Source organism: Zingiber officinale, chromosome 6B (assembly GCF_018446385.1).
Source record: "Zingiber officinale cultivar Zhangliang chromosome 6B, Zo_v1.1, whole genome shotgun sequence".
NCBI lineage: Eukaryota > Viridiplantae > Streptophyta > Magnoliopsida > Zingiberales > Zingiberaceae > Zingiber > Zingiber officinale.
The window spans coordinates 35332281-35404369 of NC_055996.1; the positions used below are offsets into that span (position 1 = coordinate 35332281).

At 37.0% G+C, this 72089-nt stretch overlaps 3 protein-coding genes and 1 non-coding gene across 8 annotated transcripts; 2 read left to right on the forward strand and 2 right to left on the reverse strand.

Moving 5' to 3' along the window:
- Positions 1 to 15991: 15991 nt before the first annotated feature.
- LOC121992352 (RPM1-interacting protein 4-like) lies at positions 15992 to 24045 on the reverse strand. Of its 5 annotated transcripts, none has more exons than XM_042546661.1 (6): positions 23889 to 24045; positions 23666 to 23771; positions 17843 to 18246; positions 17208 to 17248; positions 16944 to 17126; positions 15992 to 16372 (listed from the first exon to the last, which is right to left on the reverse strand). In XM_042546661.1, exons 3-6 carry the CDS (start codon positions 18099 to 18101, stop codon positions 16343 to 16345), a joined length of 513 nt encoding a protein of 170 aa, XP_042402595.1. In that variant the 5' UTR covers positions 18102 to 18246; positions 23666 to 23771; positions 23889 to 24045; the 3' UTR covers positions 15992 to 16342. The 5 variants fall into 5 exon arrangements, with proteins under 5 accessions (XP_042402595.1, XP_042402592.1, XP_042402596.1 ...); XM_042546658.1 differs by having other exon boundaries at positions 17840 to 18246; XM_042546662.1 differs by having other exon boundaries at positions 23666 to 23980.
- A 303-nt stretch (positions 24046 to 24348) lies between these two features.
- Positions 24349 to 26777, forward strand: LOC121992353 (small ubiquitin-related modifier 2-like). Its single transcript, XM_042546664.1, has 3 exons — positions 24349 to 24518; positions 26204 to 26353; positions 26461 to 26777. The coding sequence occupies exons 1-3, from the start codon at positions 24450 to 24452 to the stop codon at positions 26563 to 26565; spliced, it is 324 nt and encodes a 107-aa protein (XP_042402598.1). The 5' UTR covers positions 24349 to 24449; the 3' UTR covers positions 26566 to 26777.
- A 1422-nt stretch (positions 26778 to 28199) lies between these two features.
- LOC121992354 (C-type lectin receptor-like tyrosine-protein kinase At1g52310) lies at positions 28200 to 32776 on the reverse strand. Its single transcript, XM_042546665.1, has 4 exons — positions 32437 to 32776; positions 30704 to 31129; positions 29870 to 30440; positions 28200 to 29019 (listed from the first exon to the last, which is right to left on the reverse strand). Exons 1-4 carry the CDS (start codon positions 32558 to 32560, stop codon positions 28440 to 28442), a joined length of 1701 nt encoding a protein of 566 aa, XP_042402599.1. The 5' UTR covers positions 32561 to 32776; the 3' UTR covers positions 28200 to 28439.
- A 38306-nt stretch (positions 32777 to 71082) lies between these two features.
- On the forward strand, positions 71083 to 71188 carry LOC121993415. Its single transcript, XR_006115264.1, has one exon. It is a non-coding gene; the product is annotated as a small nucleolar RNA R71 (small nucleolar RNA).
- The last annotated feature ends 901 nt before the right edge of the window (positions 71189 to 72089 follow it).

The following is a 72089-nucleotide window of genomic DNA, read 5'->3' on the forward strand; positions in this document are numbered from 1 at the left end:
AGTCTCAATCTAAATGGTTGATCCTTAAGAGGAGTAATTTGTGTCAACCTTTGAGGATGTGAACTTGATTTAAATTGACACATTTAGAAAAGGATAAGAAATGTCAAGTTGGGGTTTTGACATTTTCTTAGAAGGTTAAAGGCGAACCTAAGCCTTAATTGGATTTCATTTACTCTTTGAAAGAGTAAGATGTGCCATACTTTGAGGAATTTATTTAATTTAATTTGACACAAATTTAGAAAGGGAAAAGAAAGGTCAAAATTGGGTTTGGCACTTTCTTGATGAAATTGGGCAATCTAGGATTTAATTTTAAGGTTTAGCTAAGACTTAAGGATACTTAGATAGCATATCTAGGTATATTTTACTTATGCTAAAATGCCATGATTGTTTGCCCATCATATGTCATGACATCATATTTATTTTTGCATTCATGATTATTATGAAAAATACAAAAATACCATGTCATGTCATACATACATCATGTAGCTATAGGAAATTTTCTTTTGAAAATTCTTTCTTTTTTATGTATGTCATAACATCATGCATTATGATAATTTCCTTGTAATTAAGGACAAAAGGCATTCATTAAGAATGGTAAATATCCCAACAAGTGGGATTATACCAAGTGACATCCTAGGTGGATGATCACAAGTTTTCTAATGTCTAGATAGATATGCATGATTCCTTAGTTTAGGGCAAAACCAAGTATACATCTCACAAGAACTATAAGGTGACTTGAATGTGTTTGAATACACATTAGATACTAGTGAGATGTTAGGATGGTGAACAAAACTCAAGATGTTGATTTAGTGCATCTTGTTGAGTTTTAGGTTCATCAAAACACATAGTTATGTGTCTTCCAATCATTGGGAAAGCTAATGTACAAGTCATGTGCATTGAGCTCAAAGAACATGGTTGGATATTGGTTTTGAAAATAATTTTAAAATACTTTTGGAAAACCTTGGTGAAGACTATCTTTTGATAGTAATCATCATTGAATAGTTAGACACAAACTTGAAGAAAATACTAAAGTTTTTACAAGTTTTCAAATTTATGTCAATTTTTGAAAATAAGAACTATTTTCATAGAAAACTATTTTTCCTTGATAAAGTATACCCTAAATAATGTCTATATAAATTTTCATGATTTTTAGAATTTTATAGAATTATTGGGGAGTTTCTGAATATCGCTGAAATTGAATTTCAGGAAATCAGAAACCCAATCGATCAGCCGATCGATTGGGATGGGTTCGATCGATCAGCTGATCGATTGGGAAGTCATTTCCCGCGAACAGAAGGGTATTGAATCGATCAGCCGATCGATTGACCCAGGCTGGATCGATCAGTGGATCGATTCAGAGGGTATTTCTGCGAGCAGTAGCTTGCGGAATCGATCAATGGATCGATTGAAGTGATTTCAATCGATTGAGTCCCAACTTCAATCGATTGGAAAGTATGATTTTGGCCTGAAAAGTCTGATTTCAGCACTTCAAGTCATTTCGAGTCCCAATAACCTTTCTAAACCCCTTGGCATATATTTGTAGACATTTAGGGGGAGTTTTCATGATGAAAACAAGTATGGATTGGTTAAATAAACCAAAGTGAAGTTTAGGATAAGGTTTAGTTTCAATTCTAAATTTTGGAACCTTAAAACTTCAAGTTTTGGTTTTAAAGGGTCATTAATCATTCCTAACCATTTGGAATACATTTGTATACACATAAGGGGAGTTTTCATGATGAAAACCAGCATGGATTGATTAAGGCAGACTTAGGTGAAGTTTATGTTGAGGTTTAGTTTTATTATTGAATTATGAACCTCAAAACTTCGAGTTTTGGTTTTCCTAATTATTTAGGAACCACAAGTCATTGTTGGTGCAATGATAGAAGTTTGATCATGTTTTTAGGGGGAGTTACTCTTTGAAAACATAAAAATCTTGTCAAAGACCTTGGAAGGTGGGTTAAACCTTCATTATGAATTAATACTCAGGGTCGAGTATTGAAGAGCAATGGAAGATTGGTTATCTTCATTGCTAAGATGAAAAATGCTCTGGGATGAGCATTGAGAAGAAAATTACTGCTCAAGGGGGAGCCTTGAATACAATGAATGGGAGTTTCATTGTGGAGTTGATGCATGCTCTAGGATGAGCATTGTGAAGTGAAGTAGAGCTCAAGGGGGAGCTTTGGAGACAATGAAGGGTATGTGATCTTCATTGTGGAGTTAACTCTTATGGAGAAGAGTTTCTTTTTTTTTCAGTTTTTGATGTATGACAAAGGGGGAGAATGGAAGGTTAAGTTAGGCCTTCATCCTAAGAAGGGGGAGTTTGCCCTCTAGGAAAGGGAGAGATGAAGGAAACCTTCATTCATGCCTTGTCATGAAGAGGTTAAGGCTATGGGATTTAGCCTTGTGATTATGAAAAGGTTAAGACTATGAGATTTAGCCTTGGTAAAGTGAAGAGGTTAAGGCTATGGAATTTAGCCTAGGTATAAGGAAGAGATTAAGGCTATGGGATTTAGCCTTGTGATTATGAAAAGGGTAAGGCTATGGGATTTAGTCTAACTTAGTGGAATTGTCAAACATCAAAAAGGGGGAGATTGTTGGGGTAATTTCCTGAGGTCAAGTTTGACTAGTTTGACTAAGCTTGAGTTGAGTCAAGCTTGAGTCAGGGTTTGGGTTTTGATGTTTGACAATATATGGAGATTGCTAGGGCAATCGTCCATTTGACAATATATGGAGATTGCTGGAGCAATCGTCCGATTGTGGAGATGGTCAAGTGATTGACCAGGTTGATGAGAAGAGAAGTCAAGTGGGTCAGTGTTGACCGGAGACTTGACTGGGAAAGTCCTAACTGGAGTTTAGGCATCTGGGAAAGTCCTAACTGGAGGTTAGGCAAGAGAGAAGTCAAGTAGGTCAAGGTTGACAGGAGACTTGACTGGGAAAGTCCTAATTGGATATTAGGCAAAGGTAAGTCCAACGGGAAGGTTGACAAGAGTGAAAATTCAAGTAGGTTAGTGTTGACTAGACTTGGTGGTGAAAGTCCTGATAAGTGAGATCAGGCAATTGGAAAGTCCTAGTATAACTAGGCAAAGGGAAAGTCCTGGTGAGGAGCCAGGCAACTGGAAAGTCCAAGTGTGATCTTGACAAAAGGAAAGTCCTGGTGAGGAACCAGGCAATTGAAAAGTCCAAGTGTGATCTTGGAAAAGCAAGTCCTAGGGTGATTTGGCTAGGAGAACCCGACAACTAGGATGAGGCCGATGGAAGCTTCAGAAGGCAAGGCGTGAAGGATGGGGAGATATCCGAGGGACGTAAGGCTGATGGAGGAGGCTAGAAGGCTAGTTCGAGGTTGGTCGGGAGTAGCCAAATGCTAGGCGTGCAAACCCAATAGGTCACGATTGATCGAGAGTTGGGTTTGGGGAGCTGGACTTGAGTTTGAGTCAAGTCCAGGGCGTTCAATCGATCGGGCGATCGATTGAACAGGAGCCGATCGATTGGGGTGTGTTGCGATTATTGTGATGGCCCAATCGATCGGGCGATCGATTGGGAGCATTATTCGCAAGCACAGAGGCTTTCCAATCGATCAGTCGATTGATTGGGCAAGGGTGTTCTCGCACGATCGCGAGAAGTACAGAATGCTTCTGAATCGATCGGTCGATCGATCCAGATGTTCCCAATCGATCAATCGATCGATTGGGGTACTGTAGCCTCGCATGGACGCGAGAGCACAGAGAGGCGCTGAATCGATCGACCGATCGATTCAGCCAGTCCCAATCGATCGGTCGATCGATTGGGAAGTGACCGTTGCGCAGGTTGCAGGCGATGGACGGCTGGGATTGCTGGATGCTGACGTGGCAATCGATTGGGAATGATTTGGATCGATTGGGAGCACAGTATATAGCCATTGCGGAGCGTTTCCTCCGTAGTTCTTTTGCGAGCTTCATCTGCGATTTTTTTGCGATTCACCGTCGATTTTCTACGAGCTTCTCCGCCAGTTCTTGAAGGCTTTTGGGGTGCATCTCCAAGGTTCAAGAGGCCACGACAAGCAACAAGTAAGCAAGAAGAAGAGTGTATTGAGTTGTATTTTTGTTTCTTCTTGTTGTATTTGTGTTGTGTTGTGTGTGAGTGTTGTACGAGGCTTCTCCGCCTCCGGCTGCGACCGAGAAGGAGGTTTTCATAGTGGAGATAGGCGTGTCGTGTGGATCCTTGGATTAGTCACCTCATCTTGAGGTGGATACCAAGTAAACCCTAGGTGTTAGCATTGTGTGTGTTGTATTTTAGTTTCCGCTGCATATCAAGACAACGCAAACACAAGTGCGCGACGAGACGCTATTCCCCCCCCCCCCCCCCTCTAGCGGACATCAAGGTCCCTACAACTAGGATGGTATTCCGAGTAGCAACCAACAACCACTACCTTGGATTGCCCACCAAGTTGGCTTTAAATACAATAGCAATCAAGTCTAATTCTGACATGTCTATTGGCACTGACTTATCTTTAGTCATGCGCACTTGAGTGACTTTCTTTGGACGTCGGTAGTCTTTGGCCTTGTGATTCGGTTTGCCATAGTTGTGACATGTTCCTTGGAATTTCTTGACCCTCCCTTGGCTCTATTCTTTGCCTAGATACTTTCTTTTCTTATTAGTGTTTAATTCCAGCAGATTTGCCTTTGCAAATGTATGCATTTTTTTTATTATGATTTCTTGCGATTGTCTTTTTCATTCCACAATCTTACAATCAAATGATCAAGTCACATCTCCTTTCTCTTGTGCTTTAGATAATTTTTGAATTCCCTCCATGAAGGTGGAGGTTTCTTGATTATCGGGGCAACTTGAAAGGACTCATTCATTATCATGCCCACAACATGAAGATTATGTAGGATCAACTACAACTCTTGGACTTGAGTTATCACAATTTTGGAATCAATAATCTTGAACTCTAAGAATTTGTCGATGATGAATTTCTTCAGTTCAACATTTTCTATTTTGTACTTCCATTCGAAATATTCTCATAACTCCTTTACAATTGACATTATAGTATACACATTGTATAATGTGTTGTCCAAGCCATTAAGGACATAATTTCAACATAAGAAGTCATTATGCCTTTAGGCATCATATTCCGCCCTCTTTCCGTTATCAGTCTCACCTTGAGATATGGAGGGGGTATCTTCATGTAAGAACCTCGCAAGGTTTAATGTGGTTAAGTAAAATAGTATTTTTTTGCTGCCACATCTTGAAATCGGTACCCGTAAACTTCTTTGGTTTTTCACCAAGCGTTGGTGAAACAGGAGTCGTCGATGATGAATCCATCAAGATTGCATGAAAAGTGCATCTTTAAATTGTTGGGATCTGGTAGTGGTGCAATCTGAGTGCGGGCAAAATAATGGTATAACACTGCTTTAGCGAAGTTAAGGCTAGAGTTAAGTCTTTCTCTTTAAGATGAATTTGCTCCGCACATGGTGCTCACGGTACACGACAATCGTCTCCTAAGATACAATGACTTTTTCTTGCAATAGTAGCACTGTAAATCGCAAGACCTTCGAACCGAAGAAGCTTCTTGAACTCTCCAAATGCAAGTATGCAATACAATACTTGCTTTGAATTGGAATAAATTGAGTGTGTGAAATGAGAATGAAAGGGGTCTTATTTATACTAAGTGAAAAGTTATAAGAACCTCTTGGTTCAATTAGATCTTAACCATCCAATTTGAATTGAATGGTTTAGATTGCATCCCTTCCCAAAGATACAATGTCTCTTCATTTGGATGCCAATCAATAGTTGAGATTGATCCATCCAAAGGGCACTTATGTCTTCTCAAATCGACGATCCAGATTTGTCAATCTTGATCCAACGATTGAGATTTAATATCCCATTCACATTATTTGTCAATCTTGATCCAATGATCTAGATTTAATTTTCCATTCACATTATGTTTCCAACAAAATGCACCGTTAAAAGTCAAAATTTATAACTTTTTTCAAGTAATATTTAAATTTATTTTTGGTCCACTAACATAGCTTTGTTGAGGGTGCCGGATGATGGACTGCTGGCATGTACCTTTGTTATTTTATTATGGACTGTCCCTATTAATTTATGATATGAAATATATGTTATCTTCATTTTAGTCTCAAAAACAAAATGAAAAAAAATCTCCACTATGCTGGTGCAGCAACATTATATTTCAATGGTACTAACGTATTTAATGTTTTCTGGTTGGTTTAATTTACTCCTTGTACATATGTTTTGGAGTCAAATCTAGTTATGTTTGAGCTATCCAAGATTTTTTAGTCTTGGAAAATATAACATGGTCTCTTTTTGTTATACAAAGGAGAGCCTTCTGCAACAACAAAATTGCTGCAGTGTCTTTTTCAATATAATTTTCTTATACACTATGGTTTTGATATTAATGTTCATTTGCAGATTTGTTTAGCATTCCTATTTGCGTACAGGCAATAGTGATGTTTTATTATGGATCTTTTCCTGGACTGGTAAGCTGATTTTTTTCTTGATAGAAAATGCCTATGATTTCCAAATTATACTATATTGTAGCAATATAGAAAAATAAGCTTGGTCAACTTCTGTGTCCTTATGAGGTTCTTGTTAAGCTTTTCCAATGGGAAGAAAGTCACATTTCTCCCAAGGGCCTGCTTAATTGTGGCAATATGTATGAGTCAAAAAATGTTTAAACTATCAATTGTAATTTGAAACACAGGCTATGCAGTTTAGTATTACCCTGACATTTTTGTGGTAAATGTTTCAAAAGCATGCCAAGAGGCAAGGTCATTCCTATGATGTTGTAATCAGATTGAGTTATTCATTTTTTAGCTTCATTTGTTGTTTTGTGTACTTGAAGCAAATTGATCTGGCATGCTCACTACCACAAGAGGGGATAGTATTAAGTATACAAGTATTTAGATTGGTCACTTTTATGACATGTTGAGCTTTTGGTATAAAGTGATTAGCTAATAAACTTTTACAGAAATCAGTTTCTCACTACTTGGACTTCCATTGTAATATCTAAATATCAATTTGAAGTAGATTCTTTCTGGATCACTTTGTTGACACTGTGAACTTTGGTATAAAGTCATTAGCCAATCAACTTTAATAGAAATCAGTTTCTTAGTGACTAACTTGACCTCCATTGTGATATATAGACATCAATTTTGAAGTTTCTTTTATTTGTGACTATTACTAACTTTAACATGGATTCTATATTTTGATTAAATCATTTTTCTATTTGCTGATAACTTCACTTGAATTACCATTTACAATTGGAATCTACTAACATGGATTTCTAGCATGCACCTTATAATATTTATTCTGTGTTCTTTTTCTGTTTTAAATGCAAGAATAACACAAACTTAGAAAATGTCACTATCATGACTGATTAATATCCTATAATAGGGGGCTTAACATGACTTGATAATATGAGATGAAAAACTATTTATGGCATATATTAACTAATTAACAGCATAAAAAAGTAATAGGTTCTGTCTCATTAAGATTTCTTGTTTGTATATTTAGTCTCTAAAGACAAATGCCATGGAAAGAATTATTGATTTTTAACCTGAAGCATGTTGTAATGGCCTAATCTATTCTAGATGTACCACACCTTAATGAATTACTAATTTTTTTCATAATCAATTCTAGAGTTCCATTGGTAATGGCCTAACCAATTTCTTTGGCTCGAATTTACAATTGCTATGCCAATGCTTTTTTGCTATGTCTAACTTCCACAAAACCTGAATGTTTTTACTTATTATTGTGAATGAGAATTGCATAATTCCATAATATCTTCAGTTTTACTCATTCATTAGTTTCTTAGGTTGTGTGAAAGAATGGTGCCTCGTGTGTGAACTTGAGCAATATGCTTTACTGTTGAGTGAAGAAGGTGGTCCTTTGTCTCCCATCAAGATCCTTTCAAACATGACAAATATTGGGTGCCCTACTTGATATATGTTTTTCCTGAGTGAAATAATAGGCAAGTTACAAGACTGAAACTTTTATATGTTTACCCTAGTTGCTATAAGTTTTTTGTCCTATGCAATAGTAGCACTTTTAATCATCTACTTAACTCATGGAGTTGAAGTGAAATGCATTAGTTTTCTTTCAATTGAAATCAATAGAATTTTTTATCTATTGAATTCATTATTTCCTTTGGGAGTTAAATATCAAACCTCAGGTTGAGTATCCTTTATTATTTTCATTCTATTTTTTGTTTGTTTATTCTCTTCACTAGGTCTTGTTGAATAGTATATTTCTTTGTAGAAAGTCCAGTCATTTATTATTTTGAAGCGGAAATTGGGGTTTTGAGAAGATGAAAGCTAAGATGAAAGTCTTGAGAATAATACGAATGTTGGTGGCTAGTGAAATACTGTTGAATACATATCAGATTAAAGCAGTATTGGAACACTGTTGATAGTGAAATCTTTTATTGTTAGTGATTTATTATTTTTTAGATGATTTAGAGAAATTTATGAGCTTTGTAAAATAATAATTAGATAAATAAAAATTATATATATTTTTTTATTGTATTTTATAATTTTTTATTTCTATTAAAGTGATGGATGAATTATTATAATATTTAAATTTTAAATTTGAATTATATATTTTAAATAAATATTAGTGATAATTATATGGTATTTTAACTGCAGCGCACATCACGTGTTGTGAATATTGTTAACTACAGCATGCAGTGCGCGCTACGAATACTATTAATTACAACACGCACAGCGCACTGCAAATGCTCTTAGTCGCAACGTACGGTGCTTGCTGTGAATACTCTTAACTGTAGTATGTGATGCGCGCTACAAATGCTCTTAACTATAGCACGCGGTGCGTACTACAAATGCTCTTAATTGCAGCGCACGGTGCACACTGCAAATGTTCTTAACTGCAACGCACAGTGCACCCTACGAATGCTCTTAACTACAGCGCGTCTTATTGATGTCTTATGACTTTCAACAACTTGTAGTCATACAGCGTGAAATGCACATTGTAGATAGCATAATTTCGTGCTGCGAAAAGCCAAATTTGTTTTAGTGGGTATCTATTGATATTTTTTTTTTGTTTTTTGGAATAGTCACTTTAGGCTATTAGAGGTCATGAGTTTAGAGTTTTTGGATATGACAAGACTTAGGGGTGTGGAAGGAACCAACTGGAATAGATTTGGACTAAATCTGAATATTTTGGGTCCATTAATGTATTTTTTTAATTAGAACTCATTGACGAACCAATTTCTTTGGAATTCTGAAATTTTAGCATAAACAATATCAAGGGAGTTCAAGGAAGCTATTGGTGTTATCGTAGAGTGAATCAGGTATGTTTAAGTCCGAATATACCATCCTGTCAGAAATCAAGAGGGCTAAATTTGTTTAAAGGGGTCACTAAGTTAAGAACTTTTAGGCACATTGAGACATAGGAGAGTGGAAGGAAGGCAATGGACCAAGTTTGTGTTGGACCCCGTGGGTATTTTGATATGATCAACCAAGTTAGTTAGGTCCTGCTTTGCGATTTGATTCCTATGTCTAAGTGTGCAGGAACTTAGGAGCGCAGGAAGTCGAGAGGAAGACGCAGCTAGCGAGAAGGACGACACGGGAAGGGAGACGGCGAGCTCGATGCGTCCGAAGGACGAGAGAGCTGCAGAAGAGTATTCCGGTAGACGAGAAGAACGTGCACGGCGTTCGAGGGACGAGAAGCCTAGACGGAAGCCTGCTCGAGAAAAAGGCCGGGAATTGGGTTCGGGTGAGCCCTATTCCGGCTGGCCGCAATCACCCAAGCTATCGGAGCATCGGAAGCCAAAATGAAGTCAAAAGGAGCTGGAAAGCTAGCTTGAGGTGCCTTCAATGAAGTGATGAAGGCGCATGTGTTCCCTGCCCAGTCTGAGGCGCCTCCATCACCTTGAAGGCGCCTCAGACAGTCCGAGGCCCCTCCAAGGCTGTTTAAGGCGCCTCAGATCCAGCCAAAGTGGTCGTTTGCAATCGGATAGAGTTTTATCCGATCAAACCATTGGAGGCGCCTTCAACACTCGAGATAGACTTTCCAGGAGCTAAATAAAGGCCCCTGGAGTTAGGAAATAAGCATTCAACTCTGTATTAAGTTCCTAGCAACCTTTGAGCATTCTAAGTGTGTAAAAAAGGCCTCTCCACCTATAGTGAAGGAGATATTCTAGTAGAGTTGTTCGAACGTCTTGGATTAACAACCCTCTGGGTTGTAACCAAGTTAAAATTCTATCTCCTCTTTATTTCTATTCTTTCATTTTTATTCATGTTGCATTTTTGAGTTGAAAGTCTTGAGGAGGGTATACTTTCATTTGCAGGCAATTCACCCCCTCTTGCCGGCCCCGCTGCAGCAACAAGTGGTATCAGAGCCCGACCACCTTAGAAGGACTAACCGCCAACTGAAGTACAAAGATCAAAACGATGGCCAGAGCGAACATTTATCTTCCGAAGTTCGACGGAGACTTCGCTACATGGAAGCAAAAAATGGAGGTATTTTTCAAAACCGAATTCGATATCCTTTTAATAATGAAATATGGATATACAGCGCCAAAAGACAAAGAAGAATACAACTGGACGAGGAAGGAGCAGGCCGATTTTGTGGCCAACGGAAAGGCGGAATTTCACCTGCTCAGTGTTCTTCCACCCCAGGAGGTAAGTCGGATCGGAAGCTACGACTCTGCCAAAGACCTCTAGGATAAATTCCTAGAACTCCACGAAGGTACCTCGGAAGCGAAGCTAGCGAGGCGTGACATCCTCCAGACTCAGCTGATGAATCTCCGGATGAACACCGACGAGAAGGTAGCGCAACTCCAAGCGAGAATCAAGGAGTTGATAATGCAACTGACAAATCTCGGTGAATCGGTAACAAATCGATATTCCATCCGGTATGCGCTCAACGCCTTCCCAAGAACTCCAAAGTGGGTGTCCTTAGTAGATGCTTACTACATCTCTAAGGACTTTGAGGTAAGTAGTTTAGAAAGTCTATTTTTACTTTCGAATTTCACGAGTCTTGACTTGCAAAGCCTAAACAAGTAGAGAAGTCGAACCTCAACATTGCCTTACAAGCCGAAAAGGACGATCCCGACTCCGAAGCGTCGATCGACGAAATCGAAGCGGCGCTACTGGTAAGACGTTTCAATAAATTTCTTAAAACTAATAAATTTTGATCACAGTCAAGGAAGAATCAATGCAACAAAAGGACGGTCTGATGCTACAACTGCAACGAGGAAGGGTACATCAAGGATGACTACCCTAAATTAAAGAAAAAGGACAAGGAAAAGTCTCGAAGACCGACACCCTCTAAACACAAGAGTTTGAAGGCTACATGGGATGAATCTTCATTCTCGGAATCTGAAGTCGAAGCCTTCTCGGGAGTAGTACTGATGGCCAACCATCTTTTTGAAGAAACCAGCTCAGAGATAAGCATAGATGAAGGGGGAGGATCATCATCAGAAGAAGAAAGCTGCAACGAAGGGGGAGCATCACCAAGTGAGGTAAGTAAGGTACGTAATCTCACCCCTACTTAGTCTTTTGAATTTATCAAAGTGCTTACAAAAGATCTAGTGAAATTAGAAAAAAAAAATGTTGAATTGAAATTATAATTAGCAAAAGCATGTCCACTAGAAATGTATGATATTTTAAAATTAGAAAATGAGAAACTAAAAATTGAGATTGAAAAATTAAAAAATAATCATGCATGCTTAATTAAATTTCCAAAATCAAAACTTAGAGTTTATGAAAAATTAAATTGGTATATTAGAAAGCATCAGTGACAACTTAGAAAAGTTTCTAGAAACTATGTACCCCCTAAGTTCTTAATTAATCCAGTAGGAAGGAACCTTTACTGGGTTCCAAAATCTTTCCTAGACTAAATTTTTTCAAAAAAAAAATTAAAGCTTTCAACGAGAAAATTAACATTAAAATTTTTTTATGAGGCTTTGTCTAAAGAAGTGGTTGTTGCTCCAATAACCAAGAAAACCTAGTGCCTCGTCACGACCTCGAAGCCAAAATATTGGGATAAAAATGTTTAATTAACTTTCTGATAAAATATTAAAATTAAGATTAAATAATGTTTTAGAAAGTTTCTTTTAAAAACATTTTTTAAAAATCTGGTTTCAAAGGGGGAGAGATAGGCCTAAGTTAAAATTTTGTTTTAACATTTTTTACTTCGAATTTTTTTTTAAAAGTGCAAGACTTAGAAACTGTTTCAAATGACTTAGAATTTTGAACATGTTTTAAATCCCGTTTTTGCTGTGATCAAAGGGGGAGAGATAGGCACAAGTTAAGGAGGAGTTAGAAATATTTTTGAATTTTTGTAAAATGATATTCTGTTCAAAAATTGGTATTAGATCTGAGCTAAATCTTATGTTGTAATTTATTTTAATTGTAAATTTATGCTTAAAAAAGTTAGTTTAGTAATTTCTTCAAAATTACTACTTGTCTGTTTTACCCTAACTTGAACTTGGGTTGATGCACATCAAAAAGGGAGAGATTGTTGGACCCCGTGAGTATTTTGATGTGATCAACCAAGTTAGTTAGGTCCTTCTTTGCTATTTGATCCCTGTGTCTAAGTGTGCAGGAACTTAGGAGCGTAAGAAGTCGAGCAGAAGACGCAGCTAGCGAGAAGGACGACACGGGAAGGGAGCCGACGGGCTCGGTGCGTCTAAAGGACGAGAGAGCTGGGGAAGAGTACTCCGGTGGACAAGAAGAACGTGCGCGACGTTCGAGGGACGAGAAGCCGGGATGGAAGCCTGCTGCTCGAGGAAAAGGCCAGGAATTGGGTTCGGGTGAGCTCTATTCCGGTTGGCCGCAATCACCCAAGCTATCGGAACATCGAAAGCCAAAATGAAGTCAAAAGGAGCTGGAAAGCTAGCTTGAGGCGCCTTCAACAAAGTGCTAAAGGCGCCTGTGCTACCTGCCCAGTTTGAGGCGCCTCCATCACCTTGAAGGCGCCTCAGACAGTCCAAGGCGCCTCCAAAGCTGTTTGAGGCGCCTCGGACCAAGCCAAAGTGGTCGTTTACAATCGGATAGAGTTTTATCCAGTCAAACCATTGGAGGCGCCTTGAACCCTTTTGGAGGCGCCTTCAACACTCAAGATAGACTTTCCAGAAGCTATATAAAGGCCCCTGGAGCTAGGAAATAAGCATTCAACTCTGTATTAAGTTCCTAGCAACCTCTGAGCATTCTAAGTGTGTAAAAAAGGCTTCTCCGCCTACAGTGAAGGAGATATTCTAGTAGAGCTGTTCGACCGCCTTGGATTAATAACCCCCTGGGTTGTAACCAAGTTAAAATTCTATCTCATTTTTATTTCTATTCTTTCATTTATTAGTATTGCATTTTTTAGTTGAAAGTCTTGAGGATGATATACTTTCATTTGCAGGTAATTCATCTCTTTCTTGTCAGCCCCACTGCACCAATAGTTTGAACTACTTCTAATTTATGAGTTTTGATTAAAACTTATTGATAGACCTAATAGCATTGGAATTTTGAGACTTTAGCATGAATAGATCAAACAAGTGCAAGAAAGTCATTGATATTATTCTAGAGTGAATCAGATCGGACTAACTTCAGATATAACATTGTTTCAAAATTCAAAATAGTTTATTTTTTAAAAAATAATTACTTTTGACTGAATGGGGTCCTGAGTTAAGAGGTTTAGAGCATAGTAAGACAAGGGGAGTGGAAGAGAGACAATGGATCATATTAGAACTAATACCTAGAGTTATAGTTTTAACCAAAACTTATTAATAAACCTATTAACTCTTAGATTTTGAAACTTTATCATGGATAGGTATAAGGAAGCCATTGATATCATCTTAGAGTAAATCAATGATGTCAAGAAGTCATTGTTTTAGGAATGCGGTGATCGTGACCATCAATGAGTTTTGCTAAAATATGATTAATGAGTTAATTAAGAAAACAGTAAAAATTGACATAGGAAGATAATGTAAAGTCATTTGAAATGGATTTTTAAACATCCTTAGATAATAAAAAATATTATTTAATATAAAACCCTATCATTGTATCAGTTGATGATAAAGACTTCAGGAGTATTAATACAAGATAAAAAAAATCTTCAAATAAATAAAAACCCTAAAAAAATCACGTATCAAAGCCAAGCAAGAAACCCCTATAATATATCAACTACTACATTGCACTCAGATAGCAACGACCTGAACAATATTGTGACAATGTCAACAATTCACGTATCGATGCACTTTGGAGAAAATGATTTTTCTTCTGTTTTTTTCCTCTCGCAGCTTCTATGTCACCCTAAATAGAATGTTGCAGTAAGACAATATCCCCCAGTCAAACACCCTACAAAGTATTTTTCTATATTAAATTTAAGAAAACTAACGGCTACATATCCACAATGTTATAATATTATAATATCCACCACTTCATCAAAAAAAACATAAGGTCACATTCACATATTCATTATAACAACATCTTTTTTTCACCCACATCCCTTTTAACATTAACACGGACTCCACCATCCACTCATTCATCCCTTTTATTAGTTTTTAAAATAATATTAAAAATTTTATAATTTAAAAAAGAAAAAAATATTAAAAAATTAAGAGAGAGTGTGTTCAAAGGTGTTCAAACCTTTGAACACCCTCCCTCCTCTCTCTTGTGAGTGGACATACTCTTTTGTGAGTGGGTATTATAATACCCATTTAACACTCCATTGAGAATACTCTTAGGCTACGTTTGGTTGGGTGTAATGTAATCTAGCTTGTAATGTAATCAAATTTGTAATGTAATGTAATCTTGATTACATTACTACGTTTGGAAATGTAATGTATGTAATATTTGATTACAAGGATGATTACATTTTTTTGTTTGGTATCTATTATTTTTTTATCAGGAATGTAATTTGTATTATTACAAAATGACAAAAAAATGTCCTACGACCTCTACTGACGGTCGCCGCACTTCTGCCGGAGCTTGCGGCAGCTACCGGCCGCCGCCGTCGCCGGCCGCCGACCGGCGGCGGTGGGGGGTGGGGGCCGACGGTGGACTAAGGGTATATTCGGTATTTAAATTTTGGTGAGACGGTGACCTCGTAATGTAATCGGATTACATAGCATTTGTTTTGTAATCTGGATTACAAAACTTCACTATATTTTGTAATCCAGATTACATTACATTACAAGTTTAAAAGTGAAACAAACAAAATAATCTGCCTTGTAATGTAATTAGGATTACATTACAAGGCAGATTACGCCCTACCAAACGCAGCCTTATAGGTGAAATGTTAAACTAGACCATATATCTATCTCGTAAAGGACTGGATATCTGATAAAAAAATAATTATTTAAATATTACTTTATTGTGAGCGATTCAATTTTGTAAATATGTCGTATGATAATCAACTCAGTTATATCCTAAGAGCTGATGTGAATTATTCCAGTGGCAAAAGATGAATATGCTCACCTCCAACGTCCTCGTCAGTCCGTCCCAGAATTAATATGAAGGAGATAAATCATAATAATTGAGAATATAAGTGACAAGTGAGATAACCCCGCTAACCCCTAAATTCAACCCCCATATTACATGTGACAATCAACCTGTCACTTACCAATTCAACTACGTCCGTGGGAGCAAAATTAAACCATCGTGGACGAGTTTACTGCTTGGAGTTTGAGATGTGTCGTAATAAGAGATGCAACTCAAATATTAGTACAACGAGTCATGTTGGACAAGATTCACCCTAAATGAGTCAAACCAAGCTCAGTACAGTACAAGCACGCACCGAGTCATGTTGAGAGCAACACAAACTCGGGCCAGTAGATCAGGTCCGACGTGTCAAAAACGACCTAGGTCAGGATCACCTATTCATAAAAAATTGACGAATATAATTCAAAGAAAGTTGCACTTAAACAAACGCATTTTATGAACAAGAAAGACTGCATCTAGATGCTGCTGTCTTCATTCAAGAAATTTCAACCATGAAGTGGGCACGATTTATGTCATGATAATAAGAGAGGCGAAGATTTCACCACACGAGGAAAGAGCATAAATGGTATTAGACGATCATGTTCCGATCAAGGAAAGAACAAAAGCATATATCCAATACACAGAAGGCCCTCTTCACCACACTCACCACACACTTCTGAAAGAATCTCAAATAGGTTATAATACAATGTCTTCATCAGAGAGGGCACAAATAATTAAAAAGAGATGCTGGATATATCCTGGTACTCATGCACAGTGTGCCATACAATAGCAACTTCCAAACACATTCACGATATACAACAATAAGCCATGAACCCCGACTATTTGGTGTAGAGTGGGGATATTCACGGTCTGCGGTCTGGCAGTAATGATTCATTTTCAAGATCTGTTTACTTCTTGCACCACCAAAAGCAACAACTCTGTTGAAGCAAAAAAAAAAAAAAAAAAAACAGATGTATCAGAATTAAGCACCCTAGATTCGGGCTCTGAATTCAAACTCTTGATCACATAACAGAGCAGTAACTAGATCATAAATAACAAGGAATACAGCATTTGAACTCCACTTACCTCAGTAGCTTGTTTTTGGTGTACATAAAAGTTGTTTACCACACATAGTAGCACTATCAAGACTAGCAAGTGATATACTCGTATCATCTTAATGCTGCCAAGTTTGTAGTTTCGGTGAATGTCATGCCATTTTCAATTACACGAACAATGTAAGTTAATCCAACTAGATGACTCCATTTTCATAATGAGATATTGACTAAAAGTTACAGCAAAGTATAACCAACAATTTCGGCAACACAAACATCATTACCAGTGTGTCTGTGTGAACTAGATGCAAAAGTAAATGCTGCAATGATAGAAAAACTATATACATTAACATAGAAAGAATGAACAAGAACCAAACTAGATGAGATTCACAATTCACAATAACAACATCCAATGAGATCATGTACCAAGGTTGAAACACGAGATACGAGTGCTTACCATAGACCCACCACTATCACGATCATTCACATAGATAATATCATTAGATATCATGGGAGATTTTGCTGAACCATGCTTTTTCTCCTCCCTCACTTTCTCAAATATTCCTGTGAAACTATCAGCTGAAGCAGGATTGCTCTCATCCCACTCACCAAATTTCGGTACAGATGACCCTTTGTCTGGCTGTTCAAAATAATAGTATGTTAATAAGTACAACTTACTCTTTGTTACTAAAGAATAGGCTGTCGGGAGAGAGGACTTTACTGTTTCATCACCTCGACCGCCTGTCCTCATTCTCGATGTACCTGCAATATTCAGAGTAAGTATTAGAGATTTGTGTTCAATAACAAATATTATGAATTCCAATCTTTTATTTACCTTTCCTAAGACCATGACTTGTCAATTAACTTGTGATCATAACTAGGAATCAAATAAGAAAAATTGTGACCATCAGCATATATTTGATCTCTAGGAATTTAAGATCGATTTAATTCGTTAATTTTTTAATACCATCATGTAGGTTCATAGAGATTCAGTAAGGAGCATTATTTAATCACTCTCTTTATTTCAAAGAGAGAAGATATAAACTCTACCTTGTCTAAGCGATAACTTCTGACCTCCATATATATATTTATATATATATATATCAGATTTTAAGGTCAAAATTTTGAATCATGGAGCTTTGGCTGTTTTGAGCAGAAGGAATATGTGAAGAAGCTGGGAAAATTTTCCGCAGCCTCCTCATCCCCCATTCATAGGAAATTGGGCCGTAAGGAAAATGCCTAAGCATTCCTTAAACCCAAAAGTTTTCACATATTGAGTACTTGATGAATTAAGATAACCCTACCTTTTTTTTATCACATTAAATATTTCATATCCAATAATAACTGCATTACCACCTTCTGAAGAACCCCTGAAGGGAGATGATGCATCAGTTCTACTTGATGCTTTCACTTGATGAGGATGAAGTGGAGAGCGTTCAACTTTATCCTCTGATCCAATCCCTGTTCTTCCGCCCCTCTTTTGCTCGCTAGAGGTCAACTGATACCCTTGCCCTTGAACAGGAGACTCTGTGGTGACTCTATGAGGAACAGGACCTTGACGTAATGGTGACCCGGAGATTTGATGGGATTCATCCTTGGAATTAGAGGGCTCCATATTAGTGCACAAAGCTTCAGGGTATTCAAAAGGAGTTCAGTACGATTGCTTTCCCTTAGCTTCTACTTTTGTGTACAACCTTAAAATGTTGTTCAAGGGGAACTTTGTCAACCTAGTTCTCAAGTTTTGGAAGATGGAAATTCAGCTGCAATCAATAAAAATTCAAGTTAATAAAATTTACAGCAGGCAATCTGATAAATATGAACATATTGAATCTCATCCACATTTAGAAAGAAAATGTGCTTTATATCTATCGGGAGGAAGCTATCTGATGAGCATTACCAATGCAGAATCAATTATAGAGAATGCAAGTTAACAAGCTTGGAAATATCTTAAGAATCAACGAAACAAGTGCCCTGGAGAATGTTTAATTTAGACAACTAACTAGCTATGAGGTTCACCACATTGGGGCAAGAAATCAATCTTAGAAGAACTTACTGTGAGCCTTTGGAAGCAGTTGGTTACCGACTTAAACTAACGAGACTTAAGTTTTAATAAGCGCCTAAACAATTTTAGACATTGATCAACATAATTCAATAGCATTAATTTTACTGTTGGTATGGACTTAGATAGAGCTCAATCCGGGAAGCATATCAATATATAGACCCTAACAAGTATTGCAATGTGAAAACCATTGCAATTATTATTTCTTCAAACCAAATCGAAGGATATCACTGACATGTCATGCATGATCATATGAAGGCATGCTTCTTTATTTGCATATGATCCCTGAAGTGGATTTATGAACAAATCTTAAAGCACTATTTTGTGTGCATAATCCAGAATGCTAGTAGACTGACTGTGTTGCAACAAGTTCTACAAAAAAATTGTATTATAGGTGCTACTAAATTGTACTAGGAGCTGCTAAAGTAAATGCAGGTGCTACCAAATTATTTTTTAAATACTACCAAATTGTATTATAGGTACAACTAAAAATGCATCTTAAAAGACATCAAGTCAGATTATTTATGCTATCAAATTATATCATAAATGTTACCAAACTTTATTACTATCAAATTTTAATATACGCTCTAACAAAGTATATTGTAGGTGGATATCAAAGTATATTTTAGGTGCTACCAAATTGTAGCTTTAGTGTTGCTAAATAAAAAAGGGAAAGAAATAATGTTTGATTCATACACAAATAATGTGCAAACAAAAAGGCACTTTTTCATATGATCAAACATGAAGGGGGGCTTCACACTAGTCTATTCCAAAAAGAAGAAAATTGTCAATTGATAATACTTAGCATAAGTTCCTTCCCTTTATTACCATAAGACAATATTCTAGTAGGTACAGTTTGTTCGGGTCTGTTGACCGATATGATAGATAAGGCTGAGCATTCAATTAAAATCGAACCAAACTAACCTAACTTTTTTTTGGACAAACCGAACTGACCAAAGTTTGCCACTAAAGCCGAACAAATTGTACCGATGCAAAATTGATTAATTCAGTCAGTTATCTAGTGGACTGATGTTGCATCATATTGATATGTGGACGGTCAACTATGTCACTTGACTACATGTTTCTTCAAACTGTCACAACTCACAAACCTAGACCAACAGTCGACTAATCATAACTCATCAGTTGACTGCTGGCAGTTTGGTTTAATTAGTTTAACCAAATTCTGAATTTCATAACAGAGACCGAATCGAATAAACCGAAATAACCAAGATTTTTTTTTAAAAAAAAATCTGAATTAACCGAATGAATTTCTAAAATAAATTGGTTTGGTTGGTTATTTTGATTTAACCGAGATTTTGCTCACCCCTAATGTTAGAGGGGTGAATACCACTTTTTTGTGAGGTTAGTATTCAAGAAATAATGAGGTGGAAATTAATAGACACAAAAAGGCAAATGATATGACACAATGGTTAAATATGGTTTGGCAACACATATGGTCCTAGTCTATATTCTATGATCCTTTAAATGGATCACTCCTAAAAACACCTCTATAGTTTCTCCTTGTCGGTAGCATCGGAGGTGAAGAAACCTTTTTCAGTTGAGCATTCTCAGGAATTACAAAAATGAGAAGATAAGAAATAAAATGAAGCTTTTTAGACTAGAGAGCAGAATATTGGCATTGTTTGCACTTGAGTGTAAGTCTAGCTCCTTTTATAGCCTTCTTGAATTCAAATTTATCTTGTTGTTATGATAAGGCGGTAGTCATCAGTCAACAGATCTATTGTATCTTATCTGAATCTTGTCGTTGCTTTTTCTATCTTTGGCTCCGTTTGATTCGATTGTCGACAGGACTTAACGTTAATGGATTGATCGGTCCTTAATGGATTGCTAAGTTGACTAAAAACATTCTGCTATCAACCCAAAAGATCTCAATTGACTTGGTCAATTTGCCTGATAGTCTGAGCCATCAATTGACTAAATCTTACAAATCAGTTGACTCATCCAAACCATCAATACTCCAAACACACCAACTTGGGATTTTGATTTATTAATCAAATAACTGGTTCATCAATCGACTCATCCAAGAGTTAGCTAGATATTCCACACGAGTCAACTAGTCAACATCATACCCTAAAACACGGGGTATTGAGTTTCTCACCCACCAATCAACTGGCTTCCCATACAAGTCAACTAGCACCCTAACTACGACCACATCTAAGGTTGAGTCCACCTAAGTTGGTATCTAGTCTTATCCCTTGTATATAGGTCACTCCACTCACATCTCTCATGAAGCCTTTCGAAGCATTGAAGTCTTCTCACGTCAATCTACTCGTCTCTCAAATGCACAGAACCCTCAGCTCTTCCTTGTGTCATCCTTCACACCTTCGCTTGCATTATTCATCTCCTCGGCTCTACCATGCCCCAATGCTCCTTATTCTATAGTCCTCAAATGCTTGCACTATACTTCTCCAATCTCCATGGATTTCGAGCCATTGAGCCATCAACCACTTTGGACACGCCAAGTCAAATTGTATACATGGTAGATCCTACACAACTTCACACACCAAAATGGTAGATCCTAATCAAGGAAACACACCTTTTGAGCACAATCAGATGTAACTAAAAACACTAGTAGAAAAAAAAAACAGACTGGATTTAAGTATTGGAATGACCTACATTCACTGATCAGAAGATATGTGCTTAGAGTCTACTGTCAATTGAGGTACCCAATAAAGTATCTATCACCTCAAGTCTAATTCCAATCTGCAAGGCCAAGCTGAAGTCAACAACTTAACAATATGAACAAAAAAAAAAAATAACTTTAGCAGTACACGTCTACCAGTTGACTTATAACACAAACTTCTGAAGACTATCATGTGATTTGGGTTGACTATCAATCGAGGTATCCCAATAAAGTATTTCTCACCTCAAGTCTATTTCCAGTTCCAAGAGAGAGTATAAGCAATTAACCTAATAAAATAGCTGAAGAAAGTCAACGAGTTCATAATATGAACGATAAAAAAAAGCTTTGGTAGTACTAGATGACTCATCTCATAAACTTCCAAAAACCATGCCAAATATGTATCACCATGATATATACATGGCTGGTTAGCTGCAATGTCACAAATGTTAACACTACATTACAGTCTGAGGAACACTGACTTATATTTGCCATTTGACTTCTTGCTTAAAAAACTATAGAGTATTCTTACCAGATTCATGGAAGTCAAAATTACCCAGAAAAAAGAGTGCAAATGAATCAACTTAATAAGCATTGTGTTTAATGCACATTCTGATAAAAAATTTCGGCCATCTTGCCTAAAAAAGGAAAAAAAAAAATGGGAAGTAAGAGAATTTTAGTACTACAATATATACAGTAGCAATTAGAGGGGGCAAATTCAATAAATTAAAAAATTTAATACAACACAAAATATTAAGCCCTTGGTCCCTAGACCTTATCTATGACTCAAAGTCGAAAAATCATTTGTTATCTTGCTTTATCATAATATTTAGCATTCATACATATGAGACATCCATTCTAATCTAAATAATCATCCTAACTATCAACCTAATAAAATAAAGTATATACTTTACAATTCTCGTTTAATTAATGAAACATGAAAGAAGAAAGGAACAACTTACTCCTCTGGTTGTTGCTGTGGTTGGACAAAGGGGAAAAAGAGTTGCTTGTAAAGGATTGCTCGCTGGAAAAGATAAAAGGAACACCATTGCTTTTGAGAAAAAGAGAGAAGAGAAGATAGGGAGGAAAAAAGCAAAAGAGGAGAGCTTTACTTTTTTCGTTAGCAACCTAGACTAGCTTCGGTGAGCTCGGTAACAATACAAAGAGAGCAAGATAAGGCAAAACAAGACTATTCTTACGGTGCCAACAAAATCCTTGAAAACACGAGAAGAGGAAGAAGATGCAATGGTCGAGGGTTGCCCTTGTTACAGGAAGAGGCCAGCAGCTGATGGTGCATTTCTTGCTTGCTGAAGAAAAGAAAGGAGAAGAAAAGAGAGCTCTTGTGCTTGAGAAGAGGAAAGGAAATAACTGCAGGTTTACTATTGTTGGAGAAGAGGAAAAGAAGGAAATGGGGATGAAGAGGAAGGGAAAAATAAAAGAGAGATGGGAGAAGGCATGGCGTGACATATGACATGGCGGGAGCTGCAACGTGCGTAAGGAGAAAAGGGAGAGAAAAAAAAAGGAACGAGAAGGTTTTTCAAAAATACCTTAATTCATTTTAAATCAATCGAACATGTTTAAACCTTAAACTTGGTTCAACCATAACTTGACCAAATCAACTTCAAATCAATCCTAGTTTGAACCAATGCAATCCTTAACTCCGCACCTACTTATTGGATTTAGTTCGAACCCGATCCAATTTTAATTTAGCGCACTCGCTTCGTGTTCTACAATTTAGTTCATCCGTTTATTATTATTTTTATTTTTAAAATTCAATACTTAATATTTCAAATCACGATATTTTCTCGTAAAAGTGGTATAATTGATAGCTTAGGTCGAGAGCTTTCAAAATATGTGGTCAATTTCAATTTCTGACGATGAACGATGGTCAATCAGTCAATCAAAGTGACATTGAGGTCCTATTATTTAAAATAAAAAAATCAGGGGCGGTCGCACCCTCCCATCTGCACTTGGCTACGCTCCTGAATATATAAGCATCATTTTCCACATAAAACGTTACACGCATACCGACCCTCTAGCTCCTTAAGAAATCCCAAAATGTGTGTGACTCATACCAAATTAAGCCCGACCTTTCCAAACAATTTGAACATTCTTGCCATACAATTTCATCTCAAAGTATAGGAAGTAATCAGATTGAACTCTTGGAACCAACAACTTTAATATTAAGATATAATGGCACTCCAAATTCCTCATCGAACCTTGCATTATACTGTGGCAACCAAATATCTAGAAGCCTTCTGTTGCACGGTAGAGAATAGAGATGGAGAGGCAGACGTCAATTATCAGACAAAACACACTAAGTTCATCCCAAAAGCAAATTCGAAACATCAACAAACATAATTGATACAGAATCTCAAAGCTCATAACTTCCTCATCTCTTGTAGCTCGAAGAGATAAAGAAGGGAGGCAAAACGAGTTAAAAGAAGGGGGAAGAAACAAAAAACCAAAAAGAACTCACCGCCGCCATCTCCACGCCTTCAGATCCCCAAAACAGCCGCCCGAATATTGATCGAGGGAACTAAAGACGCCTTCTTCTTGCTTCCGCTAGGCTCCCACCGCCGCTCCTGGACCACAGGAAAATGGGTTGCCCTAAAACTCTACTTCCCGGCGAGACCATAAAAAGAGGAAGGCGAAAAATCGAGAGGTTAATCGGGGAATAGACACTAGGAAGATCTACTCACATAGGAATTGGGCGATGAGGGATGACGACAGAATGGGAGAAGCAATCGTCTCCTCCACAGGAAGCAGCGGACTTGTTTGACCCAAAAGACGTCGGCTTGCTCCCTCTCATCCTCTGTAGAAATACTGCTCGGTTTGCTACAATTTTACTGTCAGCTCCCGGTGTGAATTCAGCGGACTTGTTGCAAACTAATGCCTAACGGGGACTATTTTTCCACTTCAAAAGTAAAAGAAAAAAGGTAAAATAGATTTAAAATTTCTAGCAAAAATATTCAACAGCGAAAAGAAAAGAAAAACAATATTTGGAGGAGGAATATGATGAATTTAAAACGATCAAGATTATTTATTTATTTTTTAAATAAATAAATAAAGTTTGAGGATGAAGTAAAATCTCCCTTAAAAATATATTATATGAGTAAAAATCGGAACAAATATTATATATATAATTTATATATAAAGCCCACGATGGCAATACAAAAGAAAGCTCGGATAACCCTCAGCCTTTGAAGATCGCCTCTTTGCTCGATCTGTGGCCGCAGGAGGAGAGAGCAGGGTGAAGAGTCATGTCGGAACAGCAGGAGGAGAAGCTGACCGATATGGACGCCCACATCAATCTCAAGGTCAAGAGGCAGGTTCGATTTCTTCCAATTCCACTTTCTCTGATTCGCTTGCGCTAGGGTTTGGAGTCTTTACTGTGTTTGTTTTATGATGTAAAAAAATTCCATTTTCGTTCTTTATTTTTGATCGAATTGGCTATGTGATCTTTACTGCAAAAACTTGTATTATTATATTGTAATGTGGCATCATGGAAGTAGTTGATTAACTTGTCTAAATCCTACCTACATATTACTATTTTAAAGTGGTGAACTGGATTCATATACACTTCACAAATGATGAAGGTGATAATGATCCATTGCATCTCTGTTCTTCAATATTTTTTTTTTGTTTGTTTGATATGAGCAGGCTCAGAGCACAAAACAACTGAGCTCAAGATGCTCCAAAGGGTCTCATTCCATTGGGGAGTCTGGTGTATATTTCTTCACATGTTCAATCAACCAAATTGAAATAGTGACTTATGTTAGCTTCTATATAAACATCATAAATTGGAGGAGGAAAACGATCTAGCATCTACAACTATTGATTGAACTCCGCAGCGATGATTCACTTTGATTGGTGAGAATTACACCATAATTATAATTGTTTTCAATTTATACTTCTATCAGAGCTTTATTGCAGTAGTCTTAGTCTTACACTAGAAATCAGATGTACAACAAACGACATGCACAGAGTTGGAGTTGGCCTCCATCATATTGCATGACAATCCAAGTTATGTTCTTTTCCCCTTCTTTATTGTCGGTTTGTTGTTTCACACTGAAACAATTAGATTGAACTGGCGCATTTTGAGTTGGGGAAGACACGCCGTTACTTTTCATGGTTTCTAGTCTCAATGGGTATTATCGGTTGGCATCCAAAATGTCTCGTTTTGGTTGTTGATCAATACTAGAATTGTATCTGCATGGATAAATGTCACTGGCGCCTGTGCTAATACTATTTTTTTGTAAAAAGCCGTATCAACCAAGATAAGCATTGGCTCGGCAGTATTGTGCAGAACTAACGAAATAAGAAGATTTCCCCAACTTACATTCTTTAATTTTGATTGTCAACATGAGGAGGAGATGAAGCATTAAAAAGAGAGGGTGTGGGGAGGAGGAGAAGTGCTAATTGATGGTACTGACTGATTTTCCTATGACTAATCTCTCAATTTTGTTCGTTGGTTATGAGGAGGAGATTAAACAAAGGCGAGAGAAGAGGAGATAAAACAACTAGAACACTAGCATTAAAAAAGAGTGGAACCAAAGACAAAGAAATTATCTATATTGTGTACATGTACTTTTCGAGATTCAGCCAATGAAAAATTTAATGTGCAATACGCAGTTTAGTATTAGAAAGGTGATTCATTTGTCCAGATGCTTGATATTTTTTGTTTCTAAATTCAAATTTAATTGACTTTATAATTGATATGGATCTATATTTGAGATAAATAAGCTAAGTGAAAGGATATTATAGAATTAAACTCGTCTGGTGAATTTTAGAATGCTTTCTGATTAAAGACCGAAATTCTAGCACTAACCCATATTTTAAATTTTGCTACTTTTAACTATCATTGATATGGAAATTGACCTCTGCTATTTTGAGTGAATTCTAAGTTTTAAATCTTACAATAGGATTCTAAATGGTAAATGATAAATGATTTTGGGATCTTAATGGTTTACTAACTGCGATCTTGCTATATTTTAATGGTACTTTGGCTGTCTAGGATGAAAAGGAGGTCTTCTTCAGGATCAAGCGGAGTACTCAGTTGCAGAAGCTGATGAAAGCCTACTGCGATCGTGAATCAGTCCATATCAACTACTTTGTTTTCCTGTTTGACGGCCGTAAGTTACGAGGGGAGCAAACTCCAAATGAAGTAAATCAAACATGTTTCTTTCCAAATTGCTTCTGCAGTTTTGAGATTTTATTCTCATATTCCAAACCCTAAATATATCTCCTTTTAACGGTTTCGTTCCTTGGCAGCTTGAGATGGAAGAAGGCGATGAGATTAATGCCATGCTGCACCAAGACGGTGGTGGAGAGGAGCTTAAAGAGTGCGTACAAAATGTTAGTAGCAGTGATTGTTAGAGTGCAAAACAATGTCTTGCATCTGATCTAACCAACTCTCTTTTTACCATGTAAATTGAATGTTTAAGAGGATGGTAGGAGAGATCATGAGAATTTCTTCTCATTTTAGCTTATGAGTCCCTTTCTATTCTTTAAGATTATAATGTGAAATGAACTTGATCAAACAGCTGTACGTGTTTGCCCAGAAAAGAAACGGTGAGCATATTTTGCTACTATAGAGTTTAATTTTTGTTTAAGTTGGCACCAAGTATTGAGCGTACGTTGAAATTTTTAACTGGTCATGGGGCTCGTTACAATGTCATCTGTTCATTTTTTATAAAATTTATCTATTAATTCGTTGAAATTGAGATTCGATATTTAGATTCTTGATAAATTAAAAAGACGTTTTATCATTGTATTATTGCTCCGAGGGCTTCTCTATAGGGCTATAAACAAGTTAAACTGAGCTTAATCTTAAATGAATTAAGTCTTTGAAATGGTTATTTAAGTTTGACTTATTTTATTTTTAATGAGCTTAAATTGAGTTTGATTTGTTTAGATGTTATTGAGTTTTCAATTCAAGTTTGACTTGAGCTTAGTTCGTTTAGATGTTATTTTCAATTCAAACAAGGTTCAATCTTGACTTGGTTTATTTTTAATGAGCTTGAATTGAATTTGATTTGTTTAGATGTTATCAAGTTTTCAATTCAAGTTTGACTTAAGCTTAATTTATTTAAATGTTATCGAGCTTTCAATTCAAACATATTTGATTGTTTGAAATTTTTACTTGTTTAATTATTTATTGAATTTGATAATTTAAATTTATTTATTTATTTCAAAAGTTTTTTGTTTGTCTATTTAGCATATTGATAAAAATTTTATTAATAAACATGATTCACGAATATTATTCACGAATATTAACAAATTGAATATATATATATATAAGTTTATTTATTTAATTTAACAAATTATTCAAGTTTATTTATTTAATCAATCTTATGTATTGAATGAATATAAATAAACTCTTACTAAAATAAACACCAGAGTTATTCACATACGTTTGATTCATTTAAGGCCCCGCTTCTATAGAACTTGTCCAGAAAAGTGTTGATCATGTTAGAAATATTAAATACAACTATCTTAATATTCAGTAAAATAGCATATAATTATTATAAAAAACAAAATGATGAGAACTATGATTTGTTTTGGGGAAAGATGTGTTTCGAGTGAACTGAACCATCACTTGGTTCTCGGACCAAAAAAGTAGCTTCGATTTTGATGATAAGCTCCTCAACGACTCCTAGAGCTCTTGAATAGTGCATTAATACATAACTTCTAGGAGAAACATCACTATTAAAAGAGATTTAACATCATCTCTCGTTTTTAATACGATGCGGAAAGACTTCTTTAGGAAAAAAAACATCAAGAGTTCAGGAATTTGAATTAGTCTAACGGTAATATTCAATATTCTAAAACCAAAGAAAAAGAGACTACCATCATGGCAGAATATTAGCACAGTTTAATCCAACCAGAAGAGAGCATCCACATCCAAGTTTGTCCAATTCTCACTTGCTATGGTTGTAAAACTTGAATCGAAGTTAAAGCCTATCTTACTCAGACTTGGTACGAGTGGCCGATGCGGGTATAGATCCAAGTGCCCAACAAAGCTATTTCTAAAATACTAAGTGCTGGCATCATTAAAATAATACACAGCATAAGATACTATCACATTTAAAGCACTGCATATATATAAAAGTAACTTCTAAAGAAGCTTGTAAGTGACAAGAGTCTTGTAAGTTGTAACCACTATGTAACCTTAGTGAAGTGATAATTAACTCCTAAGGCAGCTTTAAGCGATGAGTCGTGATAAATTATAAACAGTATGTAGATTACCCTCAGCGAGGTGACTCTACTTCCAACGGCAACATTGGTGATGTGGCGCTGGTGCTTGTACCACTTCTTGGCTGCTCGCAGATTGTTCTAAGACCCAACTGCTGCAGTTGATGCACAACGTGCGACATCCTAGGCCGAACAGAAGGCACAAGCTGGGTGCACGCATATACAAGATCCACAACCTTTTGTATCACCCCAACATCTGGGATGTCAGAAATGAGTGGATCCAGAAGCTCAACATATCTGTGGGACTGAACTAGCGGCGTTGCCCACTCAAATATTGTCTGCCAACCCACAGATTCAATGGCTTGGCTTGGTCGTCGGCCGCTGATGATTTCTAGCAACAGCACGCCAAAACTGTAAACATCACTTTTTGTTGTCAATTCATTTCTATACATGAACTCTGGAGCAAGGTATCCATAGGTTCCTGCTGTCTTTGTCCTTTCGTGCATCACTTCCCAGGGGACAAACTTGGAAAGGCCTACACCCATCAGATGAGACCCAAACTCTTCATCAAGAAGGACATTGCTTGCTCGTATATCGCGGTGTACAACTTGGGGCTTCACCTTGTCATGCAGGAATCTGCAATTGTGAAGATCAGTTTGTATATGAACTGAGTTTAACACAACATCAACAAAAAAACCATGATTTGGAGTCCACTGCATGAGGTGGTTTACCCTCCATTTAGTAATACAAGATAATCAATAACGAACAAAAAAGATAAGTCTATTAGTATCAACTATTCAAGATCAGCTACATGGACCTTATCTTTCTATGATATATCCCATAGAGATGGGACGAGTCAGAGATGGAACACTTATATCCTTAATCCTAATTTGTCTTTCACACATTCACCACATCCGATAGCCGTAACTAGATGAATCACCAATGAATAAGATCAAGTAGAACAGGCATCAAATTCTACCAAAAAAAACAAAAACTCCCTTTGTACCCATGCTAGACAGAAATATACTGAGTTGACACTCATTTTATTCACATGTTCAAACACTTAGATTCACACGTGTGTAAGATACTCATATGTGAGTCTGCATTAGACACTTAGACTTATATCCATGTCAAATTCTCATTCTTGAATCCAGTGGCATGGGCTTAATGGACCATTTCCCAAATGAAAAAAAAAAAAAAAAAATTCATGAGTTCCTTGCTGATCTGCATTCAAACTCATAGAGCGTATACCCCTGAATCCCTTGAACAACAGTTACTATGAATCTCACTCCTCTAGTGTAATTATTTCATCTGATATCTACAGAACGGCACTATCCATCCATAATTTATAATTCACCTAAACAAAAGAATTGTCTTCTGATTAAAACAGCACTGTGTAGGTACCAAATGATAGAACAAAATTTTACAGTTAAGAAATGATTATATGCATGTGCTTATCTTGAAATTCAGTTTCTACTATACTTACGCAATTCCCTGAGCAAGAGTTGTAGCTACTCTCATCCTCATGGCCCAATCTAAGCTTCGACCGCCTCTTGGCATGTGGTGCAGCCATCGATCCAATGGTCCATTGGCAACAAATTCGTAGATAATAAAGCGATCACCATGATCATAGCAACAACCTTTTACAGCAACTAGATTAGGATGATGAAGTTTGGCTACCCTTCCAACCTCAGAATAGAATTCCTTCTTCCTTTGAAGGCTATACCTCTTCAGTCTCTTAACAACCACTCTCAAGCCATCAGGCAAGAAACCACTATAAGTTCCACCAGTTTTCGCATCACCAAGGAGTCTATTTCCTTCACTGAAGTTCTTTGTGATTAATCTCAATTCTTCACTGGTAAATACTTTCCATGATGGAGGAACTAATGCAATTGCTGAAGGACTAGAAATTTTACGAGAGCGTCTACGCTTCTTGCTTCGCCTATATACTAAGAGCCATATGACAACAACCAAAGTGATGAAAAGGATTAATCCACTGACAGCTGCAAGGGCAATCAAATACTCCATATGACAAAGCTTGTGGGAACATTGGTTTTCTGCCACAGACCAAAATTATCACTCGGTTAAATAGTGGCATCACACATCAAATTCTATTGGCTAACTAGGAATAGGGGATAAATCATGGATAAAATGCTTAACTGCAAATAAGGGATAAAAATTAATGGTCTTGGTTCCAGCAATCAACTAACAATATTTACATGATGTTGCTCTAACACTTTTTGACATAACAACAAAGATTATAAACAGGTCAAATTTAGGAACTTGAAAAAAAAAAAAGATTTACTAAGTCAAGTACTACCTCGAGCAACCATGCAAATATATTCATGTGATGTATTGCAGCTTTCAGCAACCAGAGCAACCCGACTATTAGGTATCAATGTACACAAATCAGGCAGGCTGATTCCATTGCACGAATCACTTGAACAATTGATATGAGAAGGTTTGCTAGAGAAAACAGATTCGTTCCATCTAGACATATTGTCAGACCATTTCCAGACGAATTCAAGTGAAGAATTATAACCTCGTCCACCAACCCAGCATCCTCCAATGCTTCCCACACATAGGCTTTGTGCGAAATTCAACTCACCAACTGAAGTGAGGCATGCTAAATGACCATTATAACTCTGGCAGGCTGTCTCTGATTGAACCCAAGGGAGAGAACTATCCATATGCATGAAGCACTTATCCTTACTAGGACTAACGAGCCAACCATCAGGGCAGGACACTGTTGCAAGAAAAAATGTATTATAAGTATAACAAATCTTCAACTTCCAGAGTTTAGAGAAATATCTTCGCAGAAGAGAAAGAATAAACTGTAACTGAAATATAAACATCCTCCTTACATGGACCATATATTAGGACTCAATGTCCTTGGCAAATAAGAAACAGCATTACCATTCCATATTTGCATTTATACAGAATTACAAAAATCAGGTGACTGTCATATTCTTAACTGGTGACTGTTCAGGAGGTAGTTCCTAGATTGATGAGCACTCAAATAACAAATGATCCAACCCTTTTTTATTCAAGAGTAGATATATTTGTCCCATTTCTTGTTCATTCTCTACTGACAAAAGTTATAGTGGAATTATATTCCAAAGTTATCTTGTGTGGAATTTGAACTTTGTATCCTTAACTTGCACTTCCAATTTAGATTCCTCATGGTTACCACTTAAAGAAACTTTATTTTTCTAAGAAATTACATTTGTTTTTCCAAAGAAAAAAGAAGAACTCGTATGATGTTTACATACCAATACTATGAATGTTCTGGCAACATATAGGTAAAACACAAACCAGGAACTTCTTAAGGAAATTATGTTATTACTTATATGAATAAATTATATGAGAGTTCCTAGTTGTTAATGTATAATGCTTGCTTCTTCACTCTTTGTGACACATGAAATGATAATGCATGGACAGATAATAAATATGTTCTTGATTGTGTGATTGTAAGTTTATGTTAGTTGTTAACTTACCATGATATGATTCCTTACTTAAATTCGCAACTTATTTAACAAATGAGCACTAACGCAAAGAAAGATAATCTTGATTACGTGTCCATAAATATATGTTAGTTGTTAACTCACAATCATGGGGTTATAATAAGCAAAACAAAATTAATTCATTAATCACGTGTCTTTCACTGATTAGCTCGATGTACACACCTCTGTAGCAAAAAAACAACAAAAAAACAAAGGCAATTTTTTCTGGGCAACATAAAACTGATTCTAAAAAGCACACGAAATACCACTACGCTACAAGAGTAGTGACGCACCAGTGCTACCCTCCCAGGCACTTAAATCGTTCACCAAATTCTAAAAATATTGCTCATAGCTATAGAACCAGAAAAAAGAAAACAAACAAACAATTCATGACTCCAATAATCGAGTAAAACCTAAACCGATCTGGCAACTAAAGAAGCCAGGCAGCTAGAACTATAAGCAATGTAACGGTGCCATCATTTTCCAGCATCAACGTCACGCAATAAAAGTAGGACCTTGAGAAAAAAAAAAGGTTAGGGTTACAACTCACAGTCTTGAGCTGAGACGGGAGACACCAGGACAGCGAGAAGGAAAACAAGAAAGAAGCAGATGAGGAACGAGGAGCTGAAGCTACCATCCCTAGTCATAGTGCGACCACCTCTACCATCCTCCATGGCCTGCTCCCCTCACCAAAACCCCAATTTCCGCCAACGCTTCGGTGGCCAGCGGAGGGAATCAGGTGGCAGAGGGACAATGATGGGATGCCGGGATAGGAAGTGAGCAGATCGCCTTCTCAGCCCTTTCCGCGAGCCTCTTATCCAATCTCGATCTCTCTCACTTCTGAGTCGAATCCCAAGTCAAAAAGACAACGGTGGTTTTTGTCGATCAAGGCAAATTTTCCCAAATAATAATAATAATAATAATTAAAATGGACAAAAAAAAATATCAAAGGTAAGTATCTCTCTCGCATGTGTTTATAAATGATTAATTTATATGGGTTAGGGGTTGGTGTGAAAGTTTTCTAAGTAATCGGGGTTTTAAGTTTTTTTTTTCCCTTATCAGTTTGTAAAAGGTGATAATTTTATTATAAGTCATTTGGCAGTTGCATATAAATGTTTTTTATTTACCTTCCTTTATATAATTTGAGAATGAGTTATGAAAAATATTGTATGAACTTAATTACGAGAAATAGGTACATATATTATAAAAGATTCAAGAAATTACATGGCACAAATAGTAGGTATATGACATCTTTGACATAATGATCAGGGATCGATTCTTAAGAACTGACGATCTGAGATTTATCCTACCATACACCTAACATCTATGTACCTATATATACCTTTCTCCATATTTATGAGACTGACATTAAAAAAATCATTAATGTAATATATCTATATTCAAGAGGTTACAACCTTAAGCTTATAATCCAAGCTACTAAATCAAACCAACCCCAGGACATGAGGTGACTACGGTAATCACAACCTTACATTAGACCCGACCCCGGGCCGGGTCTGGCCCGGACCCGGCCCGGGCCCGTAACCGGGTCAACGGGCCGGTTGCCCGTTGACCCGGTTCATAGCCGTTGGAACCGCCGGTTAACCGGCGGTTCGTAGCCGTTGGGAGGGTTTTTTAGGTATTTTTTTTCAACGGTTAGGATCATTTGACCGTTTTTTGATCAATGGCTATGATTTAGTGTCCGTTACTATCAAAACTCTATAAATAGAGAGCTTATTTCATCATTTTTCACACACATCTTCTCTACTCTTAATCTCATTTTCGTATTCTCTAATCTCTACACGCTTTCGTTTTCAATTACAATGGAAGGAGGCCGCGGAGGTGCATCATCTCGAGCTCGCAAAATCAATTACAATGGAGGAGGACCCCAACATTCAATCCACCGATGATGAGATCGAGCATCTTCCGAATCCGACACCCGACACACAAGGAAGTACCGATGCAATTACTTCTAAGGTTCGGGAACTTCCTCCTCTAAAATCTTCTATTTTTACTAAACATTTTGAGAAGGTCACTCTTCCGTCGGAAGAAATGCGTGCAAAATTTCAAGCCAGCGGCAGCTATGGGTCGTTGAAACGACATGTAGAAACGAAGCACCCGACGGAATATGGACTCGACCGTTCTCAAACACAATTATCAAGATTTTCTTCAACTAGCGGTAGTACCGATTCCGGTTTATTTTTATATTCGGATAATAAATTAAGAGAATCATTAGCTAAATTTGTTTCCGTAGAACATCTTTCTTTTAGTTTTGGATCTAAATGCACATTTGAAGATTTTTGAAAGAATCTCTTAATCCATGTGCTAAACGTGTTCCTAGGACTACACTTACTCGTATAATTAAAAATTAGTAAAACAAGGAAAAAAGAATTTAATTGATGAATTTAGTAAATTAGATAATAAAGTTTCTTTATGTTCCGATATTTGGAGTGATCATTGGCAAACACATTCGTATATGGGTGTGACTTGCCATTGGATCGATAACTCTTGGAACCTCCAAAAAAGATTATTAGCTTATAGAGTTTTTGATGAATCACATAATGCTCATAATATCGCACAATTATTATGTTTAATTTTAGAAGAATATGGTTTAACTCATAAAATATTTTCAATATCATTAGATAATGCTAGTTCTAATACCGCTTGTATAGATGATCTAAAATTTGTTTGTCAACCTATTATTGGAGGTTTATTTTTCATATTCGTTGTGTATGCCATGTTTTAAATTTATGTGTTCAAGATGGTTTAAAATTTTAGAAAGTTATATTAAACCAATTAGAATTGCAATTTCTTATTTATGGTCTCATCCATCTATAATGAAACAATGGGGTAGGTTTTGTAAAATTAATGGAATGAGACCTAAAAAATTTCCACGTGATGTACCAACACGTTGGAATTCAACATACCAATTATTACAAGATTCATTTCAATATAAAGAATTATTATGTTCATTTTTGCACAAAACACTAATGCTAATATATATTTATTTTCACAACAATGGAATATTTGTAGTAGTATTTGTGAAATTTTAAAAGTATTTAATGATGCAACCGAACAACTTTCCAGTGTTTATTATCCCATTGCTCAATTAGTTTTAGAAATTTTTCTAATATAGTATTAGTTTTAAATGAACATATTAATAATGAATCTTTATCTCCTTGCATCTTAGCTATGAAAACTAAATGGGAAAAATATTTTTATTTAATTCCTGAAATTTATTTAATTGCATTTGCTCTAGATCTTAGATTTAAATTAGAAGTTTTAAAAGAAATGTTAACTTTATATTATGATGTTTTAATTTCAATTAAAGATTTTTCTTCTACTGATCCAGTTAATATTATATATAATGTTAGAATTTATTTATATGATATTTATAATCAATATTATGCAAAATATGAACAACAAATTAATATTTTTGAAATGCAACAAACTACTAGTAGTAATTTAAAACTCACAAAAGCACAACTTTTATTAAAAGAACGGATGAAACGTCCACGAGGATACACAAGTTCCACACAGGAACTTGAGAATTATTTTAGACTTCTTTTGATTTTAATGAAGCAGATAGTGAAAATTTCAATATCTTAAAGTGGTGGTCACAGACAGCTCAAAGTTTTTTCGTCCTCTCCGTGATCGTCAAAAAAATTTTAGCTGTGGAGCAGGCGTTTAGTGTCGACGGCAACATATTAGATGGACGACGATCAATTTTGTCTCCCGACTCATTGGAAGCCTAAGCATTACGGGAGGATTGAACCAGAGCGGAGAAAAGAATCCAAGGAATGCAACTTTCAGATGACGAAGTTGAAGATTTTGATACTGAAGGAACAAATACGACAGGAACAGGAAATGGAAGTGAATGAAAATGTAAAAGGATAAAAATGTAAAAGAACTACGTGGGCTTTGATTCCCCTAAAGGGATACGTAGGCAACTTAAATAAGTGCAAGCCCTTTTTTTAATAAATTTTAATTTCTAATTTTTAATGTTTAATGTTTAATTTTTAATTTTTAATTTTTATTAACATATTAATCTTGAACCGTGACGAACCGTGAACCGTGAACCGTAACCGTCTTGGGCGGTTAAGGTTAAGGGTCGACCTGCTTGGAACCGTCGAACCGGCGGTTCCGAACCGTCGAACCGTCGGTTCCGAACCGTGGTCAGGTCTACCTTACATGCACCAATCACAAGCTTACATCACATGGTGACAAAGTAACACAATGCACACTATCTACATGCACCAATCACATGCTTGCATCAATAGGATGACAAGCAAGCAACACAATGCTCACAATCTTGCACTCACACGTTATTAACCAATCCACACATGCACGGTACAACAAGCAAGCACCATATATTGCATAAGCTCCACTAAAACCAACGGACGACACAACCACCATCAAAACCAAGGGACTATCCAAGCTCCACCAAAATCAACACGGATAAACATAATTCATCCATGAAATGATACACATGTATTTGGATCTTACGTAGCATCCCATCAACATAAGGCAATATCTTCTCATAGCATCACTTATTGTGGGCTTTCCATAGAACATAGATCATACTAGAAACTCCAAGATATTGAACCTTCATTCACCGGCTTGTGCCTTTATAGTATTGGCCAAGAATGTCAAATAGTTCCGCCATTGAGTTAACTTCATGACTTATCTCTAACCATCTCTTCACCTTGTTCCAAAGAGCAAAAGTTACAGGGCACTTAAAGAATAAGTGATTATTTGACTCATTTTGACATTGGCAAAAGCATACGAGTCTAATTCTCCTCATATGAAAATCTATCTGTCATCCGTAACTTCTCATGCGCTAGTAGCCACATAATGATCAAGTGCTTTGGTAAAATCTCTAGCCTCCATACCACGGAGGCCCAAGTTACCGCCAACCCCCTTGGTTTGAAGAAGTCATAGGTATTAGTAACCCCTTTCTTTTCACCCACAAACCATTCAATCATCTTCATGTTTGCCTCCCCAATACCTTGTGAACCCCTTTGAATTTTGCATTGAATATCCACAAGTCTTTTAATGAGAGGTGAGTCCTGTTAGGACAAGTGTGGCAGACAAGAGGAGGTAAATTGCCGTGAAAAATAAAATCAAACCTTTCTCAATCTAATAGCTTGATTTAAACAATCACTTTATTAAAATAAACTAAAATGAATAAATTAATAAAGGCTACTGATTTTACTTGGTTACAACCGGGGAGGTTATTAATCCAAGATGTTGAAAGCACTAATCAAATTCTCCTTTCATCATAGACGGAGAAGCCTCTTACAAGCATTGGAAGCACACAATTAAAGAAATAGAATAGAAAATAAACTCGTGTACAAGTAATTGTTTAAACTACTGAGACCAGTGCTCTATTTATAGCCTGCTGGTCAAATATGATTGTTTGCTAACGTAGCAGCTCTGGGCACCTGGAAAGGATCCAGGCACCTGGGTGTGGATAAAACTTTATCCACATTGCAACTTGATCAAGATAAATTCATTCTAGTCCGAGCGTTTGGACCAAGTCCGGGTGCCCGGAGGCCCTTGCTCTACGAGGCGGGCATCGAGGCGTCCCTGGGCTTGCCTAGGAGATCTGGGCCCCCAGACCCAGTCTAGGCGCCCGGAGCATCCGAGCGCTTGGACTTGGTCCAAGTGCCCGGACAGTCAACATCTTGTTGACTATCCGGTTCTCCTCCAATCCGGCTCCGTTCGCTTGGGTGATTTTGGCCATCCGAAATAAGGCTCACCCGAACTCATTTTTCGGCCTTCTCCTCGAGCAAGCTTCCGCTCCAGCTTCTCGTCCCTTAGAAACATCGCGTGCGTCCTTCTCATTTGCTAGCGTACTCTTCTATAGCACCTCGTCCCTCGAACGCATCGAGCTTGTCGACTCTCTTCTGTGTCGTCCTTCTTATTAGCTGCATCTTTTACTCGACTTCATGTACTCCTAAGTTCATGCACACTTAGACACAATATATCAAATAAACATAGGACCTAACTTAACTCGGTTGACTACATCAAAACTATCTTGAAATATTAACAATCTCCCCCTTTTTGATGTGCATCAACCCGAGTTAGAGTTAGGGTAAAAACATAGAATTAATAAAATAATAGTTAAAACTAAAATTTTACAAACTATAAAATTACAAATATAACCTCCCCTAGACTTAAGATCTCATCTCTCATTCTCCCCCAGTAAAAATAAAATCGGGGATAAAAAGTTAGATAAAATTACAAATATTCTGTAATTTTTTTTTACAGAATATTTGTCTAAAAATTTGATTTTTTTTTTTATGATTTAGTAATCATATTTGAAAATTTAATTTAAAAATAAGTTTAACATTTCAAAAGAAATTAAAAATTTGCTTAACGTTCAACAGAAGTATCTAAATATGTAGAAAAATTTTCATGAAAAATTTATAAGTATTTTAGCATAAACAAATTATTTTGCACAGAAACATAGGTTTTGCAAGTTAAATTTAAAATTTTATTTTTATTAAAATAAATTCTTAAAAAAAAATTCAAGTATTGAGAACAGAATGCCTAACTAAAAAAAATTAAAATATTCAAAAATAAGTTTTTGTTAATTTTTAGTTTAAAAATAATATGTTCAGTAAATAATCAATAGAAAATTCATTATTTATCAAAAAATCAATTGAAAAATATTTTCAAATAGAAACTTGATGGTTTTATAACTGTAAAAAAATTTAGATAAGAATTTCAAAGAGAAAGATTATACGTAAAATATTTTAAACAGACATGATTCTTTTTGAAAATGAATATCTTAAAAATAGTTTTATTAACCTAAAACTCAAGCTGATTTTTTTCTTTATTTAAAATATAACGGTAATTCTCCAAAAAAAATCAGGTTTGTCAAAATACATATTCAAAGAATTTTAAAATTTAAATTATGATTTTTTAATAAAAATTTGTTTTTTAAATTTTTATTATTTTCTTCTTTTAATTTATCATACATTTTTAATGGACATGTATTTGCTAAGATTATTTTTAATTCAAAAACTTCCTTTTTCAAATTATTATTTTTAAGTTTGAGTTTATATAAGGATCTACTTATGAATTTAATACATGTATATAATTGGTCAAGGGTAGTAAACATACCTCACTTACCAGATCTGCTGTGATGTTTATTTCTTCCTCCTCGCTGCAGCTTTCTTCTGAGAAGCCTCCCCCTACATCTATACTCTCCTCCTGGTGACTTGCCATCAGTGAAAGTCTAGCGTACTCATCCAGATCAGATTCTGATGGTGACTCGTCCCAAGTCACCTTCAGGGTTTTGTGCTTTGTTGTCTTTTTTCTTCAGCTTTGGGCAGTCATCCTTGATGTGTCCCTCTTCATTTCAGTTATAACACCTTATCTTCCTTGCTCTTCTTTTCTTCGCCTATACTTGATTAAATTTATTAGATTGAAATAATTTTTTAAATTTCCTTACCATATATGCTAATTCATCATCGTCGAGGGAAGTGCCAGTGTCTGATTCATCCTTCTTAACTTTTAGAGCAATATTGTTAGATTTTCTATTTCTTGATTATCTACACAACGATACTCGTGAAGTTTAAAAATTGAAAATAAATTTTCAAGAGTACTTGCATCTACTAAGATTGACCACTCTTGAGTTCTCGAAAAAACATTAAGTGCATACCTTAAAAAGTCACAATTTGTTACCTTTTCTCCGAGGTTGTTGAGTTGGGTGATCAGATCTTTGATCCTTGCATGGAGTTGGACTACCTTCTCTCCCTTGTTCATCCGGAGGTTCATCAGTTGGCTTCGGAGGATGTCCCTCTTTATTAGTTTGGCTTCCAAAATACCTTCGTGAAGTTCCAGGAATTTTTCACAGAGATCTTTGGCGGAGTCATAGCTTCCGATCCGACTAACCTCCTGGGGTGGAACAACATTAATCAGATGAAACTCTGCTTTCCCATTAGCCACGAAGTTGGCTTGTTCATTCTTTATGTATATGTATTATTCTTTCTCGGCTCCGTGTTGATCTATTGGTGTTACAAAATCATATTTTATAATTAGTAATATTTCAAAATCGGTCTTGAAGAATACCTCCATGCGCTTTTTCTATGTTGAAAAATCTCCCTCAAATTTCAGTGGGTAGATGCTGGATCCGACCATTTTTTTTACTTTGGATGGTGATTGTCCTTCTAAAATGAGCCTAGCTATGATACTACTTGTTAGGATCCTTGAGACCGGTAAAACGGGGTGAACTACCTTGAAAAATAAAATCAAACCTTTCTTGATCTAATAGCTTGATTAAAACAATCACTTTATTAAAATAAACTAAAATGAATAAATTAACAGAGGCTACCGATTTTACTTGGTTACAACCGGAGAGGTTGTTAATCCAAGACGTTGAAAACATTAATCAAATTCTCCTTTCGTCGTAGGCGGAGAAGCCTCTTATAAGCGTTGGAAGCACACAATTAAAGTAGTAGAACAGAAAATGAACTTGTGTACAAGTTCTTTTTTAAACTACTGAGACTAGGGCTCTATTTATAGCCTGTTGATCGAATATGACCGTTTGTTGGCGTGGCAACTCGAGCGCCTGGAAGGGGTCCGAGTACTTAGGTGTGGATAAAACTTTATCCATGTCTTAATGACTCGATCAAGATAAATTCATTCTAGTTCGAGCGCATGGACCAGGTTCAGGCACCTGAACGCCCTTGCTTTGTGAGGTGGGCCTTGAGGCACTTCTGGGCTTAGCCAAGGGGTCCGGGCACCCGGACCCAGTCCGGGCGTCTGGAGAATCCGAGTGCCTGGACTTGGTCCAAGCACTTGGATAGTCAACAAGATCCATTCACTTGAATAATTTCGACCATCCGTAATAGGACTCACCCGCACCCATTTTTCACCCTTCTCCTTGAGCAAGCTTCTGCTCTGACTTCTCGTCCCTCGAAAATGTCATGTGCTTACTTCTCGTTCACCATCATACTCTTCTATAGCACCTCGTTCCTCAGACGCATCGAGCCCATCGACTCTCTTCCTTGTCGTCCTTCTTGCTAGCTGCATCTTTTGCTCAACTTCCTGTGCTATTAAGTTCTTACACACTTAGACACAAGACATCAAACAAACATAGAACCTAATTTACTTCAGTTGACAACATTAAAACTACCTTGAGTCACTAACAAGTCTGAATGCCTTACCTCCAATTTCTCAAAATTCACACCTTTGATGTAGTGTTGGTGAATCCATCTCACCCATACTGAGTCCTTCTTCAATTGAATCTCCCATAACATTTTGCTTTACAAGGCTTCATTCTATATATGAAGATCCCGAAGTCCATATTCACCGTCTTCTATAGAAAAGTAAATGGTAGCCCATGATATCGGGGGAAGGTTGGAACTCCACACAAATGTCTGACATATAGCCTTTATCTTCTCTATAACTCCACCGGGAATAGGAAGCATAGTGAGCCAATAACACTCTATTCCTTGAAGCACCGATCTTACCAACTCCAACCAGCCCGCATAGGATAGGGAATGCTTCAGCCAAGCACTTATCCTTCTTGCAATGACATCAAGGAAATGCCCATAGTTAGCTATTCTCAACTTCTCCGCTGCAAGTGGAATGCCCAAATACCAAAAGGGGAACGTACCCTATTGGAAACCAATAATCCAAAGCAACTGAGCTTTCATACTATCATCAATCCATGCCATATATATGTGTGATTTCCATGAATTTGCCTTCAACCCAGACTCCTCACCAAAATGCTCCAAAACATATGCTACAAAGGGTTTGATTTAGTGATGAGTTTTTAACAAAATGTCTTCTTTTGATTTGCTTAGCTCATTCTCTACCACCGTAGGCATTCTAGGTGCATCAACTCCCTTGACAAGATCATCTCTTATATCCTTTATGCTTTCCATTGACCACTCTTGAGTTCTCGAAAAAAATATTAAGTGCATACCTTAAAAAGTCACAATTTGTTACCTTTTCTCCGAGATTGTTGAGTTGGGTGATCAGATCTTTAATCCTTGCATTGAGTTGGACTACCTTCTCTCCCTTGTTCATCTGGAGGTTCGTCAGTTGGCTTCGGATGATGTCCCGCTTTGTTAGTTTGGCTTCCAAAATACCTTCGTGAAGCTCCAGGAATTTTTCCCAGAGATCTTTGGCGGAGTCATAGCTTCCGATCCGACTGACCTCCTGGGGTGGAACAACATTAATCAGATGAAACTCTGCTTTCCCATTAGCCATGAAGTCGACTTGTTCCTTCTTTGTCTATATGTATTATTCTTTCTCGGCTCCGTGTTGATCTGTTGGTGTTACAAAATTATATTTTATAATTAGTAATATTTCAAAATTGGTCTTGAAGAATACCTCCATGCGCTTTTTCTATGTTGAAAAATCTCCCTCAAATTTCAGTGGGTAGATGCTGGATCTGACCATTTTTTCTACTTTGGATGGTGATTGTCCTTCTAAAATGAGCCTGGCTATGATACTACTTGTTAGGATCCTTGAGACCGGTAAAAGGGGGTGAATTACCCTGAAAAATAAAATCAAACCTTTCTTGATCTAATAGCTTGATTAAAACAATCACTTTATTAAAATAAACTAAAATGAATAAATTAACAGAGGCTACCGATTTTACTTGGTTACAACCGGAGAGGTTGTTAATCCAGGACGTTGAAAGCATTAATCAAATTCTCCTTTCATCGTAGGCGGAGAAGCCTCTTATAAGCGTTGGAAACACACAATTAAAGTAGTAGAATAAAAAATGAACTTGTGTACAAGTGATTATTTAAACTACTGAGACTAGGGCTCTATTTATAGCCTGTTGATCGAATATGACTGTTTGTTGATGTGCCAACTCGAGCGCCTGGAAGGGGTCCGAGCACCTAGGTGTGGATAAAACTTTATCCATGTCTTAATGACTCGATCAAGATAAATTCATTCTAGTTCGAGTGCATGGACCAGGTTCGGGCACCTGAACGCCCTTGCTTTGTGAGGTGAGTGTTGAGGCACTTCTGGGCTTAGCCAAGGGGTCCGAGCACCCAAACCTAGTCCGGGCGTCTGGAGAATTCGAGTGCTTGGACTTGGTCCAAGCACTTGGATAGTCAACAAGATCCATTCGCTTGAGTAATTTCGACCATCCGTAATAGGACTCACCCGTACCCATTTTCCACCCTTCTCCTCGAGCAAGCTTCTGCTCTAACTTCTCGTCTCTCGAAAATGTCGTGTGCTTACTTCTCGTTCGCCATCATACTCTTCTACAACACCTTGTTCCTCAGATGCATCGAGTCCATCGACTCTCTTCCTTGTCGTCCTTCTTGCTAGCTGTATCTTTTGCTCAACTTCCTGTGCTATTAAGTTCTTACACACTTAGACACAAGACATCAAACAAACATAGAACCTAATTTAATTCAGTTGACAACATTAAAACTACCTTGAGTCACTAACAAGTCTGAATGCCTTACCTCCAATTTCTCAAAATTCACACCTTTGATGTAGTGTTGGTGAATCCATGTCACCCATACTGAGTCCTTCTTCAATTGAATCTCCCATAACATTTTGCTTTACAAGGCTTCATTCCATGTATGAAGATCCCGAAGTCCATATCCACCGTCTTCTATAGAAAAGCAAATGGTAGCATATGATATCGGGGGAAGGTTGGAAGTCCACACAAATGTCTGACATATAGCCTTTATCTTCTCTATAACTCCACCGGGAATAGGAAGCATAGTGAGCCAATAACACTCTATTCCTTGAAGCACCGATCTTACCAACTCCAACCAGCCCGCATAAGATAGGGAGTGCTTCAGCCAAGCACTTATCCTTCTTGCAATGACATCAAGGAAATGCCCATAGTTAGCTATTCTCAACTTCTCCATTGCAAGTGGAATGCCCAAATACCAAAAGGGGAGTACCCTCTTGGAAACCAATAATCCAAAGCAACTGAGCTTTCATACTATCATCAATCCCTGCCATATATATGTGTGATTTCCATGGATTTGCCTTCAGCCCAGACTCCCCACCAAAATGCTCCAAAACATATGCTACAAAGGGTTTGATTTAGTGATGAGTTTTTAACAAAATGTCTTCTTTTGATTTGCTTAGCTCATTCTCTACCACCATAGGCATTCTAGGTGCATCAACTCCCTTGACAAGATCATCACTTATATCCTTCATGCTTTCCATTGAATCTTGCAATACTTTTCCACTCCTTAAATTTATGACATTACAATGTTCTACGGGATTTGTCCCCAGTTGCCCTATAAAATTTTCAGGTATGACTTGTAAAAGTATCAACCGAAGTCTTCAACTCTTTAATCATGAGGATAGTTGCTAGCTCATGGTGGTGTTTCCACCATGAGGTCTGTGGGTCAAATTCTGACTAGTAGTCGGGTGTCTGTCCTTCCCTGTGCATTATTCAATTACCCAAGGCTAGTAGCCACCCATGATTTATCTCTTCTGTGTTGGCCTAGGAATGAGTTGACGAAGGTGCTGAGAGTGAGCGAATTATCTTTTGCCACCATAATCTCATGGTTAGAGTGTTGTTGTTGAAAATTTTAATTTGCTTCAGATTAGGTTGCTATAAACTACTCTATCATCTTCTCCATATTGGACTTTTGTGATTATTGTTGAGATTCAGAACTTTGATCATAACCCTCTTGAATCTTAAATTAACCTTAATTTTATCAATAAAAAAAAGTTGGGTGGTTCCACCATCCCAAATTGTAAGTGCTAGAATAAGGGTTGTTCAACCGTGAGTTGAAGTTGTTAATTGCATCTATATGTTCCACACGACCACTTTGCGTTGTTTTAAAACTGAGCAATTTTCTCTAGAGTGTCCCAAAATTCCACAAATAACATAAGACACATTGACAGATTTTACTGGGCTTACACTCAATGAATCTAAGCGTTGCACATAACATCCAATCTTGCAGCCATGAAATCCATACAATTTACTGAATACATCCCTAGAGTTTTCACAGGGATACTTCTCTCAGTAACCCATTGATGATGATTGAATGTTATACTCTCAATAATATCTTCAACTTTTTCTAATATTTTATTCATAATAGCTCCCCCAACAACTGAGTCAAGTGAAACCTTAGTTACATAATAAATCTCTGAAGGATTGAAAGAAAGCGTTAGAGGAGGGAGGGGTGAATATCACAGTCAGTTTTTCATGATTTTTGGAAAATTTGAGAGTATGCAGCAGAAAAGAATAAACAAAAACTAATACTAATATTATTTCTTTTTTACTTAGTTCATAGCCTGTGCTGCTAGTCCAAGGCCTACGATCATTGGTCGCTTTCAATGGGAAAATTCATTTTAAGTTGGCAGTGAGGTGTTTCGGAGTTGTAGCAGAGTTTCAAAGCAGCTTGAGAGTTGTTCAACATAAAATAATGGTATCCAAGAATGTTAGTCGAAGCTACTTTTATAGGTCATTCCAAGTGCTTGGAAGGGATCCAAGTGCCTCCACTAAGGCTTTTATGATCCACCTTCATTGCTAACTTATATACTTCCAAGCGCTTAGACCACTCCCAAGTGTCTAGACCATTGACATGGCAACACCTCATCGAAGCTCTATCCTAGCCAAGGTTATCCCATCCCAAGTACTTATATCCCTTCCAAGCACCTGAATGTTGATGTGCACTGACCAGTTAGAGGATGACACCTCATCCTACGATGAGCCGAGGTGATCAAGGTGCTTAGATCCCTTCTAGGCATCTATATCAACTTAGGGCGCCTAGATCAGCATTTCTAGACTTTTTAATTTTTGCATCTAGAGTTAACAAAAAAACACAATAATAATATGAGATGAAATAGTTTGACAGTCTTTGAACTGTCCAATCCTAACTTTCAGATTTCACTAAAATCTTAGGTAGAACCGACGCCTACTGTTTCCTTAACGGAGAATTTGTGCTCACCTATTTTTCTCAGGAGAGTTTACATGTTGCCAAACATCCGGTCCTCCTCTGTTTGGACTTTTGTTCAGCATTCGATCTTAACCTTTGGGATTTCTGACCGTGCATCTATCACAAGTGCAAATCAAAATTAACAAATTATAATTAATCGAAACCCCTTATCTACACTAAGACAGTATAGTAGAGGATCTCGGGTGGTCTCTCTTACGGAACCACTGGCAGGGCATTCGTTTTTGGACAAAGTAAGCTGGGGTTTGGGGTTTTGTTCTCTAAACCTAATGCAATAAACAAAATCCTATCTAACCATCAATGATGAACCCACAACGGATTATCACCCTACTTTGGACATGACCATTAACAGAATCAACAGACAAGGTACGAAAATAAGTGAAATTACAAAGACAGTAATTAAGAGAATGTAACGGAATAAATCAATATGAAAAGAAATTAAATCCTAATTAACCTGTTAAGGAACCCGATGCGGTGTGTGCTTAATATGTTTCATAAAACATGTACATGAAGTAATAAATATGATAATAAAACTAATTTTATTACAAGACACACCACATACATGTAGGATCCAACTTACGTAGACATAATTGTAAAATAAAAACTTTTAAGAATAATAATTATTTTAGGCATACCTTACGGATGATGAGAAAGTAAAAGGGTATCAACTTAGAGATGTCCACGGACCTTGCCTCTATTTATATCCAAGCCAAGATCTTCAAGACAACTCCGATGAGCAATAAGTTTCACCTTCAATTGATACTGACCAAACATGGAGCTGATGTGATCCAAGAGAAGGAAGAAGAAGCGAAGAAGCTTGAGGAAGAAAACCTTCTTTGGCTTCTTGGTGGGTGGCGACAGAGAGAAGAGAGGAGAGGAGAGGAGAGAGAGAGAGGCTATGTTTCAAAAACCTAAACCAATAAATAATGAATTGGTTCATATTAATTTCTCTTTACCATATCAATATATAGTTCCTCTTGATGAGTTGAACTAAAAAGCTCAAACCCAGCCCAAATTTCTTAACCAAAATTTGACTCATTAACCTCTTGGTTTGGTTTACAAACAAACCAACTTGGTTTAAACCAAACTAATTTGGTTCATTACTAAATCAAATAGAGTCTAACTCTTCCATAAGAGCTGTGGCCCATTCAGGCTTTCGTTCTGATAAAATATCTTCCATATGTTTCTTTCATCTGATCCAACCAAACATCTTATCTCTTGATCTGAAAATCAAATTCTCAAACTTATTTTATGTCTTTTAGATACTCATATGTGTGTGACTCAATAGATTCCTGATTTATCTTAGTCATCCATAAATAACTACTTAATTATGGATCGATCATGAGTGACATCTAGTAGTACATTATGATCCCCAACTAACCAAAAAATCATAATTGATTCAAGAACTAGTTCTGAATCCTTCAGCAGCTATATTGAGTTGTGTCTTGTTTCTATCACTTGTCTTATACCCACTTGATTTAGAACATGATTTATGTGTCTATCCCCACTAGACTGACTATGTCACACCTAGGCCAAGTAATATTAACTCGTCCTGTGAATTCAAATTACTCCTACTTGTGTCTAAAAGTCTCATACTCTTAATATGTGATGATTTGCAAAGACTTCGAGTAACAATCTTGATAAGTAGTCATATGGTATACATCTCCTTGCAAGGAGTGATGAATCCTTTATGGACTATCCAAACATCTTTAGGTACTTCAACTTATACCCAATCATCTCGGGTTCACATCTCCAAGGAGATGCTTTGCTTAAAATGTCAAAATATAAACATCCATGACCAAGGTGACTTGAATACCGCAAGTTAAAGAAAACTTACACTTGAGCTGCAATAAGAACTTCATAGACATATCCATGTATGTAGAGAACCATATGAAGTCTTATAGCAGACCACTCCAATGAACTAGTTAACATAACTAGCATTTATGTTTAACTCTCAACATCCCAATGTGTCAAGCTAGTGAGTAACAGCTGCTTGATTAGATCAAGAAGTATAACTCGTGCTAGTCTTATAGAATTAATAATGTCTGAATATATCAATTCATTGACTAGGGAATGTTTTAATATTTTCATAATTGCACATGTAGAGATACTCACTAGTTGTGATCTAATCACAAGTTCTCTCATGCTATGAATTGTATTATGAATATTCAGTAAATGAGTTTAAGATTATTCAAAAACATAAGCAATGCACACTTAAATACTAAATCTTTATTTATCAAAATAAATGGTATAAATCATAAGACGATTGCCTTAGAAGACCTCTCAAACATAACATACTCCCACTTGACCTAATGTCAATCGCTACGATGTCCCAAACTGTAAGCCTGGATGTGACTCTCAAACTTATTTTATGGTAGAGCCTTTGTCAAAAAATTCACTAGGTTCCTTTTGGTGGGAAGTTTTTTAAGCTGTATTTCTTTCTTACTTATGATCTCCCTGATTAGATGATAGTGGTGAAGTACATGTTTGGATCACTAGTGAGACCTGGGTTCCTTAGCTCCAGTGTTGTCACAGTAGACTGGTAATGCTTCAATAATGGTCACAACTACTCTTGGTTTAGTGATGACTTCTTAATCCAAATTACTTCCTTTGCTTCTTCCAAAACTACAATGTATTCCACCTCACAAGTAGAATCTGCTATGGTATCTTATTTAGTACTCTTTTAGCTAACTACATCTCCATTCAATGTGAATATATATCTAGACTGGGACTTGGAGTCATCCTTGTTTATCTGGAAGCTAGTATCTGTATACTTGCGTATAATTATATCACAATTTCCATATACAAAGAATATATCCTTAGTTCTTCTCAAGTACTTAAGGATTATCTTAACAACCATCCAATGATCCATTCTTAGATCTGACTGGTATCTACTTGTAACACTTAAAGCATATGATACATTTGACATTGTACATAACATAGCATACATGATAAATTCTATCTCAAATGCATAGGAAATCATATTCATGTAAATCCTCTCGTCTTCTGTGCATGGGCACATAGATTTTGAAAGGTGAATTTCATGTCTCATGGGTATAAAATCTTTCTTAGATTCAGACATACTAAACCATTTTAATACTCCATCTATATATATAGACTGTGAAAAACCAAACAACCTTTTTAGTCTATCTCTATAGATCTTTATCTAGAGGATGTAAGTTGCTTCTCCTATGTCTTTCATGGAGAAAATCTTGGACAACCAAATATTAACTGAATGTAGAACTGGCATGTCATTTTCTATGAGTAATATATCATTAACATATAATATTAGGAATATGACTATACTCTCACTAACCTTTTGGTATACATAAGGTTTGTCAAGATTTTATGAGAAATCAAACTCTTTTATTGCCTGATCAAAATAAATATTCCAACTCCTAGATGCTTGATTTAGTCTATAAATGGATCGTTGAAGCTTGCATATTTTATTTCTGTCAATAGATGTGAATTCCTCGAGTTGTATCATATATACGTCCTCGAGCAGGTTTCCATTATGAAACGTTATTTTTTCATTTCCATCTTCCATATCTCATAATCATAATGAGCTAATATGGCTAGGAGTATCTAAATGGAATTAATCATAGCTACTGGTGACAATATTTCATCATAGTAAATTCCTTGCCTTTGATGATATCCCTTACCACAAATCTTGCTTTGTAGGTAATTATCATCCATGTCAATTTTTTCTCTTTAAAATCCACTTGCATCCAATGGGTGTAATGTCATCAGGTCGGCCCACCAAGTTCCAAACTTAGTTTTCAAACATGAAACCCATTTCGGACTTCATGGTTGTACGTCACTTGTCATTTTCTGAACTTTTTAGAATTTCTTCATAATCAATAGGTTTCTCATCCTTAATGAGTAATATATCATACAATTTACTTATGAGAGATTCATATCTTTCAAGAATATTGTATTGGGGAGCCCGATGTAGTGTGTGCTTAACACATTTCACAAAATATACAGCTGAATTAATAAATACGATAATAAAGCTAATTTTATTACAAGACATACACCACACACATGTAGAAAACAACTCATGCAGACATAATCATAAAACAAAAACTTTTATGAATAATAATTATTATAGGTGTACCTTACAAATGATGCGAAGGAAAAAGGGCATCAACTTAGCGATGTCCATGGACCTCACCTCTATTCGTATCCACGTCAAGATCTTCAAGACAACTCCAATAAGCAACAAGATTCACCTCTGATTGGTACTAGCCAAGCGTGAAATCAATGTGATCTAAGAGAAGGAAGAAGAAGCGAAGAAGCTTGAGGAAGAAAATCTTCTTTGGCTTCTTGGTGGGCGGCGACAGAGAGAGGAGAGGAGAGGAGAGATAGAGAGGCTAGGTTTCAAAAACCTAAAACAACGAATGATGAATTGGTTCATATTAATTTCTCCCTTCTATATCAATATATAATTTCTCTTGATGAGTTGGATTAGAAAATCAAAATTTAGCCCAAATTCCTTAACCAAAATTTGGCTCATTAACCTTTTAGTTTAGTTCACAAACAAACCAACTTGGTTTAAACCAAACCAATTTGGTTCATTACTAAATCAAATAGGGTTAAACTCTTCCATAAGAGATGTGACACATCCACGCTTCTGTTACGATAAAATAGTTTTCATATTTTCCCTTCGTCTAGTATAACGAAACATCTTATCTCTTGATATGAAAATCAAATTCTCAAACTTATTTTATGCCCTTTAGATACTCTTAGTATGTGTAACCTAATAGATTCTCGATTTTTCTTGTCCATCAATAATTAACTATATAATTATGAATTGATCATGAATGACACTTATGATGCGTTTGGTTCAAGTTATCATGTATAACCTTGGTTATGTGATTACCAGGTAATCACATAACCAAGGTTATGGGAAATAAAACATAACTAAATGTTGTTTGGTTCAACCTAGGTAATGCAACAAAAATTTATTTGTTTGAAAGTTTTAATGAATACCTTAGTTTAATATTTTACCGTATTACCCTCAGTTACAAAATCAACTATACATATTATTATTATTATTATTATTATTATTATTATTATTATTTATTTATTTATGTTTTTTTTTACTTTTCTTTTTCTTGTATATTTTTTACTTTTTTATATGTTTTTTTAATTTTTTTAATGTTTTTATAATTTTTATTTTTTTTTATTTTTACATTTTTTAAATTTTTTATTTTTCATTTTTTTATTTTTACAATTTTTAAAATTTTTAATTTTTTTTTTAAAATTTTTAAATTTTTTTTTAAATTTTTGAAATGTTTTAATTTTTTAAAATTTTTAATTTTTAAATTTTTTTTTTAATTTTTTAAAATTTAAATTTTTTATTTTTAAAATTTATATATTTTTAAAAATTTTTAATTATTTATTTTTAAAAATTTTAAAATTTTTTAAACATTTTTTTATTTTTTTACATTGTTTCTCTTTTTTTTTCATGTTTTTTCTTATCGGAGGGTATTTTTGGTAAAAAAAATTCGTTAACCCCGGAATCAAGAAAAACCTTAGTTTTCTGAGGTTTTCCGATTCCGGGTTGCATGACCCTTTTGCTGACGTGTCGGGCATGGAACATTACTCGGGAATCATCGAATACCTAAACCAAACAAGGTTTTTTTTTATAACTTTGGATGGATAACCAAGATTATCAAGAATAACCCCGAACCAAACACACCCTAATTAGTAGTATATCATGATCCCTAATTAACCGAAAAATCATAGTTGATTCGAGAACTAGTTTTGAACCCTTCAGTAGCTTCAGTGACTCGTGCCTGGTTCCTTTCACTTATCTTATACCCATTTGATTTAAAACATTATCTATATGTCTATCCCTACTAGACTAACTATATCACATCTAGGTCAAGTAATATTAACTCGTCCTGTGGATTTAAATTACTCCTACATGTGTCTAAGAGTCTCACATTCTTAACATGTTTTGATTTACAAAGACTGAGTAACAATCTTGATAAGTGGCCATAGGGTATACATCTCCTCGCAAGGAGTGATGAATTCTCTATGAACTATCCAAACACCTTTGGTTATTTTAACTTATACCTAATCATCTCGAGTTCACATCTCCAAGAAGATGCTTTTCTTAAGATGTCAAAGTATAAAACTCCATGACCAAGGTGACTTGAATACCTCAAGTCAAAGGAAACTTCTACTCAAGTTGTAGTAAGAACTTCATAGACATATCCATGTATGTTGAGAACCATATAAAGTCTTACAGTAGATTACTCCAATAAACTAGTTACCATAACTAACATCCACGCTTAACTTTCAACATCCCAATGTCTCTAGCTAGTCAGTGTAGCTACTTGATTAGATCAAGGACTATAATCCATGCTAGCCTCATAAAATTGATAATGTCTTAATACATAAATTCAATAACTAGCGCATGCTTTAATACCTTCATAATTATACATGTAGAGACACTCACTAATTGTGATTCAATCACAAGTTCTCCCATGTTATGAATCATATTGCAAATATTCTATAAGTGAGTTTAAGATCATTCAAACACATAAACAATGTGTGATGTGCGTAGATTATATACACTTTTTATGCATGTTTTGACACACATCTACTTGTATTTCATCAGCATAATTTATGTTTATTGCACCCTATTTGATTATAATGTCATATTTTTACTCCTTTTATTTAGAGATCTACTCTTTGCTTATTTTAATTGATAGGACATGATTTGGAGCAAAAATGAAGCTTAAATAGAGTCTAGAGCTTCCAAAGTATCCGAGCCATGTGGAACTCACATGCGAAAATCAAGTTTTTCCCATGTTCTGGCCGTGTGTAATCCACACGGCCATGTGGAATTTTTAGCACTGTAGACTGAAACTAAAATGATCATAACTTTGTGCTCGTTTGGAGTTATGAGCTGTTCTTTATATCAAAATGTAGATAACCTCAAGATATACAACTTTTCTGAACACTTTAACTAGAGAAAACCCCATATTGATGGTCTAAAAGACGTTGCAATGAGACATAGCCATGTAGAGCCATGCAAAGGGCCATGCAACGGGTGTGTGAAATCCACACAGTCGTGTCAATCCACATGGGTCGTGTGGAAGTTCTAGAGAAGAAGAAGACTTTGACCGTGTGGACCATACGACCGTGTCACATTTTCAGAGAAAAAGAATGTTAGTATTAGCCCTAGTACCAATTATGAAATGATTGTTAGGGGCTCCTTTTGTATCATATTTCACTTATTAATAAAAGATAAAGTTAGTTATTATATTTACTTCATCTCAGTATCGAATGAATAAGTATAATAATGTCCTAGATTAGTAGGTTATAATATTGTGGATAATAGTCTATAATGTATCAATTGGTTGAATTGATAGTGAGATATTGTGGATATATAGAATACTACTCTTAACTATTCTTAGTCAAGCATTAATATGCAAGGATAATATTAATGCTTTGAGACTAGTATGTATGTCAACAAATGACTTAATCTCACAAGTCATGGATATGAGATATCAGGTTGACACATGGGTATATATTAGAGAATATATACTGAATAACCCCGCCATGTGAATGTTTCATGGAACATTATATGAGTTTCATAAACATTCTCATATGACTATTAGTATGAATAGTCCTTAGACCTGAAGTCACTAAGGTTCCTTACATAAGGAGTTATATATTTGGTATCGACAAACGTCACCTGCAATAGGGTGGATCATAAAGTCGATCACTAGATATGTAATAAGTTATGCAGAGCGATATGAGTGATGTATATGGGATCTATCCCTTCCATATGACGGAAGCGATATCTGTAAGTCCCTTGATTAGTAGGATATAAGAATGCATGACCATGCTTAAATGAGTCAATATGCGATATTGATCTTATTTGATTGAGTGTGTCTACTTAGAGATCAAGAAACACAAAGATTGATAAGAGGATGTGTTACGATTCCGTAAGTGCACGGATTCGTCGTCAGTAATATATAAGATTGTCGAACCACAAGGACTGTTGATTAAGCACTAAAGATGTCACAACGTAAGTTATCTAGATGGTCGAAAGTTGGCTTTGACGCTTACAAACTAAAGAGTGTGATTAAAGAGAGGGAAAGAAGGTTGAGACGAAGAGAGAAAAGAGAGAGAGAATTGATCTTGGAGGGAATGAGCTTCGGGAGATGGATTCTAGGATTTCAGTTTCATTGTAATACTAGGAGATATTACATAGATTCCTTAGTTTCTACCCTCTATGTCCACGCTTTTGCAGGAAGTTAAATTGGTCAATATCCCTAAGTATCGAATAAAGACGATTTCTGTGAAATCCTGTAACGATTAACCCCTGTCACGAGGACGCCTCAATAGATCACGGGAATACATGTCTAGTAAATAACAATAAGGATAAAGGTAGAGATTTGGTACGGTTTCCTACTTCCTTATGGAGGAACTGCCTCTCCTTTCAAGAGAATGCCCTAGACGTCCGTGAACGAGTTACCCTTGTCACTAGGGCCTCTCGGGTATACGATTTAGAGCACTCTTTCTACGAGAGTAGCTCCTTTTAAGGGAACGTCATAGACGTCCAGAAAGGGTTACCTCTGTCACTATGGCACCTTGGTCAATACGCTCTAGGGCATCCCCTTTGCGTGATTAACAATCCTCCACATCAATCAACCAAGCAAAGAAATATAAATATGCATAAACAAGGTATTAACAAGTCATTGAATAGAAATATGACGAATCTATATAGTTCTACATCTCCATTACATTACAAATACTTCCTAATCCTAGAGGAGGATATCTACTCCATTGTGAGGGAAGAACAACCCCAAAATATATAGTAAAACATACTTACAACCCTTGATGTGAGAAGAAGGAGAAGAAGAGATGCTTGCCGAGCTTTCCGATGTCTTGGGAATGTCTCCTTACTCTGGAGATGGACGGAACGTCAAGGGACGACGGTGGATGAAGCTTTAGGGTTTCCCTTGAAGAGGAGAACCCTTTCCCAAGGAGAGGGCCGAAGTCCCGAACCAAAGATGCCCAAAAATAGGGTTCTTGACCCTTTTATAAGCTAAGGCACGACCGTCACACGACCTGTACCACAGCTGCGCGAGATCCGCACGACCAACTACCTTCTCCCTTCGGGTTGAGTGGCACGGCTGTGCGAGATCCGCAAGGCCCTGTCTTCTTTTGCCTCTGGCCGTGCTGCACGGGCGTGCCTTCCTTCTACTCTGGTTACACCGCACGGTCGTGCAAATTGACATGGTCGTACCTTCCTTCTACTCTGGTTACATCGCACGACCATGCGAATTGACACGACCGTGCCTTCCTTCTACTCTGGTTACGCCGCACAACCGTGCAAATTGACACACCTCTTGCGCACCCCTTGCACACCCCTTGCCTTGGCTCTGAATGACTATATTTCATTGTAATGTCTTTTACACCATCAAGATGGGGGTTTCTCTAGTTGAAGACTTCATCAAAGTTGTAGATCTTGAAGTTATCTACAAATTGGTGTAAAGAATAGCCCAAAACTCCAACCGAGCACAAAGTTATGGTCATTTTACTTTTGATCTGCAGTGCTAAAAATTCTACACGGCCTTCACACGGCCGTGTGACATTCACACGGCCTCAACACGCCCCCCACACAGCCTTCACACGGTCGTGTGGTCTCCGCACGGCCAGAACCTGTAATAACTTAGTTTTTGCATGCCAGTGACACTCTGAAAACTCTAGACTTCATTTAAGCTCCGTTTTTGCTCCAAATCATATCCTATCAATCAAAACAAGTAAAGAGCAGATCTCCGAATAAAATATAATGGAAGTATGACATTATAAAGAAATAGAGTGCAATAAACATAGATTATGCCAATGAAATACAAGTAGATGTGCGTCCAAACATGCATAAAGGTGTATATAATCTACGCACATCACACTCCCAGACTTAAACATTTGCTTGTCCTCAAGCAAAACCCGCAATCTAGATTTATGTGCGTAGATGACATGTAATAAACCCTAATGAATCAATATAAACCTATCATATAGTTTCATTGATGAGCAGCATGATACAAAAATTGTTTGAGTGTGGCCTAGTAAAAGTTCTCCGTGCTCAGTGTAATAAGTGACTTAACTTTTTCAAATATCAATCTCTAAGCCTAGTCAATTTTTCATTTAACCGTATTCCTCATACTTCCGGTGATAGGCACTTATCTGCCACACACAAAGTTCGTTCCACTCAAAAATGTTATGCATCGTCTACACAAGGTCTCAAAGGAATATTCAGTATTAAGAGAAACTTAGCATTCATTTCCCCAGTAACCTAACTCCGTCTCAAAGGGGTGAATTGCTAGTTTCCACTCACGATAACTATTTTTTATCCCTTATTTTTATTATTTTTTCTTCTTCTTTTTTATATGTTTGCAAAGTATCAAACTTGAATAAACTTTTATTTTTATTTTTATTTTTGGATTGATTTTTTCAAATGAGCTTACATGATCTGAGTTTATCTAGTAACCAAAATGTAGTTGAGAGGTCACCATAGAAGCAAGAGTACTAGTCCGATTCTATGAATCATGACTATTTTCAAAAATATCTACCATCAAAGTCAAGCATAATGTGAAGAGATCCTAAACTAGGCCAACATTCAAATTCTTCTAGTAATAACAATGCTCACTTCATGCTACTATCGATAGGAAAATAAATATCAATAGGCATACTAGCATACCAAATTACACAACATAAATATCTAGATGAAACATGCTAGTATTTTGCATTAAGGAACAAACAATCATGGTTTGATGAACGATGTAACTAGTAAATTTTATTAGATAAAAAGAAGTATGCAAAAGCAAAAACTGAACTAAACCAAATGCATCTAATGTATCCCCCCAGACTTAAACTTTTCATTGTCCCAATGAAAACTAAAACAATGTGGAGGAGATTAAAAGTAAGAGAAGTTACCAAATGATGCGTGTCAAATGCCCATGTCATTAACTTCTCCATCATGAAATTGCACTCCTCCTAATCTTTGAGTCCTATAAAAGAAAATTGACAACAAAAATTAAGTAGAGAATACATGTTTATTATGAGGAAAGAAATGAAAGCAAGAAATAACTAAAGACAAAAATAAGAAAGAACTTGAGTTGCCTCCCAAGAAGCGCTTGTTTAAGGTCATTAGCTTGACCACCTCATTAGATTCATCGAAATCTCGCTCTTGGAGGGGTAAGATATTTCAACACCCTCCTACCAAGGGCTTATTATGGAGAGAGCTTTCATCAAAGGAGCTACAGAGTAAAGTATAACTCTCTCCATCTTCGTCTTTTTTGAAGTTCTTTCAGGTGGTCGAAGACGGTTCAGATCGTGTAACACCCACAAAATTATAAGATAAGTATATATGTGTTATTTTCTTTAGAGCATATAAATAAAAAGAATAAGAGAAAAGAAAAAAAATAGAAATCAAAATAGAATAAGAAGAGAGGAGGTCAAGGATTGAACCTTGAACCTCCCACAAGTAATAGAGTTAAATTAGTGGATGGAACCATTAGAGAAATGAATGATAAGTGAATAAAAGAGAATAGAAATAGTAGTTAAAGGAGAGAAAATGGTTAAGTAAAAGAGCAAGAGAAAACCAAGTTGCTTACCTTCTTTTCCTCTTGGTTAAGAAAAGAAGCAAGCAAAAGATAAATTGCCTACTCCCCTCCCTCTCTCTATTTTCGTGGGAATTAAAGGAATGAGGGAAAAGAGGAGTTGAGGGAATGAATGAAACATGTTTCATTTACAAAGGAATAAATTGGATTGGGAGAAGAAAAAAACAAGAGATTAAATTCTTTTTCTTCCTCCTTCCTTCTCCTTCTTCATTCTCCACCTAAACCAAGAGCCCCTCCCTCTCCTTATTCCAAAAGCTAAGCTAAGTTCCTCTCCAAGAAAACTAATTTTCGAGAAGAAGCCTTCAAGATCTACCCCTTCCAAGCAAGAGAAACAAAAGGAGGTGCAAGAAGAAGAAGCTCTCTCCTTCCTTTGCACCTAGGATACCTTTTTCCTTAAGAAAAACCACAAGCGAAAGGATGTAAGTATCCCCTCACCTGTGATACAAGTAGTTTATAGGTGCTTTCATTTATGAAAATAGATTTCTAAAAACCTAAGGGGTGATCCATGGTAAGTTCGGCCAATAAGAAGAGGGACCCTAAAAAAGATTAGACCCTAAATATGCTCACCATGTTTTCTTATGATATGAACCCTTGATAAGAGCTTTGCTTAATATCCTCCTACTTATATGTGGCTTAGAATTTGAATTTTCTCTCTTTAAACTTTCGTCCAAGACAAGATTAAGGGTCTAGGAGAACTTAAAACCTAAACCAAGCATGCTATGATTTTTTTCCTTATGATAGAATATGAAGTAACATGATTTTTCTCATGCTTGTATGTGGAGTGGAACCTTATTTCATGCTTCATGGACTTTCGGCCACAACAAGTTTAAGGGCCTAGGAAACTTGGAACCTAACCTAATTATGCTCATGATGTCCCTTGTAACAATTGCTATGATATTGGTTTAGGGTTTCCATGCTTTTATGACACTTGAAACCTAGTTCCAAGCCTTAAAGGTTTCGGCCACAACAAGTTTAAGGGCCTAGGAAACTTGGAACCTAACCTAATTATGCTCATGATGTCCCTTGTAATAATTGCTATGATATTGGTTTAGGGTTTCCATGCTTTTATGACACTTGAAACCTAGTTCCAAGCCTTAAAGGTTTCGGCCACAACAAGTTTAAGGGCCTAGGAAACTTGGAACCTAACCTAATTATGCTCATGATGTCCCTTGTAATAATTGCTATGATATTGGTTTAGGGTTCCCATGTTTTTGTGACACTTGAAACCTAGTTCCAAGCTTTACAAGTTTCGGCCACAACAAGTTTAAGGGCCTAGGAAACTTAGAACCTAACCTAATTATGTTCATGATGTTCCTTGTAATAATTGCTATGATATTGGTTTAGGGTTCCCATGCTTTTATGACACTTGAAACCTAGTTCCAAGCCTTAAAGGTTTCGGTCACAACAAGTTTAAGGGCCTAGGGAACTTGGAACCTAACCTAATTATGCTCATGATGTTCCTTGTAATATTTTCTATGAAATTGGTTTAGGGTTCACATGCTTGAATGTTGATTTTAACCCAATGTGATGCTTGATAAGATTCGGCCATGATAAATTTATAAGCTTAGAACCTAACCTAAACATGCTCATGATGTTCCTTATGGTATATGATATGATATTGGTTTAGGGTTCACATGCTTATATGTTGATTTTTAACCTAAGTCACAACTATATGTTTCGGCCACTATATGACATTAGGGTTAGGGATCTAAATATGATTTCCCATGTACCTCACATGCAATGTTTTATGATGTGGTAAGAGCTTGCTATGCTTCTATGTTTAATTAAGTATACTTATGATCTATGCATGTTGGTAACTCTTATGATGTGCTGTGTGCCCAAGTTATGCATGCTATTTATGATGAGCTGTGTGCCCAAATTATGCATGATATTATGATGAGCTGTGTGCCCAAACTATGCATGCTTTTATGATGAGCTGTGTGCCCAAACTATGCATGTACTTATGATGTGTTGTGTGCCCAAATTATACATGCTATTATGATGAGCTGTGTGCCCAAATGTTGTATGGTATGAAAAAAAAATATGATGTGCATGAAATAATAAGAACCATGATATGTATGACATGCTACTTTACTTTATATGGCTTGTACCAAGGGTGGGCTCCATAAGCGCCCCGGGGTCGATGGACTAAGAAACGGGCCTCGTTAGGGATGGGCTCCTAAGTGCCCCTAGGTCGATGGACTAAGAAACGGGCCTAGTATGTATGCCTTGTAGGGTTCAAGACTTGCTACCTTGGACCTACATAGGACGCGCACATTTATGTATGTGGTACAAGCCGGGGCCCTAATCATGTTGAGATTATGTTTAAGTATGTATGTAATAAGTTTTCAAAAGACATGTTGCATATATTTTTCATGATACATGTTTTTGAAAGTCATCTCACATAATACTTTATGATTATTTTATGATATGTCATGATACTTTATGATTATGTTATGATATGCCATGATACTTATGATTATGTTATGTTATGCTAGGATGCACTTTATGATTATATCATGATATGCCATGATGCTTATGATTATGTTATGTTATGCTAGGATGCACTTTATGATTTTACCATGATATGCCATGATGCTTAGGACTATATTATATTAAGCTAGGATGCACTTTATGATATGCCATGATACCTTACGATTATGTTACGACATGATGCTTCTATACATGATATGATGAGTTTGCCTTTATGCTTTATGCCTTGGAGATTATGCTATGCTATACGTTTGTTTTTGTGAGTAGGAAAGGATCTTACTGAGCCTTGTGTGTTCATAGCTTACTTTCCTTGTACCACAGATAAGGGCAAAGAATGGATGTACTAAGGGAGCAGCAGGAGGAGGCAAGAAGGACGTGTGTAGTAGTGACTCGGCTAAAGAGAAAGACCTGCTTCTAGTTAATAAGAATTATGCTTATGTCGTTCTTTTATGACTCCAGGACATTTCATCATGCTCATTGGTATTATGGCTTAAAGTTATGTTAAGCATGCTATGTGACTTTATATGATAGGTAGTTAGTGATGATGATTTGAAAAGTAAAGGAAAAGTTTAAAAAAAAAGAAAAGAAAAAGAATATACTATAGATAAGACTTCCGCTGTTTTAAAGAAGAAATGATAAGTAACTCCCGTCAGCTTGAGCAGGAAGGGGCGGGGCGTTACAGATCGAGCTTCCAATTATAGGCCTCATGAAAATTTGCACACCCAAAAGAAAAACATACCTCTCCCAAGCATGCTATATTAGATAGAACTAGAACCTTATTAAGATGAACTGAGTATGTATCACAAATTGAATCACATCCAACAAAATCAATTATAGGTACCTCTATAAAATTTTCCAAAAGATCATTAGAAATACTAACCTTGCATTGTTGAGATGTACCTGAAAGTTCTAAACAAGTGGACATAACCCCTTCAGAATTAAATGATGGCTCTAGCTCTAGCTCAGGTGGTGGTGCAAGTAAAGGTGGTGATTCCTAGGATTCTACCATATCTACGTGAGTCCCTACACAATGATCCGCAACATGTTCAACCCTTGCAACTCTTACAACCTCTAAGGGTTGTGTGGACAAAGGAGGTGATCCTTGAGATGCTGCTTCCACAACACAGCTCCCTACACATTCTTCTATATCATCATCATCAATATGAACACCAAAAAGTAAACCAACATCAATATCCTCAATAGGAGAATCAATTACAAGAGGATCAATAACTTTACTTGCAGTTTTAAGTTGATCTACCACATCACATTCATCATTTAAAAATTCAATTTCACTATAACATCCTGTAAAATCTGGAGGTAGATCTAAAACCTTGTTCACCACTGCATTATCAATAAAATCCTCATCTGAAGAGTCTTCATCTTTATATACATTAAGAAATCTGCACTCAACCGTATTTGGATCATAGAATTTGCCAAGATCTTCGTATTCATTGACCCTCACTAGCCTTTGTGGAAAAGGAACCCTTAGTGAAGGTCTTGGGAAAGGTACTTCCTTTTTCCCATATTCCCTTTTAGCTTACGGAAGAGGTCCAACTTGCTTATCCAGTGTTGGTGTGATCAATTGTTGAGGAATAGGTACTTATGGCCTTTGGGAACTTCCTAGAGTAATGGAATTAAGTTCTTATGATCTTCTATTGTTCTTCTCCTCAATTTTGTACAAGTCATTTCTCAGAAGTTCTTCATGATTCTTGCCACTTCTCAACTTAATATCACTATCATTTTCACTAGATCTTGTCTATGTAGGAGGAAGGTCTTCTTTAAACCATTTTGAAACTATGCTATTAATCTTTTCCCCCAAATGTTTGAACTCCTCGTTCTGTGACTTGTGAATTTCAATATTTTTGGGTGGTTGAACTGCATTTTGTTTGACAGGCTCTCTTGCATTTATGGCTTGTGCTTCTTGAATTTTTGAGGGAGATTCCATCCAACTTTTGTTCGATCATTCATGTGTTAGTTAGAGTCCTAGAGCCAATCATTTGATGATTGTATTATGGACTTGTTGTATCATATTCTTATATAAATAAAGACATTTGTTTTGGTTATTATACTTACTTGTATTGGTGCCAAATAAACTAAGTATAATAGCGTCCTTGAGTAGAAGGTTCTTACCTATATCAATCGATTGGTTGAATCGATAGTGAGATGATATAGGGAGCACTACTCTTAATCATTCCTAGTCGAGTATTAACATTCAGGGACAATGTTAATGCAATAAGACTAGCATGTAGGTCAACTCGATGACTTGATCTCACAAGTCATGGATATAGAGATATCAAGTTGACACATGGGTATGCATTGGAGAATGTATACTGAATGACCTACTATGAGAAAGTATCATGGATTGTTATATGAGTGTCATATACTTTCTCATGTGACTATTAGTATGACTACTAGTCCTTGGACCTGAAGTCGCCATGGTTCCCTACATAAGGATTTATGTACTTTGGTTTCGTCAAACGTCACCCGTAACTGGGTGGACTATAAAGGCGATTACTGGGTATGTAATAAATTATGCGGAGGAATGTGAGTGATATAGATGGGATCTATCCCTCCTATATGACGGGATTGACATCGATATTCTTGATAGAGTGAGACCACGAAGTGCATGGCCATGCCCAAATGAGTCAATATGAGATATTGAGCTCATTTGATTTAGTGAGTCTACTTGAAGTTCAAGATTTAGATTGGTCAGGAGATGACACGGTCTATGCCTCACATTGATCAATCTAGATGTCTAGAATAGAATGATACTTGTCATATATTGTGAGGAGTCACAATTAGTAGTCACAAGGTGATGTTGGATCTCTGCATTCTTGTAACTTGGGTAGTAATGATGTGTTGCTAGATATCGCTCATTACTTATGCTCCTAAATGAGTTTAGGGGCATTTCCAACGTTACAAGAACCTATAGGGTCACACACTAAGGATAATTAGATGGAGATTAGGTTCATATGATGAACCAAGAGGATTAGATTCATGTGATGAATCAAATTGGATTAAGAGTCATCCTAATTGGGCTAATTGAGTTGGACTCAAGTTGATTCATGTGTTCAATGAGTCTAATTTAGATTATGACTCATTGAATCAATTTAATTAAATGAATTAGATTCATTATATTAAATTGGCTTGAATTAAATGGTTGGATTAGATCAACCATGAGAGAGATTAAGTCAAGTTTGACTTGCCTTGAGAGGAAGAGGAAGAGTCAAGTTTGACTTGACTTTATGCCACATCATTTGTGAGTTGGCATTAAGTGGCCAATAATGGTGTTACACATCATCATGTTTAGAACATGTGTGTGCCTTCTCATGGAGGTTACAAATCTCTTTAATGGCCACATTAAATGGGAATGGAGGTTATAATTCCCATTGTGGCCGGCCACTTTTGTGTGTGAATGAAATTCATTTGTTTTCATTCAAGGCTCATTCAACTCATCTTCTTCCTAGCTCTCTCTTCTTGCTCTCCCTCTCCTCCTCTTGCCGTGACTGATCAAGGGTGCTAGCACACCTTTGTTTAGTTTTTCTCCACCCATTTGTTCGTGTGGATACTTCTAGAGGATCGTACGCTTGATGATCTCGAGATCCGACACTTCCTTGGACGAGCGGGATTTGTAAAGGGCACGCATCAAGGGTAAAAGGTTTTCTCCTTGTAAATCTAGTTTAGAACTAAGTCTAAGAAACTCGTACTCATAAATTTTGTTTTTATTTTTACTTCGCATGGATCCGGTGACAGGGGTTTCGGGGTTTCCGCGACGCGAAAATGCGGTTTTCGCGGCCCGAAAAACCCAACAGTGGTATCAGAGCCACGTGCGAAGTCTTGTACAAGTATATTTTATATTTTTATGAAAAATAGAAGATCTGTAATATTCTGTAAATTTCCTATTTTTATAGTTTTTATGCGTATTTTTCTCGTAGAAGCGAAGCATAAGTGTTTCGACACTTGTAGGCTTCGACTACCGAGAAGATTTTTCCGAAACAGCAAGGTTTCGCCCCAAATCTTTTTGGGACAGCGGGATAAGGCACTTTAGGATCGCTAAGGAACACTCGCGATGGTTAGATCTCGGGTAGGGGCGCTGCCCCTGGCCCCGCAAGGGGATTCCTTCCGCGATTGCGCCCGAAACCCGCTGAACGGAACCGCCGGGAATTTTACTCATAAAAATTGTAAAAATTGTAGTAAGAATTACAAAAAATACATAACTTAGAATTATGTATTATTTTGTGATAGTCATGGCCCAAAAAGACCCAATCTGATTGGAAATGTGTTGTAATTCATAATACAGCCTGCGTGCGGTCATGTGATGTGCGTGTTGTATATTTGATTCGCGACCTACGCGTCGTGACTTTCTCTATTTTATATTCTTGTTGTAAATTAGTTTAGACTCGAATGTAACTCGAGTTTTAAAATGGTAATGTACAAAATTGGAGCGGTGGAAGGTCCACTCGAGACTGAGTTACGAGGAGGGCGCTGGAGGAGCTTGAGAAGCTGTTGACCTTAGGTTGACCATCCGATCTACTCATTGGCTTGAGAAGATCGTAATAGGGCCATGACTAATCACAAATAATTTAATTAATTGCTTGTGTGTATGTGATGCATGATTAGTAATTAATTAGTGCCTAACGATTAGATTAGATCTAAATCGTGTACAAGATACACCCTCTCGATTAGATTAGATCTCAATCGCATCAACTCTAATGTCTACCGTGCCGTGATACCTATCACTACTTCGATCACATGTGTTGTTGAATCTGCCAAAGTAGAGCAACACATATTATCTTGGTAGGGTACGGAGGGACAATCTTGGTCCCGCTTATCAACGCATGGGCGAGTACAAACTCAATCAGATTGAGTATTCCTAGTTAACTCGATTGGATCGAGTACAACTATAGGCATTCTTCCAACGGTTGGAAAGATAGGACATAAATCACATTTATATTAATTCTTGGGCGTATTAGCCAAAGCTAACTCAAGTTTTAATATAATTACGGATAATGATCCTATAAACAAGAGTTGCATAGAGATGTAATTGGTAAATCGTTACCTACTGATCATACTAAATCTTTGGCGTATTAGCCAAAGCTAACTCAAGGGTTAGTATGATGTGGATCTTGTCCCACATGAATTATAGAATTCAGTGGGAGCATCATTTAGTTAAAGACCTAATTAAATGATTTAAAAGAATATGATATTTATTTTCTGTATTTTTTTATTGTAGATAACCATGACGTTGAATATGAACTCTTTCTCCCTGCGTTCTGTTCTTGAGAAGGACAAGCTCAACGGAGCAAATTTCCTGGACTGGTATAGGAACTTGAGAATAGTTCTCACCCAGGAACGTAAATTGTACGTTCTGGAGCAGCCTATTCCGGAGGCTCCTCCTGCCAATGCCACGTGAGCAAACAAAGATGCTTACAAGAAGCATCAAGATGACGCATTAGATGTGTCCTATCTAATGCTCGCGACCATGAACTCTGAGCTTCAGAAGCAACACGAGTTGATGGGCGCTTACGATATAGTTGAACATCTTCGTCAACTGTATCAAGGACAAGCGCGACATGAGATATTTGAGATCTCAAGAGCACTATTTCAGTGCAAGATGTCAGATGGGGCTCTCGTAGGCCCATATGTACTCAAAATGATTGGGTACATAGAAAACCTACAGAGGTTGGGATTCCCGCTTGGCCAAGAGCTGGCCACTGACCTGATCTTGCAATCCTTGCCGGATAGTTATAGTCAATTCGTTCTAAACTACAATATGAACGCTTAGCATGTTAAGAACTGCTGAGCTGAACCTTAAGAAGGCAAAACCCCACTCTGTTCTGATAGTTCAGAAACACAAGGGCAAGGGCAAGCCCAAAGGCAAAGGAAAGACCCAAGCCAAGGGCAAAGGCAAGACACTGAAGCCTAAAGGAGGCTTCCACTGCGGTCAGACCGGGCACTGGAAGAGGAACTGCAAGGTGTACCTGGAAGATCTTAAGAAGAAGCGAAGTGAGACTTCCATTTCAAGTATATATGTTATAGAAGTCAATCTATCTATTTCTTCATCATAGGTATTAGATACCGGATGTTCTTCTCACATTTGTACTAATGTGCAGGCGCTGAGAAATAGCAGGGCATTGGCAAAGGGCGAGGTGGACCTACGCGTAGGCAATGGAGCACGGGTTGCTGCTGTTGCTGTAGGGACTTATTTTCTATCTCTGCCCTCTGGGCTTGTATTAGAATTAGATGAATGTTGTTATGTGTCTGCTTTAACTAAGAACATAATTTCAGTTTCTTGTTTGGATAAGAAAGGTTTCTCTTTTATAATTAAGGACAAATGTTGTTCTATTTATTTAAAAGATATGTTCTATTGTAGTGCACCTCTGATGAACGGACTCTACATTCTAGACCTTGAAAGCCTCTATAACATAAATACCAAGAGGTTAAAGTCAAATGACTTGAATCAAACCTATCTCTGGCACTGTCGCTTAGGTTATATAAATGACAAGCGCTTATCCCAGCTCCAGAAGGATGGTTTGCTTGACTCATTTGATTTTGAATCTTATGAGACGTGCGAGTCATGCCTACTAGGAAAGATGACCAAGACTCCCTTTAGTGGGCACAGTGAGAGAGCGACTGACTTGTTAGGTCTTATACATAGTGATGTGTGTGGCCCTTTCAATGTCGCTGCTAGAGGTGGTTATAGGTACTTCATCACATTTACTGATGACTTCAGTAGATATGGTTATGTGTACTTGATGACACATAAGTCAGAATCCTTTGAAAAGTTCAAAGAATTCAAGAATGAAGTACAGAACCAGCTTGGCAAGCGTATTAAGATATTTCGATCAGATCGAGGTGGAGAATACCTTAGCCATGAGTTTCGTGACTATCTAGCTAAGTATGGGAGTCTATCCCAACTCACTCCTACTGGAACACCACAGTGGAATGGTGTATCCGAAAGGAGGAATCGTACCCTATTAGATATGGTACGGTCTATGATGAGTCACACAGATCTTCCGATATTCCTTTGGGGCTATGCTCTAGACACGACAGCTTTTATACTCAACCAAGTTCCATCCAAGGCCGTGATAAAGACACCATATAGGATATGGACTGGGAGAGATGCCCAGGTGTCTTTCATGAAGATTTGGGGTTATGAGGATTACGTTAGACGTCAAGTCTCAGACAAATTATGACCCAAATCTGACAAGTGCTACTTTATTGTATATCCCAAGGAAACTAAGGGATATTACTTCTACATTCCCAGTCAGCACAAGATGTGGAAAAGACTGGGGTCTTTCTAGAAAGAGACTTTGTTTCTAGAAAGACTAGTGAGAGTACGTTCGATCTTGAAGAAGTTCAAGATGCGGACCATAGCACTGAAGCCTCGATGGAAGTTGAACTGGAACCACAAAGTGTTGTGGATGATGTTATTCCACAAAGAGTTGAGGAACAACAACCAGTTCAAGTAGACATACCTCTTCGCAGGTCTGATAGGGTACGTTGTCAGCCTGAGAGATACTCATTTCTCTTGTCTAACCATGATGACGTTGTGCTCATAGAGGATGAGCCTACCACCTATCAGGAAGCTGTGATGAGAACAGATTCCGAGAAATGGCTAGAGGCCATGAGATCCGAGATGGAATCCATGTACACCAACCAAGTATGGACTTTGGTTGATCCACCTGAAGGGGTAAAACCAATTGGGTGTAAGTGGGTCTTTAAGAGAAAGACTGACATGGATGGACTTATCTATAAGGGTCGCTTGGTAGATAAAGGTTTCAAGTAAATTCATGGTATTGACTATGATGAAACCTTTTCTCCAGTAGCGATGTTTAAGTCCATTCGGATCATGCTTGCTATTGCAGCATACCATGACTATGAGATATGACAGATGGATGTCAAAATCATGTTTCTGAATGGAAACCTGCTCGAGGATGTGTACATGACACAACCTGAGGGTTTTGTAGATCCACAACATACTGGGAGAGTATACAAGCTGCATAGGTCCATTTATGGACTAAAGCAAGCTTCTCGGAGCTGGAATCTTTGATTCGATGATGCAATCAAACAGTTTGGTTTCATCAAGAATGAAGATGAACCTTGTGTCTACAAGTTATAGGGGATATAGTTGTCTTCCTCATATTGTATATGGATGACATACTACTCATTGGGAAGGACATCCCTTTGCTTCAGTCTGTCAAGACCTGGCTAGGGAGTTGCTTCTCAATGAAGGACTTAGGTGAAGCATCTCGCATTCTAGGCATACATATCTATAGAGATAGATCTAAGAGATTGCTTGGCCTAAGTCAGAGTATATATATCGACAAGGTACTCCTTCAGTTTGCCATGCAGAACTCCAAGAAGGGATTTCTGCCGATGTCACATGGCGTGAGTCTTTCGAAGACTCAAGGTCCCTCTTCTAGAGAGGAGAGAGACCGCATGGATCAGATCCCTTATGCCTCAGCCATAGGATCTATCATGTACGTCATGCTATGTACTCGACCTGATGTCTCATATGCTTTGAGCATGACGAACAGATACCAGTCAGATCCAGGTGAAAGTCACTGGATAGCGGTCAAGAATATTCTTAAGTACCTAAGAAGGACTAAAGAATATTTCTTGATATATGGAGGCAATGATGAGCTAGCTGTAAAGGGTTACAGTGATGCTAGCTTCCAGACCGACCAGGATGATTATTGATCGCAGTTAGGGTTCGTGTTTTGCATAAATGGTGGTGCTGTGAGCTGGAAGAGTTCGAAGCAGGACACAGTAGCTGATTCTACGATAGAGGCCGAGTACATTGCTGCATCAGAGGCAGCAAAGGAGGCAGTTTGGATCCGCAAGTTCATCACTGAACTTGGGGTGGTTCCTAGCATCGCTGACCCCATTGAGCTCTATTGTGACAACAATAGAGTCATAGCACAGGCAAAGGAACCTCGCTCACACCAGCGGACCAAACACATACTATGGCGCTTCCATCTCATTCGGCAGATTATCGAGAGAGGAGATGTGAAGATTTGTAGAGTACCTACAGAGGCTAACATCGCAGATCCCTTGACTAAGGCTTTGGCACAGAGAAAGCATGATGGTCACACTAGGTCATTGGGGCTTAGAGCCTACACTGATTGGTATTAGTGCTAGTGGGAGATTGTTAGTTAGAGCCCTAGAGCCAATCATTTGATGATTAAATTATGGACTTGTTGTATCATATTCTTATATAAATAAAGGCATTTGTTTTGGTTATTATACTTACTTATATTGGTGCCAAATAAACTAAGTATAATAGCGTCCTTGAGTAGAAGGTTCTTACCTATATCAATCGATTGGTTGAATCGATAATGAGATGATATAGGGAACACTACTCTTAATCATTCCTAGTCGAGTATTAACATTCATGGACAATGTTAATGCAATAAGACTAGCATGTAGGTCAACTCGATGACTTGATCTCACAAGTCATGGATATAGAGATATCAAGTTGACACATGGGTATGCATTGGAGAATGTATACTGAATGACCCACTATGAGAAAGTATCATGGATCGTTATATGAGTGTCATATACTTTCTCATGTGGCTATTAGTATGACTACTAGTCCTTGGACCTGAAGTCACCATGGTTCCCTACATAAGGAGTTATGTACTTTGGTTTCCTCAAACGTCACCCGTAACTGGGTGGATTATAAAGGCGATTACTGGGTATGTAATAAATTATGCGGAGGGATGTGAGTGATGTAGATGGGATCTATCCCTCCTATATGACGGGAGTGACATCGATATTCTTGATAGAGTGAGACCATGAAGTGCATGACCATGCTCAAATGAGTCAATATGAGATATTGAGCTCATTTGATTTAGTGAGTCTACTTGAAGTTCAAGATTTAGATTGGTCAGGGGATGACACGGTCTATGTCTCACATTGATCAATCTAGATGTCTAGGATAGAAGGACACTTGTCATATATTGTGAGGAGTCACATTAGTAGTCACAAGGTGATGTTGGATCTCAGCATTCTTGTAACTTGGGTAGTAATGATGTGTTGCTAGATACCGCTCATTACTTATGCTTCTAAATGGGTTTAGGGGCATTGCCAACGTTACAAGAACCTATAGGGTCACACACTAAGGACAATTAGATGGATATTAGGTTCATATGATGAACCAAGAGGATTAGATTCATGTGATGAATCAAATTGGATTAAGAGTCATCCTAATTGGGTTAATTGAGTTGGACTCAAGTTGATTCATGTGTTCAATGAGTCTAATTTAGATTATGACTCATTGAATCAATTTAATTAAATGAATTAGATTCATTATATTAAATTGGCTTGAATTAAATGGGTGGATTAGATCAACCATGAGAGAGATTAAGTCAAGTTTGACTTGACTTGAGAGGAAGAGGAAGAGTCAAGTTTGACTTGACTTTATGCCACATCATTTGTGAGTTTGCATTAAGTGGCCAATAATGGTGTTACACATCATCATGTTTAGAACATGTGTGTGCCATCTCATGGAGGTTACAAATCTCTTTAATGGCCACATTAAATGGGAATGGAGGTTATAATTCCCATTGTGGCCGACCACTTTTGTGTGTGAATGAAATTCATTTGTTTTCATTCAAGGCTCATTCAACTCATCTTCTTCCTAGCTCTCTCTTCTTGCTCTCCCTCTCCTCCTCTTGCCGTGACTGATCAAGGGTGCTAGCACACCTTTGTTTAGTTTTTCTCCACCCATTTGTTCGTGTGGATACTTCTAGAGGATCGTACGCTTGACGATCTCGAGATCCGACACTTCCTTGGACGAGCGGGATTTGTAAAGGGCACGCATCAAGGGTAAAAGGTTTTCTCCTTGTAAATCTAGTTTAGAACTAAGTCTAAGAAACTCGTACTCGTAAATTTTGTTTTTATTTTTACTTCGCACGGATCCGGTGACGGGAGTTTCGGGGTTTCCGCGACGCGAAAATCGATTTTCGCGGCCCGAAAAACCCAACATCATGGAGGTTCAATGTTACTTGATCAATTAATGTATATGCTTCATCTACACTCTTGCTCATAAAAGAACCTCCAGCTGATGAATCTAACAAATACTTATCTGAGAAAGAAATTTTCGCATAGAATATGTGTAGAGTCAGCCATTTTTTCAAACCATGATGAAGGCACTGTCTTTGTAGACTTTTGAATCTGTCCCATGCTTCAAATAATGATTCTTCATATGCCTGAGCAACATTTATGATGCAATTCCTCATGTAAATCATTCTACTTGGAGGGAAAAAATAATTCAGAAATTGCTTCTCTAATTGTTCCTAACTTGTAATACTTTGAGAACGAAGAGAATATAACCAAGTCCTTGCTTTATCCTTGATACTGAAAGGAAATGCCATCAATCGAACTGCATCCGCTGACACTCCTTCACAGTTCACCATATCACAAAGCTCTAGAAATATCTCAAGGTGCAGATAAGGACTTTCTGATACTTCTCCTCCAAATTTGTGACCTTGTATCATGAAAATTACTTCTCGGTCGAGTTGGAAACTTTCTGCTTCAATATGAGGTTGCACAATGGGAGATAAAAATTTTGCAGAAATGGGTGCAGAAAAAATCTCTTAAGGGCTTGCTTGACATGTTAGTACCCATGGATATCTAAAACAAATATGAGAAAAAACAAAAATGAAGAATTAAATGTTGGTGCAAGTTACCAAAATCAAACATAAGTTTTGATGTTGTCAAAGGTTCAAGTTAAGTCTTCTTATGATCTAACAAGTTGATTGAGTGTGCAGGCTATTTACTCAACCAAGAAAGACCTAGTTGGAGGCTAGGAAGGAGAAATCTTAGCAGATCATGGAACCCAGGTGAAAGTCCAAGAGGGTCGAAGGGACCCGAAGCTTGGCGGTGCGATCGAGAGGTCTGGAGGACAGAAGATCAAGAGAAAAGTCCTGGGGAGCCGATCAAAGCTAAGTGAAAAGTTTGAACTAGATTTGGAGGATCTAAGTTTGGCAGGTAGGTTGAGGTAAACAACTGGAGGAGCGACAGTGAGGTTGGGTTCCCGAAGGGAACAACCTTAGATTGCTGATCCAACTGAAGAAATCGGGAAGGTTTCTAAGTTGAGATCAAGACAGTTCTACTATCATTCATATTACTCTTGCATTATA

Coding starts and splice junctions, on each gene's coding strand:
- LOC121992352 (XM_042546658.1), bottom strand. CDS start 18,101: ATGGAGCCCTCTAATTCCAAGGATGAATCCCATCAAATCTCCGGGTCA. Junction 17,127..17,207: donor GCGGTCGAGGTGATGAAACA/GTAAAGTCCTCT, acceptor TATTTTGAACAG/CCAGACAAAGGGTCATCTGT. Junction 16,373..16,943: donor GTGATAGTGGTGGGTCTATG/GTAAGCACTCGT, acceptor TTGCTTCAACAG/AGTTGTTGCTTTTGGTGGTG.
- LOC121992353 (XM_042546664.1), top strand. CDS start 24,450: ATGTCGGAACAGCAGGAGGAGAAGCTGACCGATATGGACGCCCACATC. Junction 24,519..26,203: donor ATCTCAAGGTCAAGAGGCAG/GTTCGATTTCTT, acceptor TTGGCTGTCTAG/GATGAAAAGGAGGTCTTCTT. Junction 26,354..26,460: donor GGGAGCAAACTCCAAATGAA/GTAAATCAAACA, acceptor GTTCCTTGGCAG/CTTGAGATGGAAGAAGGCGA.
- LOC121992354 (XM_042546665.1), bottom strand. CDS start 32,560: ATGGAGGATGGTAGAGGTGGTCGCACTATGACTAGGGATGGTAGCTTC. Junction 30,441..30,703: donor TATTTGCATGGTTGCTCGAG/GTAGTACTTGAC, acceptor GGTCTGTGGCAG/AAAACCAATGTTCCCACAAG. Junction 29,020..29,869: donor ACTCTTGCTCAGGGAATTGC/GTAAGTATAGTA, acceptor TCACAATTGCAG/ATTCCTGCATGACAAGGTGA.